The sequence below is a fragment of the Tenrec ecaudatus genome, chromosome 1, assembly GCF_050624435.1.
Source record: "Tenrec ecaudatus isolate mTenEca1 chromosome 1, mTenEca1.hap1, whole genome shotgun sequence".
Lineage (NCBI taxonomy): Eukaryota > Metazoa > Chordata > Mammalia > Afrosoricida > Tenrecidae > Tenrec > Tenrec ecaudatus.
Genome location: NC_134530.1, coordinates 171,024,264 through 171,095,850, shown reverse-complemented (window position 1 = coordinate 171,095,850; position 71,587 = coordinate 171,024,264). Strand labels below are relative to the sequence as shown.

The following is a 71,587-nucleotide window of genomic DNA, read 5'->3' as shown; positions in this document are numbered from 1 at the left end:
GAACCCTCCATAATTTATAAATTATTATTATTTTGTCATACCTTACACTGTCCGACATCTCCCTCCACCCACTTTTCTGTTGTCCATCCCCCAGAGAGGAAGTGATCCTTGTGATCAGTTCCCCGTTTCCACTCCACCCTCCTGGTATCACCACTCTCACCACTGGTCCAGAAGGGATCATCTGTCCTAGATTCCCTATGTTTCCAGTTCCTATCTGTACCAGTGTATGTCCTCTGGTCTAGCCAGATTTGTAAGGTAAAATTGGGATCATGATGGGGGTGGGGGGAAGGATTCAGTTAGGAACTAGAGGAAAGTTGTATGTTTCATCGTTGCTACACTGCACAATGACTGGCTCATCTCCTCCCTGAGACCCTTCTGTAAGGGGATGTCCAGTTGCCTACAGATGGGTTTTGGGTCCCCAGTCTGCACTCACCCTCATTCACAATGATTTTATTTTTTGTTCTTTGATACTTGATACCTGATCCCTTAGACACACAGGCTGTTGTGCTTCTTCCATGTGGGCCTTTTTCCTTCTGAGTTAAATGGCCGCTTGTTTATCTTCAAGCTTTTAAGACTACAGATGCTATATCTTCCTTTCCTGATTTTTAAACCATGCAGTATTCCCTTGTTCTGCTCACATAACTGCCTCTTGATCCATGTACAAGTTTTGCATGAGCACAATGAAGTGTCCCACACCCCCATTCTTCTCAAGGTTATCCACTGTTTATTATGGTTCACACAGTCGAATATCTTTGCATCGTCAATGAAATACAAGTAAACATCTTTCTGGTGTTCTCTGCTTTGAACCAAGATCCATCTGACATCAGCAACAATATCCCTTGTTCCACATCTTCTTCTGAAAACAGCCTGAACTTCTCGCAGTTCCTTGTCAATATGGTGCTGCAACCATTGATGGGGTCTTAGGTAAGGTTTTACTTGTGTGGGATATTAATGATATCTTTCTATAGTTTGAGTATTCTGTTGAGTCATATTTCTTTGGAATGGGAATAAATATGGATCTTCCAGTCCGTTGGCCAAGGAGCTGTCTTCCAAATCCCTGGCAGAGACAAGCGAGAGCTTGCAGTGGCTCTTCAGCTTTCTGAAACGTTCCAACGGGAATGCTGTTAATTCTTGGAGCCTTGTCTTTGGCTAATGCCTTTAGCACAATTGGACCTTCTTCCTTCAGCACCACTGGTTTTTGCTCATATGCTATCTCCTGAAATGATGAGCTGTTGACTTCCTGGAATAGTGTCTCCATGTATTCTTTCCATCTTCTCTTGATCCTTCTAGTATTATTCAATATTTTGCCTACGGAACCTTTCAAAATTGCAATTCAAGTTTTGAATTTTTTTTCTTGAGCTCTTTCCATTTTAGATATGTTGAGCATGGTCTTCCTGTTGGTTTTCTAATTCTAGGTCTTTGCACATTTGGTTATAATAGTTGGCTTTGTCTTCTCAATCTGCCCTTTGAAATTTTCTATTCAGCTCTTTGCCTTCACTCTTTTTTTCCCCCATTTGTTTTAGCTACTCTACAATTAATGGCAAGTTTCAGACTCTCTTCTCTTTTTTTCTCCTTTTAAAAATAATTTTATTGGACCAGGGATGTACATGGTAGACAATGGTGGAGGAGGTGGGGAAAGGAAAACAAAAGGATGAATACAAGGAAGAAAAGGGTAGTGGGGTCATAGGGCATTAATCCACCCAAGGGGAAGGTATTGTTTATATCTCCACAGGGAAAGTGGGACCAGACTTCAACCCAGTGTCGCAAGGTGTGAACGCAATATCCCGGTGTGGAGGAGGGAACCGGTGGAGAGGTCTGGGAGGCTGGCCCCAGCACCATAAATTAAGTGGATTCCTGCCCCTCCCCTGAAAAGAATTTTTTCCAAAGGACGACATTGACTCTGCAGCTCTGGGAGATGGACATATTTGATCAGAGCACACGGGAGCAGATGAAGGGGCAGGAGGAGAGAGTGGAGCACAGCCTGGCCCACCAGGCCGTGATGATGATGTTCCTGAGTAGAGCAGCCAGTCCACAGAGAGAACAACATGGCTGGCCCCGCTATGAGACATGATGCCCCTCAGTGACTAAGGGCGATACAGGGGACAGCACCGGAGACACAGTGTGGGAATTGCACCTGACATGATCCCACCACACCGAGGCAAATCACTGGGGGAGTGCAGCGGAACAGCAAGGGAATGGAGTGGCAAGGTCCCCAGGGAATGCTGAAAGTGGACTTCGGGGCCAGGGCGTGGTGCCCCAACAGACTGTACTGGAAAACGCTCCTAAGGGCCAGCAAACGATCCCTGAACTAACTACAAGCTTTTCTCTTGTGAACTGTTTTATTCTGTTCTTTTTCAGTGGTTTGTTTTGGTTGTTTTGTTGTCTGGTTGTATACTGTTGCTTTGTTTTCCTCTGTCTAGTTTTCGTGCATGTTAGTGACTCCACAGGTCTGTCTGAATAGGACAGGCTGGATGAACTATCTGGAGGAAAAACAACGGGACCGACAGTTTTGGGGGGACTTGGGGTGGGGGGTAGGGGGGGTAAGGAAGTGGTGTTAACAAACCCAGGGACAAGGGAAAAACATGGGACCCCAAATGGTAGAGAAGCGGGAGTGGCAGGCCTGGTGGGAAATGATCAAAGGTAAGGTTGCTTAGAGAAGAGGTATACTCTAGCCCAGGTGGCGATGAAGCATGGTAGTAGGGCAGGAGGAAAGTCAAGGGAGATGGAGGAAAGAGCTAGGAGTCAAAGGGCCTTCATGGAGGTCTAGACAAAGACATGTACATGCAAATATATATAGGAGGATGGGGAAATAGATCTATGTGTCTATATTTATAGGTTTAGTATTAAGGTGGCGGAAGGACCTTGGGCCTCTACTCAAGCACTCCCTCAATGCATGAATACCTTCTTTTATTAAATTGGAACTCTATGATGCTCACTCTCCCGACACAACGGCTGGAGCCAAAGTGTGTGAACAAGTAAATGTGGTGAAGAAAGCTGATGGTGCCCGGCTATCAAAAGAGATAGTGACTGGGGTCTTAAAGGCTTGAAGATAAACAAGCGGCCATCCAGCTCAGAAGCAACAAAGTCCACATGGAAGAACACACCAGCCTGAGTGAGCGAGTGGTCCCAAAGGGATCAGTTACCAGGCATCAAAGAACAAAAAATCATATCATTGACTGCACACCTCCATGATAGGATCGCTGAAGACAAATGGGTGCATAAGCAAATGTGGTGAAGAAAGCTGATGGTGCCCGGCTATCAAAAGAGATAGTGTCTGGGGTCTTAAAGGCTTGAAGGTGAACAAGCGGCCATCTAGCTCAGAAGCAAATAAGCCCACATGGAAGAAGCACACCGGCCAGTGCGATCACGAGGTGCCCAAGGGACCAGGTATAAGGCATCATGCAAAAAAAAAAAAAAGATATAAGTGTGTGTATGTATGTGTATATATGTGTATATGTATATATGTATGTATATATATGTATATATATATCATATTAAATGAATGGGGAAGTGCAGAGTGGAGACCCAAGGCCCAAGTGTCGACCAATGGAGATCCCCTCATAGAGGGGTTTAGGAGAGGAGATGGGTTAATTAGGGTGTGAGGTAGTATCGATGAAGAACACAGCTTTCCCCCGGATCCTGGATGCTTCCTCCCCCCAACTACCATGATCCGAATTCTACCTTGCAGGGCTGGATAGGACAGAGGCTGTACACTGGTGCATATGAGGGTTGGAGGTACAGGGAATCCAGGGTGGATGATACCTTCAGGACCAAGGGTGTGAGGGACGATGCTGGGAGAGTGGAGGGTGAGTGGGTTGGAAAGGGAGAACTGATTACAAGGATCCACATGTGACCTCTTCCCTGGGAGAGGGACAGCAGAGAAGGGGGGAAGGGAGACTCCGGATAGGGCAAGATATGACAAAACAACGATGTATAAATTACCAAGGGCATACGAGGGAGGGGGGAATGGGGAGGGAGGAGGGGATAAAAAAGAGGACCTGATGCAAGGGGCTTAAGTGGAGAGCAAATGCCTTGAGAATGATTGGGGCAGGGAATGTATGGATGTGCTTTATACAATTGATGTATGTATATGTATGGATTGTGGTAAGAGTTGTATGAGTCCCTAATAAAATGTAAAAGAAGAAAAAAAATAATTTTATTGGGGGCTCATACAACTCTTATCATAATCTATACATGCATCCACTGTGTCAAGCACATTTGGACATTTGTTGCCATCATCGTTCTCAAAACACTTTCTACTTGAGTCCTTGGTATCAGCTCCTCATTTTCCCCTCCCTCCCCAGTACTCCTCCCTCATGAATGCTTGCTAATTTAAAATTTATTATTATTTTGTCATGTCTTACACTGTCCAACATCTCCCTTCACCGCTTTTCTGTTCCACCCTCTTCTAGCATCCACTTTGGTCTTTTCTTTCTTTACTGTCTTTTTCATGACTGTTTGCTTTCTTCATAAATGATGGTCTTGATGTCCTTCCACAGCTCCTCAGGTCTTTGATCATTAGTGTTCAATGTATCAAATCTGTTCTAGAGAGGTTCTTGAAATTCAGGTGGGATAGACTCAAAGTCCTTGGCTCATGTAAACTTGTATTAATTTTCTTCAGCTTTATCTTTAACTTATATATGAACATATTACTTAGGTAGCTGATGCCCAATTCATTTTACGTGGACCCACAATCAACCCTTATGGAAGCAACAGTAGAGAAATCAAACAGTCTATGGCATTGGGAAAATTTGCTGCACAAGACTTCAATATAGTGCTAAAGAGCAAAGCTATCAGTTTGAGCATTAAGATGTGCCATCGTATTTCCAATAACCTCTTCTATGTATGAAAACTGGGCAATGAATAAAGAAGACTAGAGGGGGGAAATGCTTCATGTGAATTCTGATGTTGATTTTGAAAGTGCCATGAACTAAACAAGGCTGCCTTAGAGGCAGTACCCCCAAAGTGCTCTTTGGAAGTGAGGAGAGTGATACTTCATCGCCTCTATTTTGGATGTTATCTGGTGAGATCAGTCCTTGGAAAAGGACATCATGTTTCGCAAAGTAGAGGGTCAGTGAAAAGAGGTAGACCCTCAAGGAGATGAGCTGACACCGCTGCAAGCGTGGCCCAAACAGAGCAACAATCGTGAAGATGGTGCAGGACCGGGCAGTTTTCATTCCGTTGTCCATAGGGTTACGATGAGTCGGAACCAATTGAGTGGCACCTAGCAACAGCAGCAACAATCTATGCTTGAAATCGGGTTGAGCTCTACATACATCGCCACCACACTAGCAGATCCTGTCCTCCCAGGAAGGATTTTATGAAGAGTTCCACTCAACAGCCACAAGATGGGGCTGTAGCTATACAATCTACCCACTCCAATACCACCACCCCCACCCCAACCCTATACTTCATACTTCGTTTGCATTTAGAGCTATGGACTTAGTCACAGACTCACTGAAACTCTGACTGGTTTCATTTCATCACACTTACAGGTTGTAGGGAGAACTTTCCCCCCACCTTAGAGATAAGGAGCCCCAATGTGATGCTCACCATCATTTAACCGCTGTGGATTCATTTCCTACTCACAGTGACCCTATAGGGTTTCAAATATAACTCTTTATGGGAATAGAAAAACCACAGCTTTCTCCCGAGGTGAGACTGCTGCTGGTGATTTTCCAACTTGACAGCAGCTGGTGCTTTTGAACAGCTGACGTTAGGGTTGGTAACCCAACGTGTGTCCGCTACACAATGTGAGGCAGATGACACAAGTGTGCTTGCTGCAAGTGAAGAGGACTTGAAGTGCTTACTGATGACCATCAAGGATCTCAGTCTTCAGTATAGGTAACATAAGGATAAATTCAGAAAAGATGGACGTTGTCAAGGATTTCATCTTGTTTGGATCCACGCTCAATGCTCCTGGAAGCAGCAAGCAAGAGGTCAAATGACCCATTGTACTGGGTAAATCTGGGGCAGAAGAACTCTTTAGAGTGTTGAAAAGCAAGGATGTTTCTTTGAGAACTAAGGTAGGCATGGTCCAAGCCATGAGATATTCAGTTGCCTCGGAAGCAGGACAATTGTGAGAATGGGGCAGGGCTGGGGAGGGTAGTTCTGTGTTCATCGGGGTCACGGTGAGTTAAGGGGTCACTGTGAGTCAAGGACCAACTCAAGGGCGCCGAACAACAACAACAATGAGAATTGATGACAGCCTCTAATCAAAGTGACTGCATTGTGGTCATTTCACAGAGGACTCTTCATTCTACTCAGTGTTCAAGAGACAGTTGTGCTTTTTCTGCAGGTAATGATTTGCAGTCCTGGTGAGATATGAAGTTGTGGTTAGGTGCCGACTCATAGAGGCCCTAGGTACAAACGCTGATCAGTCCTGAATCCTCACAATTGTTTTATATTTGAGCCCATCTTGCAATCACGGTCAATCCATCTAGTCCAGGGCCTTCCTCCCTTTTGCTGCCCCTCCACTTTACAAAGCACGATACCCTTCTCCAGGGACTGGTCTGTCCTGACAACGTGTCCAAATTGCATGAGACAAAGTCTCACCATCCTTGCCCCTAAAGAGCACGCTGGCTGTACTTCCTCCAAGCCGGGTTTGTTTGTTCTTTTGGCAGCCCGTGGTATTTTCCGTTTCCTTTGCCAGCACCGTCACTGAAACGCATCCATTCTTCGTCAGTCTTTCATATTCCGTGTCCAACTAGAGTGTTGCTTGAGTATTAATTATGGATCCAAGCAAGATGAAATCCTGGACAACTTCAATCTTTTCTCCATTCATCCTGATGCTAACTATTGGTCCAGTTGTGAGGATTTTTGTTTTCTTTACATTGAGTTGCCATCCACACAGAAGAATGCAATCCTTAATCTGCATCAGTAACTGCTTCAAGTCCTCCAAATGCCCTGTGACATTGCTTCCAGCTTCATAGCAGCACCGAAGCCGCCACAGTATGACCAATTGGCAGAAGACTGGTGGTAGAGATATGAAGAATACACGTAAAACACTGTGATAGAAAGGTGATTATATGTTTTACAGTCAAGCCTAGAACCCATGTGAGAATAAAAGGGAATTCCATTGAATATTATACCGGATCAGTGGCTGAGCAAACCGGAGTGCTGTCCCCCCAGTGAAAGTGAAAGTACTAGTTCCTGGTGTCCCCGCCTCCCCACAACCTGCCACTGCTTCTGGAGAAGCTCACTGGGGCTCTCCCAGAACCCTTTGTTGGCACCAGCTTGTCTGCGGGCTACCTCTATTCTTGTGTATTGATATCTGCTCACAGGGAAGGTTGTACTTCTATTGGGAAGCCTGGGGTTACCCACTTGTGCTGGTCTCCTCACTCTCCCCCTCCTGTTCTTCACATCCCCCATCCCAAGTCAGCACTTAGTGAGTGCTTTCTAAGTGTCAGGTGTTGTCCTGAGTGCTAATTATGCATTAATTCTCTTAAAAGCACATTTGTCAACCAGTTTTAGCAATGCCTCTTTTGGTTGTCTCCGCTGATTCCAAACTGAGGAGGAAAGGAGGCTGTATTATTTGTTGACCCCTCCCTAAAACCCCTCCCACTTTCTTGAACTCCCTTGCTGAGCCTTCTCTGCTTCCATGAATGCTTCCCACCGCAACTGGACACATTGCATGTTTCGAGAGATCCAGGTAGAAGATGATTATACATCCAAACCCTTCTTCCGAAAATTTGCTCATCTGGTTCTCCCTGCCTTATCTGCTTCCTCTACCACACGGCAATTTTTCAAATATATAGAAACAACTGTCATTTCTATGTGACCTTGTGACCATGGATAAGTCCTTTGACCTCTCCAGATTTCATAAGTTGAAATGGGGTGATTGTAATTATGCTTCATCTAATTGAATTATGGATTGATATAATATCTGTATTATATCAATTCTAACCAATAAAATGATTAAAAAGAAAGAAAAGAAAAAATGGGTGATTGGAGCATGAACCAGAGTATTTCTAGAGCCGTCTCATTAAAATTCTGTGTTGTCCAAGAATTTGTTTGGTTGTTTACATGACACAGGTTGCTTACATGTCCCTCTCACCTTTCTAATAGCCCTCCTCTAAGCTACCTACCAATTATTTAATCACCTCAAAGCTAGGGGGTGTCATAAGTCTATCTTTGAAAGTATTGAAAATATCCTGTTTTTAGTTGATTAACATTCAACGAAATGGTTCCCTTAAACCCTTGCAAATATTTTCTAATCAAATTCTAATCATGTAAAGTCTTATTATATGAGTAAGGCGTCATACAGAAATCAGTTACATTCCAATCACATTTTAGCATTAATTGATGTGGCAAGTCCATAAGTTGCCCTCCCAACCACTGGACAGCTTGTTGCAGCTCCGCTACACACACACACACACACACACACACACACACACACACACACACACACACACCAGTTCATTGTCCACTTTAGCTTGAGTGGCCCAGAGTGACGTGAGTTTCCTTGCCATTCTGCATGGAATGTTCAGTTTTGATGGACTCCTGCAGGGCTCCCCCAGCGATAGCACCAGTGGTGGCAATCGCCACAAGTCCAGTTATGGCTGTGGTGACCATTCCCATGAAGCGGTGAGGTGTTTTCACCATCTCCGACATCACATGCAACTTGAAGGACGATTCTGGGCTGCTCTCCCATCTGCACTTCATCTCCACTGGGATCCACACCCCCATCCTGCTCTTTAGGATGAGGATGATGTCTTTTGAAAGGTTTATAAGCAGAGCATGGTTAATGCAGGCAAACAATTCACAATGATGGCAAGTGGCACTGCGAGCAGTTTCATTTATAATGATGTTTCCTACAGCGAGCACATAAGGCAGCTTTACACACGAGACTGTGTATCGAGTCTCATTCTTGAGAAAAGCATAACTATAGCCAGATTGACTGGTGCCAGTAAAGCTTCCTGTGTAGCCCGTTGAAGGCTTAGTGGCAAGAGGTAACTTCCACAGGTCCCACTGTTCAGGTCCTGTCTCAGGCTTCAGTAACCTGGGGCAGGGAGGCGCAAGGCCTCTTTCACACCAGGCCATTAACTGTGACCTGGTAGTGGCAATGCCTTTAGGGGTCCTGTGCCACTTACTATCACTGACATAATCACATGAGGTGATGTTGGAATCCTCTGAGAAATTAGTTAGAAAGTTTCCGTGGGGGCCCCATGCAAAAATAGTTACAGTGTCATTTCTTAACACCTTTCCATGTGGCCCCTGATATTTAAGCCATTTGAGTCTGTTGGCAACAACATGGCAGTGACTCATAATTTCACAGGTTTCCATGTCTCCTCTCCCCTCTGTGGTAGTGGAGTTTTCACATTCTGCACCTGCTTCGCACTTGATCATGTAGAAGCCACGGCTGGCTTCATTAAAGACCAGCCAGTTATTCCATGCTTGAGAATTTACAGCTAAACAGCTTGGGCTGGCTCCCACACAAAAATGCAGAGCTTCAAAACTTAAAATGAAATCAGAACTTTTGCCTTCTTCATCAGATGTGTGGCTATTCCATATCCCCAAGGCCCCGGTGTCCACACGGAGTCATGTACAAATATGACAGGGCCAGTTTGGGTCCACTCCACAATTTCTAGTAGAGGAAGCTGAGGGACATTTATTTATGTGCGATTACAAGTAAATATGGATATCCAGAATTATTTTCAAGTTACATTATTCATTTTATCTTCTTAATTTTATCTTGCCTTGTTTTTTATTGCTCAGTATTTTGTATTTCAGTGCTGTCCTTGTTAGTGTAGTCTTTTATGTAGCTTTGGATCAGTCTTTTCAAATACTCTATGAAACAGCACCCTAGAGATGTGTCACATTCCATTTATCCATTTCCTTGCTGGTATTTAGGTTTTCCAACTCGCTGGTATTACAATGATGAAATAATACAATGGTGAAATATTATTACAATGACGAAACCTCATAAGAAAACAAACAAAGACATCAAGTGGATTCCAACTCAGGGCAACCCTTCGGACAGAGTAGAACCACTCCGATCGGTTTCCAAGACCATATATCATGTGCACCCAAACTGCCACAGGAATCTTCAATGTTCTGACTAGCAGCCGAACACTTAGCTACTGCAGTACCAGGACTCCTTAGCAACCTCGTGCCTATCTGTTTACGTCTCTTTTATACCCACTCCACGTGGTTTCCTGGATGGAGATCCCAGGAGGAACTGCTCATGTGAATGTTCACCAAGGTTTACCATCCTACCTACTTTCCTCTCCTCCCTCTTCCGCATCAGTACTTAATAGTATCTGTTGTTTCTTTGTTTTATGGCTAATCATGTATGGTGTAGCACAGTGGCCTTAATTTGTATCTCTGCTCTCCCTTAGAGGATACTGTGCCTCACCCATGTGTTTACTGTACCCATTTCCATTTCTATGAATTCAAAGACATGGTATGTGTATATTATTGACTCATTTTCCCACTAGATAGTCTAGTTGTTTTTTATTACTTTGTAGGGTTTCTCTGTATATGTGTGATAGTAAATGTTGCATATACTTCTGTTAATTTTGCATATACTTCTGTTGCATAGACTTCTGTTAACTTTGTGCCTGGTGTTTTTTACTCAGAAGAAATGTTCATTTCCTGTCACCATCAGCTTTACAGTTGACTATTTGTGCTTTCAATATTTTTGTTAAAAATGTTGCTTCACACCCCAAGGTTATAAAGACAGTCTTCTACATCCTCAGCTAATATTCTTATAAGTCCACCTGTCTTACTGAGATTCTTAACCCACTTGGAATTGTACATATACTGTACGATTTGCCCCAACTACTTATTAAACAGATTTGAATCTCTCACAAAAATTATGCCTTCTCTTTCTTATAGAGCAGCGGTTCTCAACCTTCCTAATGCTACGACCCTTTCATGCAGTTCCTCATGTGTGGTGACCCTAACCATAAAATTATTTTCATTGCTACTTCATAATTGTCATTTTGCTACTGTTATGAATTGGGCAACCCCTATGAAAGGGTCGTTCCACCCCCAAAGGAGTCGCGACCCACAGGTTGAGAACCACTGTTATAGAGAGTCCTTTTGTAGTCTCATCAGGAATCTGTTTCTGTACTCTCTACTCTGTTCCTTTGGCATATTTGTCTGCTACTTGCCAGACCACACTGCTTTAATTACTGTGACTTTGTAGCATATCTCTGCATTTGCTTGGGAACGTTTCTTTTATCTTATTTTTCAGAATTACTCGACCATATATTTCTATTTCTGTTACTTACTTTTTGTATCAATGTTTGTAGCATTACACTGTCAAGTTCATGGGGGAAACCCTGGGTTCTATTCATCGAAGCTATTGTAACCCATCTCTTTTCATTTGGGTCTCAGATGAAACTGTATTAAACTACACCTGAGTAGACTCAGCCTCTGGAACACTTCACTTTATTGCCATGAATCACATGTATCATTTCACTTAAATACATGTCATTAGTAGTCCGTAGTTCAAATTCTTAATGAAAATAACAGAAGAACAAAGCCAATAAACAAATTCTACATGTAAGATATCTATCCCCCAGCTTGATCTATTCACCTGTACACTTTTGGTAAGTTTGTTGAAAGTAGGTAGCAATTTAACTTAATTGTGCCATCCTCCTGTCCGCAGTCTTTCATCAAAAATCTAATCAGAGAACATGTGATGTGGCCTGATGTATTCCAGATATACCACGTCTTCGAATGTTTTAACAAACATGTTCCGTTGTTCAGCTAGTCTTTCCTTCTGCCAATATCACACTGTCTTTATTGCTATCACTTTATGATATGGACCATATATGTAGTGTAAGCTCCTAACTTTGTGCTTCTTTTTAAGGTCATCTTAATTTCCCCTTGGTCTTTCGAATTTCTCAATCTCTACAAATCAATGAAGCACAGATTTCCTTCATTTTGATCAAATTTTTAATTTGATTTAAAAAATCTACTGATTAATTTGAGAACTAAAACTCGTATATGAAATCTTCCAATCCGTGAATATGATACATCTCTGTCTTTATTTAGATTCTTTCATTTCTCTCAGCAATGTTTGTGTAGAGCAATTTCAGTGTAGAGGTCTTTCACATCTCCCATTAGCTTTATTCTTAAGTATTTGATTTTTCTGAAGCTATTATACATGGTAACTTTCAAAAATTTATTTTAATCTTTGTTATTTGCATTTAGAAAAACATTTTTTCATATTTACTATCTATCAAATAACTTTTCAAAATTCACTTTTTAGTTCTAATAGTTTTTCTGTACATTGTTTTGTATTTTCTAAATATATGATCACATCATCTGCAAAAATGTATCCCTTCCTCAGTAATTTTGCTTTGCTTTCTTTTTCTTGTTTTATTCCACTAACTAGCACTTTTAGAATAGAAAAGTTATTGAAAATTCTTAACTTCTTGGTTTTTAACTTTTTACTGTGTATTAAGTGTGGATTAATTTTTATATCCTACAGCTCTCCCAATAGCTTGCCCTGCTCCTTTGTCTTTTCCCCCACCTTCTCCATAACACTGGATAGTATCTTCCCCTTTATCCATTTATCACTTGTCTATCCTCTACCCTATTACTTCTCTCCCTTTCCAACCCCCTCCCACCCTGGTAACCATAAAAGTCTGTTTCTTTTTGTATGATTATCTTATCTCATTTTTTAATAACAAGTCTCTACAATAATTGTCCATTAGTGTTTGACTAACTTCAATCAGCATAATGTACTGCCAATCCATCCATGTCATAAGGTGTTTCACTATTCTTCAGTGATGTATAGTATTCCATTGTGTGTACGTACCAGAGTTTACTCAACCATTTATGGAAATCTGGTTGTTTCCATCTTCTTGATGTGTGACTGGTGAGGGCTGTGCTGAGCATGGGCGTGCACAAACCTGCCACTACTGTGCTCCTGGTTTCCTCAGGGCACAGAGCATGGAGAGATTGCTGGGCTGCATGCATTGCTGTCCCCGCTCAATCTATTTTTATGGCAGCAGAACTTTTGTTGCAAATCTTTCACAGATGATTCTGTTGGATTAACGGCTTGTCTGTCTATTTTTATTATGATAATAGTTTTAGCATGAATAGATGTTGAATTTTGTCTTTTTTTCCCCTGCATCAACTGACTTTTTGTAATGTTAATGTGGTTAACATTGACTGAGTTTCTCATGTTAAACCAAAATAAAGTACTATAACAAATATGTGCAAACACCTAGAGTTAGAAAATCAAAAGAAAATAGCATGCTCAGGATTTCTCCAGCTGAAAGAACTGGAGGTAGGGGCAGGGCAGGGGACGGGAGATTCACACCTAAAAAGTTTCAAAATATTTAAGGTTACAAGAAGCATCAAAAGAATACACAGAGACGCTTTACCAAAAATAATTGATTGACTAATTCATTTCAGGAGGTGCTATGTGATCAAGGACCAATGGTATTCAGAGATGCATGCATGAATCTTGGGCTTGCACCAAATTCTAGCCCCAATCCGAGAACAATTAGTTCTTATGACCTGGCCCTGCTTGATACTCCCCCTCAGGAAGAGGGCACTGCAGATGTGGGTGTGGTAGCAAAGTGTGCTGAAGAAACCAGATGGTGCCTGGCTATCAAAAAGGATGACATCTGGGTCTTAAAGGCTTGTCTTCAAAGAAGCAGCCATCTAAGTGAGGTGTCAACTAAGTCCACGTGGAAGAAGTGCAGCAGCCTCTGTGATCCAGGAATTTTAAATAATATAACCTTCAAAGCCTGCTTCTTTTGATGTGAACACCATTTTTGCCCCTTTTTATAATAATGACCTCATACAGTATTTGTTTTTATGGGATTGGCTAACTTTACTGGGGATATCATCCAAGGTTACCCATTTTACAAGATGTTTTACAGTTTCATCATTGTTCTTCAGTGATGCATAGAATTTTTTTGCATGTACTTACCAAAGTTTATTTATCCATCCCTCCACCTATGTAGGCAATACGGTTATTTATTTTTGCTCTTGTAGCTAATGCAGGAATAAACAGGGGTCTGCAAATACCTGTTCTTGGTTTGCTCCCTTTTTTAGCGTGTGTACCTAGTAGAGAGATTGCTGGGTTCTGTGGTATTTCTACTCACCAGTATTTGTTATTTTCTGGGTGTCTTTTTTTTTTTTACTTTGCTATCATCGTTGGTCCTAGCTTAACATTTGGCTTATGTCTAGAAGCTGCAAATATCTCCAGTGGAAAAAATTGCTAGTGATTATCACTTCATGTTAAAACAATTCTGCTTCTCTTGAATTTTAGGTCATGTTATCCTATTGTTTCCATATCTCTATGTGTCTTTATAAGTAAGACTTTTGTAATATATTTGGCCTTTTTTTATTTGTTTCAGCTGGAACTTTGGTCTAGACTTATGTTTTGCAATGTCATGATTTATATGAAGAACATATGAACTAAATTCTTATGTTAAAAGTGTATTTCAGATACATTCTTTTCTGTACGGGGGATGAATAAAATTAATAAGACATACAATCTTCACAACATTTAATTTTAGCACAGTAATCAAAAGATTCTTACAGAGATATACATCATCAGACAAAATTTTCTCTCATAAAATTATTTGTGGAAGAAAGGTATTCTGAATAGAGTTAACAATGTAGCAACTAAAATGTTTACATATTTTCAGGTGAAATTTTAGAATCCAGAAGTCCTCCACTTAGCAGAATTTTCCCTAAGGTTCCCAGGAATCTTGCCTTTACAGAGATTCATTTAATAATTAAGAATATTATGTTCTATAGAGAGGAGTAATTTCAAGACACCAATAATTTTTTTTAATTAAAAGATCATTTTATTTGAGGCTCTTACAGCTCTTATAACAATCCATACATCAATTGCATCAAGCATATTTTTATACATGTTGCCAGCTTTATTGCCTAAACATTTACTTTCTGTTGATCCCTTAGTATCAGATCCTCTTTTTTCCCACCCCCCACCCTTGTGACCCCTTGATAAATTATTATTATTTTAATATCTTATACCTGCCTTCCCCCATGGTTTCTGATGTTCGTCCCCCTAGATAGGGCATGGGGGTAATGTGTCGATCATTGCAATCAGTTTCTTCTTCCCCAATATTTTTTAATATAATAATACAAACTTTTTAAAGCTAACAGGTAATTTTATGATAATCAACTTCATAAAATAAGATCAATATTATTTTTTAAAAATACATTTGTCTTAAAAATTCCAGTGACCTAAAATTAAAGACATGTACAAGTTAAAAACTAATCAAATTCTGTCTGCATATCAGAAGGAATTATTCTACTTATGTTATTTTGAGGTTCAGATGATCAATAATAACAATATAATTTTACACATAAGTAGTAAAAAAGAAAATATTATCTTGCCTCAAGCACAGATATTCATATGCATTATATTTATTTTCTTTTTGAAAATATTTAATAAAACTACTTTATATTACAATAAAAATTTTACTTTTACATTATTTTGTTAATCATTTCATTGGGGGCTGATACAACTCTTCTCACAATCCATACATGCATCAATTGTGTAAAGCACATTTATACATTCGTTACCCTCATCATTCTCAAAATATTTGCTCTCCACTTAAGCCCCTGGCATCAGCTCATTTCCCCCCTCCCTCCCCGCTGCCCCCTCCTTCATGAAGCCTTGATAATTTAAAAATTATTATTTTGTCATATCTTACACTGTCCAGCGTCTCCCTTCACCCACTTTTCTGTTGTCCAACCCCCAGGGAAGAGGTCACATGCAGATCCTGTAATCGGTTCCACCTATCTACCCCACCCTCTCTCCACCCTCCCAGTATCACCACTCTCACCACTGGTCCTGACGGGATCATTTGTCCTGGATTCCCTTTGTTTCCAGTTCTTATCTGTATCAGTGTACATCCTCTGGTCTAGCCTGATTTGTAAGGTAGAATTGGGATCATGAGAGTAGTGGGGAGGAAGTATTTAGGAACTAGAGAAAAGTTGTATGTTTCATTGTTACTACATTTCACCCTGATTGGCTCATATCCTCTGCATGACCCTTTTGTAAGGTGACATCGGTTGCCTACAGATTGGCTTTGGGTCCCCAATCTGCACTCCCCCTCATTCACAATGTTATGATATTTTGTTCTTTGATGCCTGATACCTGACCCCTTCAACACCTCGTGATCACACAGGCTGGTGTGCTTCTTCCATGTGAGTTTTGTTGCTTCTGAGCTAGATGGCCGCTTGTTTATCTTCAAGTCTTTAAGACCCCACATGCTATATCTTTTGATAGCCGGCACTCCAACAACATTCTTTAAAGAGATTCAAAAAGTAATTACCAGCTTTATGTGGAAGAGAACTAGACCCAGCATAAGCAAAACACTACTGAAGAAGAACAAACTAGGATCACTCCCTGATCTCAAAACCGTAGTCCAGATAGGGTGGTAACACATTAATGTTGATAGGAAAAGTGGGAAGACCCACCTCCGGGTGGGGGGAAGAATAATTTAAAATGCTTTGGTGTACCTTGGGGCAGGAGAAGTGTCCCTGGTGGTATGCACTGTATGGGCCACATTGGCCCGGGTCTCTGGGTGCCCAGCGCTGTGGAACACTAGGACATTGGATCCTGGATCTTCAAGGGGTGCACGGCATGCTCCAGAGGTTGCATCAGTGAGATCCAATACGGAAACACCACTGTGTGAACTGGACTCTACCTCACTGGGTGAACTGGACTCTACCTCAGTCACACTTGTAACCTGAGGATTTTTAAGACTGAAAATTCATGCTGTTTGAGGAAGTGGAAGACCGCTGTACCAAGATGGTTGAACTGTCAGATAAGGAGTTGGCCTACATTGGCCCAATATCCATCTGTCAACAGTGCTTTAGAAAATTAGTCCCAGGGGCTAATCAATGACAATATTAACAGAAGATGTTTATGCCCCTGGGAGTTGATTGATCAATAAGACTCCCTACCATAAATTAGCAAGGAGGTTTTGAAAAGGAACCAAATGCAGATTAAAAATATATATAGATCCAGGAAGGGGGTTGGGCCTTAAATCCTAGCTCCAATTTAATAACAATTAGTTCTTACATCATGACACTGTTCGATTCTCACCCTCTGGAATGGAACACAGAAGATATGGGTGCTATAACAAAGTGTGGTGAAGAAATCAGATGATGCCCAGATATCAGATAAAATAGTGGGTGGGTTCTTAAAGGCTTGTTTCCAAACAAGCAGCCACCTAAATGAGATGTCAACTAAGTCCACATGGAAGAAGCACACCAACACCTGTGATAAAAGGATTGTGCATCATATAATCCAAAGATGAAGGAGGGAAAAGTGTTAGAGTCTCTGAGATTCTGGTTTGCAGAAGGCTGTGAATGACAGTGTGAGCCCAAAATGCATTTGTGAGATCTACAGAGGAAATATGCCTCCGGTGATTTCCCTCTATCCATAACAGAGGGATGGGAAAAAATTGGGTACCAAACAAAGTCTATTGGAGAGATGACCATAGATCAAAATGATAAACATGACTTGAACAGTTAAAACCTTGTCCATTTGGACATTGGGCCTCCACTTAAGTACCCCTTCAAGGCAAGAACACTTTGTTCTATTAACCCGGCATCGATCACTGAAGACAAAATGGGTGCATAAACAAATAAGGTAAAGAAGGCTGATGGTGCCCGGCTATCAAAAGATATATCATCTGGGGTCTTAAAGGCTTGATGATAAATGAGTGGCCATCTAGCTGAGAAGCAACAAAGCCCACATGGAAGAAGCACACCAACCTGTATGATCATGAGGTGTCAATGAGATCAGTTATCAGGCTTAAGACTCAAACAAAACAAAAAAATCATATCGATGTGAATGAGGGGGATTGAAGAGCGGAGATCCAAAGCCCATCTGTAGTCAATTGGACATCCCCTTACAGAAGGGTCACAGAAAGAGAAGAGCCAGTCAGAATGCAGTATAGCACCGCTGAAACATACAACTTTCCTCTACTTTTTTTTAATGCTTCCTCCCCACCACTATCATAACCCCAATTCTACCTTACAAATCCAGCTAGACCAGAGGATGTACACTGATACAGATAAGAACTGGAAACACAGGGAATCTAGGACAGATAAGCCCCTCAGAATCAATCATGAGAGTAGCGATACCAGGAGGGTAGGGGAAGGTGGGGGAGAGAAAGGGGGAACTAATCAAAATGATCTATATATAACCCCCTCCCAGGGGAACAATCAACAGAAAAGTGGGTGAAGGGAGACATCGGTCAGTGTAAACAGGAAAATATCATAAATAATAAGTAATAATAAAATAATAATAGGAGCTGATACCAAGGGTTCAAGTAGAAAGGAAATGTTTTGAAAACGATGATATCAACATATGTACAAATGTGCTGGACATGATGGATGGATGGATGGATGGATGGATGGATGGATGGATGGATGGATGGTGTTAAGAGCTGTATGAACCCTCAAAATCATTTTTTAAAAAAATAACCCCCACCCACCCGAAAAAATAAAACACCCAACCTTGTCAGTTGATCCCTGCTCTGAGGCACATTGGACCTGGTCTGGTTTTCAACATTTTCTGTATTTTTTTGTTTCTTGTTTGCTCACATTGGGGTTTATCTCTGATGTATTTTGTCATTGGGGTGAACCTCTTGAATTTTTTGGTATATGTTTTTCTGTTTTTCAGTATACTAAACCCTGGATTGATGAATATGTAGAGTCAGCAAGTCAAATAAGGGTGTTTGTGGGGTAAGGATGGGGGGATGGGAGCAGAAAGGAGCTGATGTCAAGGAATTAAAGGAGTTCAAGAAGGAAGAGAATATTTTGAAACTGATCGTGGTAGCAATTGTACAATACTGCTTGATGTGATTGAACTATGGAATGATCTTATATCTGTATTAGCTTCTAATAAAATGGGGTTTTTGAGGGGAGGGTGGGGAAATAGCATGGTGCGGATACAAAGACAAATGTATTGGCCAATGAAACATAATTGAGAACACAGAGATAATCCATCCACCTTCAGACAGCTTATCTTTGACAAAGGATCAGAACACATTAAATGGGAAGGAAATAAGTTTCTTTAACAAGTAGAACTGGCAAAACTGAATTTCTATTTGCAGAAAAATGAAGCAGGGTCCATACCTCACTCCATATACAGAAATGAGTTAAAGATGAAGGATGTGAGAGTAAAACTGTAAAGATCATGAAAGGAAAAACTTAGAAGCTTTAATACATGGCATAAATACACTATCAAGTGTAACTGAAAATACACAAGCAGCAAGACACCAACCAGATGAGTGAGACTTCCTAAAATTAGACTTCCTAAAACTTATGTGCATTAAAATATATAACCACAAGAGTAATATCAGCCTCCACAGAATGTGGGGGAGGGGGGAACAGGCAATGTCATATCAGACAGACTAGTCTCTAAAATGTCTAAAAAGACTACACATCAACAAGAAAGAGACAAACAGTTCCATTTAAAAATTGTCAGAGGACATAATCAGACACGTCAACAAGGAAGATATTCAGAAAGTTAAAAAAATGTATGAAGAACAACATGATCATTAGTCACTACGCCAAAAATAAAACCTCACTGCCGGTGACTCAATACTGACTCACGATGACCCTATAGAGCAGGGTAGGATGTTTCTGTAGGTTTCTGAGACTGAAACTCTACAGAAAGAGAAAGCCTCATCTTTCTCCCAAGCAGCCCAATTTGAACCCACTATGCCTCCAGGACTCCTACTTCCCAGAATTTCCACTATTGAAAAACTTAGCACCCTATATTGGAATTCCTTATGTAATCATTGGCCTGCCCCATAAATGTGTAAACCCCATAAAGAGTTTGTCTTTATATTGTTCATATCTTTATATTGGTTCACCTTTATATTTCCAGTGCCTAGAATAGCATTTGTTGAATAAGTTAATAAATAAACTAACATCGGGCTCTTTCTATTATACTCATATAATAGGAAAAACTAGTAAACTACAAAGATAAATCAGTGAAAGCATATGTATTACACTGGGTTGACTAGAGAAACAAATCCAAGGACACTCATATGTGTGTAAGAGAGAGCTTTATATCAAAGAGCAATTGTACATTGAGAAAACATCCCAGCCCAGTCCAGATCAAGTCTATAAGTCTACTACACCTTATGTCTGATACTAGCCCATAAATTCCTCTTTAGACTCATGCTGCACATGCAATGATGCTGAATGCAGGAGGAGCACAGGCCAGTTGGTGGAAAATCTTGTAGATCCAGTGGTGGTGGAAGCATTTCAGTGCTGGCAGGGGTCTCTACCTGGCTCCTCCATCTCCAGGGGTCTGGCTGCCATCAGCGTGGCTCCATGAGGCTTTTCAACAGGGATGTGTAGCAGGGAGTGTGTGTCTGACCTCCAGGGAGGAAGAGAGGAAGTTTCTAAAATCCTCATGAGAAGACCATGCCCACAAGAATGCATTAGTCTGTGACTTGATTGACAGGCTAGACTCCGCCCCTTCATTCGAGTTGACATGAGATTAAGTAACTACCACAGATCACTTCCTTTCTTAAAGTGGCTTTACAAAGAAAACACATGTCTTTTCTTGTCCACAGAGGATTAGACGCCTTAAGGATATGGCTCATCACTGCCTGAGGATCTTACTCCTTTTCCTGCAAACCTGTGAGTTTTAACCCCGGCTGACCCTTTCCTACTTTTCCCACAAAGTTGTAGAAATTGCTCTGGGAGAAGATATCAAAATGTCCTTTTGGTCTGTGCTTTTAACAGAAACACACTATTCAAAAGGAATATGCTTTATTCCCTTTGAGTATATAGGTTCAGTATATGCTTTATTCAAAGGGAAACTAGTTGGCGGATAGACTCAAACAACCTAAATGTGTTTTCAGCTTTAGAGCTGAACTTCTGAATGGCATCTCTACCCAGTCTCCAAAGATTTGAGACAAAATCTTTTGCTCAAGACAGGCAGCACTTAGTGGCACCCCTGCCCCCACCCCAGATAATCCAAACCCTCAGATAACTTAAAAGCCTTTTTTTTTTTAGCCAATAGCATATGTTGTTTGGTTTTTTATATCCACTCAAAAATGTGTTTCCTGATTACGTTTTGTTATTCTGTCACGTTAGATTGGTGCAGGACTGGAGATTATCACCATAAAAACCTCATTTCTCTATTTTCAATGCAATATGTTCAGAAACAATTCTCTGATTTTCTCCTCCAAAAAGTCGCTAAAGTATATGGGGAAGAGATGATCACCCTGCTTTACAAATAATTCGTTCTCAAGAAAAGGGTGGGGCGGTCTTTGACTGCTGTTCTCCTTTAGGGCTTACTGGTAAACTATCTCCGACAAAATGAATGTTGGTTGTTTCTATTTTACATTAACATAGATCTGAGAGTGCTTAAGTATTTATCTCATTAATCCTGAAAAAAACTGTTATTTATGTAAATATGGACTATATTTGGCATTTCGAAATCTTTATTTCTAATATCTCTTACCAGCTCTGGAAATGCTATAGTAAATTCCTGGCACACGTTTTGAATCCAGAGAAAAGAGTTCCTTAAGGCAGATTCATAGACTGACGGTAGAGCTCTCTTTGAATGCTGCAGCTGCCTTACTTTCTGCTTCTCGGAGATTGCAATCTCTAGGTTGATCAAGTCTTTGGACCTTATCATGGTTGCCCTGGTGTGGCAGACAGAAATTTAACATTTAAGTGTTCAATAACTTTTTGTGTGGAGGTTCAGTGTCCAAGTGGTTAAGAGTTCAGCTGCTAATTGAAAGGTCAGTAGTTCAAAACCACCAGCCACGCTACAGAAGAAAAATGTGACAGACCACTCTGTCCCATAGGATTACTGTGACTCAAAATTGGCTTGATGTCAACGAGTTTGGTTTGGTTTCTGGTGGTGAAAACATGCACAATAAAGCATTCTCCAATTCAACAATTCCTACCTGGATAATTCAGTGTCATTGAAAACACACACAATTCTTTTTAAAAATTATTCCACCACCATTAATATAAACTCAATGTCCCTAAACAAAAACTTCCCCTTTGCCCCTGCCTTGTCACTCCTTCTGGTAACCATTAAGAGTTTGTTTTAGTTTCTCTATGTTTGTCTCTTTAATGTAAATGGATTACACAATATTTTTCCTTTGGGGACTGATTTACTTCCTTCAGCCTAAGGTTTTTAAGGGTCAGCCATGTTGTGGCATGAATCCGAACTCGGGTCTCTTCTGGTTGCATAGCATTCTACTGTCTTATCCATTACGTTTTCCCCTGGGTGGGTTCCACATTGGGCTTCTAACTGCAATGTTAGCAGTTCAGAACCACCAGCCACTTCCCAGGAGGAAGATGAAGCTTTGTACTCCCACCTGGCAGTTCTGCTCTGTGCTATCGGGTCACTGTGAGTCAGAATCAACTCGATGGCAGTGAGAGAGTAAGATCCATCTGTTGGTGGCGATTCAGGTGGTTTCCACATTTGGACTTTTGCAAAAGTGCTGCAGTGAAGATTAGTGTGCAAGTCTCTGCCTTTCTGCTTCCACTTCGCCTAGATATAGAGCAAGCCAGGGTCACATGATAGCTCTATCTCTGCATTTTTAAGGAACCCCCAACTGTCTTTCACAGTCCAGTGCACGTATCATCTCACCAAAAATGCTGGTGAGCAGTGATTAAAGAGTTCAGTTATGCGGGAACAAAGCCAAGCCACAAAGTCCCTAAAGAGTCCTCTGCAATTGACTTCTGGCTAGGTGGAACAGATCCCAGAACTCCCCCAGGACCAGTGGGGAGAAAGTCATAAAAGTCAGTGGACAGACCTGTCAGTAAACAGACCGTTTGTTTGTTTGTTTGTTTCTCTTTTTCTTCTCTTTTTTTCCCTCAATCATTTGTTTTCTATTGGTTTGGTCTATGCCATTGTTGGTATGCCTACTTGCATAAGACAGGCATGGGAAGCAAGCTCGAGGAGAAAGCAAGAGGACCAACAGTCCCGGGGGGATTTGGGGGGAGAAGGGGAAAGGTACAGCAAGGAAACAGTGCCATAGACAGGGGAACAATTAAGAAATAAAAATCAGTAACAAGGTGCATATAGAGATCCTAGATGTGCTGGCACAACAGCAATCGAGCTGAGAGGAAGCACTATGAGGCTGAGGTAGGACAAGCATGGTGGTGGGCCAGAAGGAAGGTAAAGGGAAACAGAGGAAGGATCTAGGAAGCAAAGCTATGCATAAAGGTATAAGCATAGGGGTGTCCTACATAAATACGTTAATCCATGAAATAGAGATATTAGCCTATGTACATATATTTATATGGCAATACACTGAGATAGTGGATGGACTTTGGGCCTCTGCTCATACCCTTGCTCAATACAAGACCTGTTGTTCTAAAAAATTGGCAATCTGAGATGCTCACCCTCCTAACACAATTGCTGAAGCCAAAGCGGGTGAACAAGCAATTGCGGTGAAGAAAGCAGATGGTGTCCGGCTATTAAAAGATATAGCATCTGGGGGTCTTAAAGGCTTGAAATGAAACAAACGGCCATCCAGCAGAGAAACAAGCAGCCCACATAGAAGAAGCCTACCAGTCTGTGCGATCATGAGCTGTCATCAGGACTAGGTAACAGGCATCAGAAGACCCTTAACAATCAAACAAACAAAACCATATGGTTAAGAACGAGGGGTCAGAGCAGAGACCCAAAAACCATCTGTAGACAATGTAACATCCCCCACAGAGGGGTCACAGGAAAAGGATGAGTCAACCAGGGTGCAGTAAAGCATGGATGAAACACACAATATTCCTCTGGTTCCTTGAGGTCTCCTCATCCCCCACCACCATGACCCCAGTGATGCCTCTCACTTCAGTCTAGACCAGAGCATGTACACAGGTGTAGCTGAGATAAAAGCTCATAACACATGCAACCTAGGAGCAAGAATGAGAAAAGAGATACCAGATGGGAAAGGTGAAGGTGGGGGAGGAGGAGAAGAAGGGAGAACCGATCACAATGATCAACATACAACCACACACACCCCTCCAAGGGAAACAACAATGGAAACCATGGAGGAAGGGAGACAGTGGTCGGTGTGAGATGTGAAAATAATAATAATTTATAAACTATCAAGGGGCATAAGGATGGGAGAGGGAGGGGGTGAAGAGGAGCTAATACCAAGGGCTCAATAGAAAGTAATTGTCTAACAAAGAATTATGGCAAAGTATGTACAAATACGCTTGATACGATTGATGTATGAATTGTAATAAGCATTGTAAGAGCCTTCAATATAATGATTTCTTTTTTTTAAAGAGTTCAGTTACAAATCAAAATGTGGGCAGTTGAAACCTATCACCTGCCCTAGAGGAGAAATATGTTGGAAGTCCCCTTGCAAAACTATTACAGTCTTGGAAACTCTAGGGGTCAGTTCTGCTGTGTCCTATAGGGTCACTGTGAACCAGAATCAACCCTATGTTTGGGTTTGGGATACCATTTGACAACTCACCAGCAACGAATTAGGGTTCTATTTTCTCCACAACTGCACCAGTTCCTGTTTGCTGTTTGTTTTATCATTGCTATTTTAATGGGAATAAAATGGTAGCTCATGGTGGCTTGGATTTGTATCTTCCTAATACCTAATGAGAATCCCTGGCAGAGATATGGGCTAAGACCTGTGTTTCTAACCATAAGATCAGTGGTTCAAACCCACCAACCATCCCGCAGAAGAAAGGAAGATGTGACTGTCTGTCCCTGTAAAGATTTAAAACCCTTGGAAACCCTTAGACTCAGTTCTACTCTGCCCTAAACAAGTTCCCCATAAAGAAAGTAATGAGGTAAAATAGTTGGGCAGAGTAAAGGATGAAGACCTTTGACAAGATGGATGGAGACAGTGGCTGCATCAGGGTGCTTCCACATCAGAACAATTGTGAGGGTGACACAGGATTGGTCAGTAGCTCCTTCTGTTGTACACAGGGTCGCTAAGGGTCGGAGCCAACTGGATGGCATCTAACAACAACAACATGAAAAGAAATCAATTTGATGGCAATGGAGTGGGGGATATGTCAATGACTAATAATATTGTTCATCTTTTCATGTTCTCCTTAACCATGTAAATACTCTCTCCGACTTCTCTAATCTACTAAAACTGAAATCAAAAGGATCAACTAGTAAAGTGATAAATTACACAAACTTCAACTTCAAATGGAGAATTATTGGTGCCTATCCAATACGTATTTGTGAATAGCTATCAAAATAATCTGTTTATATATCAGAATCAACATTACCATACATGTACAGCATTTAACACAATACCTGGACCATACTAAGTGTTGGGCAAAGATTAGCTAATGCTATTGCTGTTTCTCACACTTACGTTCATGCCATGTTTGAAAAGGCTGGAGGTTTACTACACAGAAATCCTGGGCAGGTTGCACTCCTGGTTTTAAGAGGGTCCAAGGAAAATGAGCAGGAGAAAAGATGCAAGGAGTTTTACTTTAGGTGTGGGGTGTCAGGTTCTAGAGAAGGAATTGGGATGATGAGATACTTATTTTGTCTGAAATCTTTCAAATGGAGGCTCAGAGCTTGGTTTTCATGACGTAAAGCCAGAAATGTGTGCAAATGCAGAAGATAATTTCACATGCATTTTCTTTGTTCAGAAATCTACCGTAAATCCTCCCCGCTGTCCTTCCTGACATCGGAAGTCCCTTCTGGTTAGCCTTGACCTTAAGAGTCAACACGGATGTTGCGCCCTTCCCTGGAATTCCACGCAGTTGAAGCAGCCAAGATACAGTAGAGAGATGACGCGTAAAATCCCTGTTTTCCCCTGAGATTCCTGAATCAGGAGAACTCTGAGTGTGCAAACCCATGACTGCTCCCTGTCACAAAATTTCCTCTAGAAAAATAAGACTCACAGTCTTGTGCCCTGATCTCAGCTTTCTCATTGTGACTGACTGGCCGTCCAAGTGTCCTAGTAATCACTCACCCGTAAGGGACAGAAGAGACCACCATTTTTGCTCCATGTCCATTTCCCTCTACTTCAGTGGTTCTCAACCTGTGGGTCGTGACCCCTTTGGGAGTCAAATGACGCTTTCAAAGAGGCCACCTAAAACCACTGAAAAACGCATAATTCTGATGGTTGGCGTTCACCCCAACAGGAGGAACTGTATGAAAGGGTCGCGGCATTAGGAAGGTTGAGAACCACTGCTCTGCTTGTCCTCGCTCACAGTCTTTTAAATCCGGTCTTTACCCCTTCTTTGCTTAGGTTTCCTCAACCCCTCCCTTCTTCCTTGTCCTATCTCCTACTAGCAATAGCAATAGCTAGCCATCGTGAAGCAGTCCCTACACATATGGCACTACTGTATATTGCCTACATTTATTATTTTGTTTAATCCTCACAATAGCCTATGAGATGGGTGCTAGTAATATCCCTGTTTTAAAGAGGAAAACACCAAGGCATGGAAAGTTAAAAACCACTTAAGGGAACTGTGGAGGAAATGGGATTTGAGCTCTAGAGTCTGCAGACTTCACCACTCACCATGCTGCCTCTGTCCACTCTGATACTGCAGTAGAGTAAAATGTGGATGGCTATCATATTTTGAATTCTGTTGGTAGAGATTTGTGATGTATTTAATCCCAGCAAGACAATCCGTTCAGGCAGAGACTAAGCCTCTCTCTACATCCATCCATAGATGGGGTAGAAAGTGGTGGGAAAGTGCTTGCCAGTAGTAAAAGTTTATACAGACTAACAAGGCAGAATGTTCAAGGAAATGACTGTCGTAACTGTGGTTCAAGTACTGTTCACGTCGATATAATTGTGAATGACTCAAATTAGGTTCTTCTAAATAAACAGAGCTCCGATACATTTTAATATTTTGTTGGAAGTAGCATGTACTCATTGGGCAGTACAGCAAATTACGTATATATTTTTAAATCTATTAGATAAGTCGGTCCCTCTAGATAACTGTGCATGGATAATCAGACCCCAACCATCATCCTGGGTATCAGTCAGGATCATTTGCCTGGGGAAGGCTTCTAGAAAGAGCCAGTCTACCACTGGTCTGCAGTCTTTGCACAGAGCGGCCTTCAACACCAAGACAAAGTTTCTTCTCTTGTGAGAGACCTGATCCAGTTACTACCACTGACAATCCGAATGAGCTCAAAAGCATAGGCTCAGTTACAGAAATAGAGATTTATTACATTTGGGGAAAACTGAATATCAGGAAAGCTTCTCAAAAACCTCATCTCCAAACAGGGCTGAATTTTATCATATCCCTATGAAAAAATAGAATTTCTGTGCGCGGATGGAGAGACCCACCACCTCTGCTGAAGTAGCCTGGGGGATCAGTAGGGTAACAGGTGAGGCATCCAGGTCATCTTCACAACAGGTGCTTAAAGAACTGTGTCAGGCCCTGCAGCCTCCTCAGTCAAGCCTTATTCGTCCTGATCCTTGGAGAGAAATGAAACTTCAAGTTTATTAATTTCATCTATAAAAAGCAAAAATCATCACAGTTGGACCAATAGACAACATCATGATAGATAAAGAAAAGATTGGAAAGGTTTTCTTTTACTTGGATCCACAATCAATGCTTATGGAAGGAGCAGTCAAAAATTCAAAGCACTTTGGCGCTTCTAGGAAGGGAGGAGCCTGAGTGATCAGCACCACAATTGATTTTAGAGAAGGAAATGGTGATGATGATTAGCCCCTTCAAAGGACATGGGTACTGCTGGGTAAGCATTGGACTGTTAACTATAAGGTCAGCAGTTCAAACCCACTAGTCACTCCTCAGATGATGCTACCAGTGTCATCCTTAACCTCCTCCAAACAATTAAGTCAGCCCTCCTCAGTCTTCTGCTCTTCTAGAAGTTTCCTTTGAGGTACTTGCCTGGCAAAGCCTATGCAGAGTGTTTTTTCTTTCTTGTATTTTTTTTTTTTTTGCAGTGTTTGATCGATTCCTTTCTCTCTGTTTTTTCTCAATTCAAAACCATCCTCTGAGCAGAACGCTCCGGAAGCCAGTCATTGATCCCTAGGAACCTCGCTGTGCCTACAGTACTACCCATGACCTGGGTTCCTGGGACATGAATGTGTATTATTTCTAAGTCATGTCATTCGGATTCACTGTGATCAAGATACTGTTCTTGAGTTTGCTCAAGCTATATTGTTTCTTGGGTTCTTTGGAGGCAGTTATGATAAAGCTGCCCTAGTCCTGCCACAATTTGACCAAAGAAGTGATCACAGAGACCGATGTCTGAATCAGCATATGTGGGATATGGTACACACCAGTCACGGGAGCCGAGCAGCAAAGCAGGTCTTCCTTGTGGGTCTCATGACTCCACCACTGGGAGGAGAGTCACGTCTTAAGTGTCCGGGGTGACCTCTAGCCCTGCCCCATGCAGCAGTGTCGACATTGAAAATCAAACAATTAAAAGCTGATTCTGACCCGTGGTTACATCAGTTGTGTCAGAGTAGAACCATGCTCCATCGGGTGTTGGAGAGTAGATTGCCAGGCCTTTTTTCCCAAGCACCTCCAACCTCTAACCTTTCAGTTCGAAGCTTAGCACATTGTTTGCACCACGCAGGGGCTTCCAGGACTTACAGGAAGCACACAATGACTCTAGGAGATGGTGAGAGGGTAAAGAAGAAGGGCAGGTTAACGAATTAGTGACTTTTAGACAAAAGTGTAAAAGGACAAGAGCTGCTTACTTAAAGGATCCCAAAGCAAAGAGAATCCCCTGTCCATCCTATTTCCAATGTGATTAGTAGATACATGGTGACCCTCTCTAACTAATCTTTCCTTCAGAGTAGCCCATGGGGTGTGTGTGTGTGTGTGTGTGTGTGTGTGTGTGTGTGTGTGTGTGTGTGCATGCGTTTTGTTTAATCTCTGTATTTGTTTTAGCAAGCAAACCCATGTAGCGCTTAGTATGTACCAAACACTGTTGTAAAAGGTTTACAAATAATAACTGATTTCAACTTCCTGACACTTTATAAGGAGCTTTATTTTGGAGTTAAATTGAGGCAGGGGGAGGTTACTAACCAGCCAAGGTCTCGTGGCTATAGTTATCAGAGCCAGGATTCAAATTCAGGTAAGCTAGTCCTTAATAAATCATGGTGTCTCCCATGGGGGCAGGTAGAGTGTGCCTTGTGACAGGACGTCCCTTGTGTCTCTAGAATCTTCTTTCATTGGATATATATATATATATATATATATATATATATATATATATATATATTACATATTACAGTGCTCTCAAACATTAAAAAGTGGTTGAACTCTTTGTTTTGTTCCATTTGTTGTTGACTAGGACCCTATGACTTAGCAAAGTAAGTGGCTTTCATAGTCATTCACCCTACCCAACAGCAGAATTTTGACTAGAACACATTCCTGGACACTCTTTCAGTAACCATACTGTGGACGTCTACTCTGAAAAATCTAAGGAAGTTTTCTTGGCAAACAATATGAGAATATTGGGGTGAAGAGAAATTAAAGTTAGTCAACTCATCTTCTTATACACTCGATATTCCACATCAAGACTGTGGGACCAGAAAACCAGAAAACTGTTTCTTATGCTCTGGATTGCTCTTCACTTCCTATTTCCAGAGAAGGGCAATTTGATCAGTAGCAACAAACCAAATAATAAGCATAATAAAGTATTCATTCACTCCTTCTTCATTCTTCCAATAAATATTGAATAAGTATCCACTCATTCTTGGGGAAATAATATGACCAAAACAAGGACTCTGAACTCTGGTATCTAAATTCTAAGACAGGCATGTGTGCGAAGAAAATAAAATCAATATGTCATTGTTGTTGCTGTGGGCATATAGCATTTTGTCAGGGAGTAATAACTGTGATAGAATGAAATAAAGCAAGACAAGGCAACAGAGCTGGATGGAGAGGGATTGGTATTGTAAATAGGGTGGTAGGAAAAAGGCTCTCTGATTGAAGGACATTGAACCAGAGAACAAAACAAAGCAAGAGAGTCCTGGAAGCAATGCTGTTGGGAAATAACAATGATGAATGCCAAAGCTCCCAGTGTTCCTGACCTGTTTGAAAACAAGCAAAGCCAGTGATTGGCTGAGTGAGGGAGAGAAGAATGGGCAATGAGAAGGCAGGGAGACAGGAGCCAGATCAGACAGGGCCTAATAGATGACCGAAAGGGACCTCGGTTGTTTAATGCTTCAATCACAAAAATACCTCAAGTGGGTGGCTTTAACAAACAGAGATTTATTCTCTCACAGTTTAGGAGGTTGGAAGATGAACTCAGGGCTCCATTCCAGATTTGCTCTTCACCGTCGGTACTTGGAAGACACAGTAGACAAATGTTTCCATCCAAGTCTCTTGTGAAGGTGTTGCCTTCTTCCTACACTGACTTCTCCGTGGTGTGGCATCTGGAAGTCCGGGAATCACACTGACTGGGAATGTCGGACATTCAGACCGCCTCTTCCCCACTGAGCACCCAAGGCCAGCAACCCGTTTGGTCCTCCTTATCAATCTCGTGTTTATTTTCCACGCCGTTCTTCATAATGGCACGAATACCATAAACTCGCTGCCACTGAGTCAATTGCAACTCATAGCGGCCCTGAATCAGGTTTCCCAGACTAAACCTTTATGGAAGCAGACAGTTGCATTTTCCCCCTCAAAGAGGAACTAAAATGGTTAGTCACCCAATGCGTACCTCACAGCATGACCAAAGCTCCAATAGTCGCACTAACAAAGGCTAAAAGCAGTCGCTACTTTATATGTGTCAGATATGAGGCTATGTGCTTATCTTCAAAATTACATTGAATAATTATCCGTATTTTTAAATATGAGCAGCGTGAGAGTCAGAGTTTCAGTAATTTGCTCAAGATAATATAGCCACGTTTGCATATACTTGGATTCAAAACTTGACACCCTTAATCTTTCTACCTGCTAGCGGAGTCCCACCTTTGCCTCCTCACTATCAGCAGATGCCATCACCTCCTACATTAATGACGAGACACAGGCCATCCATCAAACACGACCTTCTTCCACTCTACTTTCCTTACCCTCAATTGTTCATTTTGTCTCAGGTGCCTTCTAGAGGCCTCACAGGAGCCTTGGTAGAACAATAGGTCAAGTGTTGGGCTGCTCACAGCACGGTTAACTGTTCAAACCCACCAGCTGCTCCTTGAGAGAACGATGAGGCTGTCTGCTTCCTTTAAGAGTTACAGTTTTGAAAACCCTAAGGGGTAGTTCTACTCTGTTTATAGGCTCACTATAAGAAGGAACGGACTTGGTGGCTGTGGGTTTGGTGTCAAGAGGAGCTCTAGTGGAGCAGTGGTTACGTACTTGGGAGCTAACCAAAATGGTGGTGTTTTGAGCCCACCAGACTCTCTTTGGGGAAGATGTAACATAAAGATGCACAGCCTTGGAAAGTCTATGGAGAAGTTCAACTCTGCCTTATAAGATTGTGTAAGTTGTAAATGATGTCACAGAAGCATAGTGGGCTATGTATTGGGCTGCTGCTAACCACAAGTTCAGCGGTTCGAATGGACTAGTTTCTCTGCAAGAGAAAGATGAGGCTCTCTTCTCCTGTAGAGATTTACAGACTCAGAAGTCCCCGGGGGAAGTTCTACTGTGTCCTATAGGGTTTCTATAAGTCAAAATCCACTCCATAGCAGTGAGTTTTTCTATAAATAAGAGCACTACAATGTTCAACCTTGAACTTTAACCCTCATCCTGAATGACTTTAGTCTCTTACGATCATCATCTCTCTGTGGATGATTCTAAATCACTTGGGTTTCATTTTGATGGCAAGCAACAGAAATTCAAAATCCAGATGGCTTAAATAAGACAGAACTTTACTTCTCACTCAGGTAATGAAGGCTGGCTTTGGCCGTTGATAGCTGGTAGAATCCCTCTCGTGGATATCATCAGAGAACCAGCTGTATTTGCTCTCTTACTCCGCCATCGTCAATCCTTATCTCTCTCCTCATAGTGCCAAATCCAGATGTCTAAGATCCAACCCTCACAGCATTCTAGTCTGCAAAATACATAGACGGGGAGGTGGGGAGGGGGGTGGACAAGCCTCTTTGTAAAGACACAGAACTCATATACAACACTTCCGTTTGCATCCCATTAGCCTGGACTTAGTCTCGTGGTCACATTTTAACTAAGAGAAAACACGGCGATGAAGTCTTTCTTCTGGGTGGCTCTGGACACCCCTGTACAGGAAGCATTCTAATACTAAGAGGGAATAACAGAACACACATGGGAAAGCAACTAGCAAATTTTGCTCCCGCCCCCATGCCAGCTTCATGCCCCTGTCTTCTAGCCTTCCAACTTCTTAGATGGCCCACAGGCATGTCAAACGCAACATGCCTTACACTAAATTTGGCTCTCCTACTTACCTATTTTCTTTATATGCATTTTCCAATACAAAGTAGACCCTTAAAATTTGGAGTTGAACAATTGACTTCAATTAGATGCGTCCTTATCCAGGGCCTCTCAGATTGGACATGTTCTCATGTTGGGTAAAATGTGGCATACTGTCATGCTTGGCAAAGTAACGAGGTCATGAAGAGGAAGACCCTGGACAAGATGGATTGACACCGTGGCTGCACTGATGGGCTCAAACATAAGAACGATCGTGAGGCTGGCACAGGACCAGGCAGTGTTTCCTTCTGTTGTGCACAGGGTCTCTATGAATCAGAACCGACTCTACAGCACCTCTCAAGTTCACCTTTCCTTTCCATCCCCGTTGTTCATGCCCTGGTGCACACCTGGACTACTTCAATAGCCTGCTGAAAGGCTCTCTACCCCAAATCCTCTTCTCCCTTACTCTTTCTACATGTCATCATCATCATATTACTATGATTCTAAAGCATCATTTGACTTTATCCTCAAAAGCTATCCGATCTCCCCCTCTACCTATGCTATAAACTGCACACTCAAGACTGTCCTAAATCTAAACCCAGTTTTGGTCTCCAGCCTTATCTCTCTTTATTGTGTTAAGTAACTCTTATCTCCATCCATTATCACATCACAAGATTTCCTGGCTCTACACTTTCATTCAGGGGGCTTCTTATGCCCTAGAGCCAGTTTTTCCTTTTTATCCAGTAAATTGCTATTCCTTCTTCAAGGTCCTTCTCAAAATCTGCGTCCTCCAAGAAGTATTCTCTAACCATCTCAGTTCAAAGTGGTCTCTCTCTTCTTTAAATTATTACAGTAATTGCTGTCTCCACTAGTCACTGCTCAAAAATAACTAGTACTTACTTTGTCTTGATGGTTAACAAAGTGCTTTGGTTTATATCCTTTGATACAAAATAAAAACAAAAACTCACTGCCATCAAGTCAACACACCTAACGATCCCATAGGACAGGCTAGAACTCCCCTGTGAGTTTCCCAGATCGTAACTCTTCAGAGTAGTAGAAAACCTGTCTTTCTCCAGCAGACCCACTGGTGATTTCAAGCTGCCAACTTTGTAGTGAGCAGCCCAACACGGAAGGAACCACCACACCACCAGGATTTCCCTTAAAAAAATAGATGGGGCAAATATTATAGTTATTATTTTCTTTTCATGGATAAAAAATCCTGAGGCCCAGTAAGATTTCGCAACTTTCTTAAGCTTGCTCAGCTTGTAACCAGCCGTGCGAGCCCCCACACTTCTGCCTCGCTGGCCGTGCATGCAGTGACTGTACAACCCCGTGTAGTGTTTCAGTGTGGCAGAATCCTCACCTCGTGCCTTTGCAGGCCCCTTCTCAGAAAGCGTGGCATCCTACCAACACCGCCCATGGCACAGTTTCCTCCTCCTTCACTTACTCTCCACCTCTGCGGGCCTCGCAGCCCCTTGACGCCCCTGCATCACTTCCTGAATGCCTTGTGATGGAAAGTGAAGCACACTTCAAAACCAGACTGCAGAATGGTTCTTAGCCTGAGATCTGCCACAGGGGAAGCTTCTTTGGGTTAGGAGGACTACAGCTTCCATTTATTTCTTTGATCTGGGCATGTTTGGTGAAAGGCATCTATTTTAATTTGTGTGCCTTATCCCCTGACTAATTATTTCAGAGGACTAGCTGTCCAACAACTTAAGTGAAACAAGATGAACTTCTGTTTCATTATCTTCCCTCTTGTTCTTGCTCTCTGTGTGGAATTTTAATATTCTGATGGAGTTATCCTTTATTCTTGGCTTGTCTATTATAAAGGAATCCATTTCTGCTGAGCTCTTTTTGAAAGTGTACAGTTTCCCGTTCCTATGCCTAGTCTGATGAGCCTCCTATGGATTCTATTCAGTGACAAGTTTCCTGTGCTCTTTCCTGCTCAAGTCTGGTCCTTTTTTTTTTTCCAAGTCTGGTTCTTACTATCACACGGACTCTATGTGAAATGTGGCCATGCTCCCATCAAGTATAACTGATCATTTTTTATGGACCACAAAACCACTTTCTACTTTTTAAAAATAATTTATTATGGATTAGGTGAAGGTCTACAGAGCATATCATCAATTTTAAATTCAACAATTCAGAGAGACTTTGTTTCAGTTCACTCATTCAAGCCGCTCAATGTACCATCTTCCTAATGCCCTGAACGTTGTCCTCGGGAAATGCCATCCTTTTGAGTTCACTTCCAGACCCGAAGTGTCACTAAGGGGCATAGTCTCAAGGATGGGACCTGTCTCTATCTGAGCAGCACACCTGCTATTACTTCTGCTTTTCAGTCGTGTTCCGCAGTTCTCCCTCTCTCAGCAGGAGCTGCTAAGGGGGCCCTTTGCAGAGCAGTTGGTGGTGGTAGCCAGGTCTCATCTGGTGCTTCTGGTCTCAGGAGCACGGAGCTGATGTTGGTGTGGTCCATTGATCCATCAGATTAATTGTTGCCATCTGTCTTTCCGCTTTCATCATTGTTGTCTCCTCTCGACACACAGAGAGAGAGAGTAATGTTGATGCCTTTGACGGATAGTCACACGTTTTTTACACCCTAACAAGAATGTAGACCATTGTCTTTGTGAACTATGTCTACCGATAGAACCTGGTATCCTCTGAGACTATGGTCCTGATTCTGCAGGCCCATCAACTCATTTCCTCAAAGAGTTTGGTTATGTCTAAAAAGTATGCGTAACTTTGCCTCCTGTATACTCCACCACATTCATGGACATGTTTGTAGCAAAGATAAACACGCATATACAAACATTCCTCCGCCCAATCTATATATATATCATGAGTATACTCCCACTCTACCTTCCCCACCTGTTCAGCTTGCACGTCTATCCTAGTGTCTACTCATAGATCACCACTATTGCAAGAATTGTGCATATAACAGCATTTGCCTCTGTTGCCTTTAATTCTGACAAACCTCCCTGCACCCACCATTGCTTACCAACCTCCCTCTTGTTAACACCTGTCTATCTGCTACCCTATCACTTTCTCTCCCTTCCTCCCCCCCCCCCTTTCTGGTAACCATCAAAGTATGTTTCTTTAGTGTGATCTTTTCTTATAACAGAAAACCACTCACTGCTAAGGCATCCTTTCAGCTTTGAATTTGAACAGTAAGGCACTAGCAACCCAGTGTAATGAAGTCGTGTGGCATTTTTTCATACCTTGTTCTTGGTTTCAGAATTGTTTTAATCTATTGAAATCCCTTTCATGATGCATTTAAGAAGAGGTCATCTGTGTAATTAACTGTCAATGGGTTATAAGTCCATAGGAAAAACTTGTCTTATCTTATTAGTTCGATCAAAAACTTACATGACACATCTACCAAACCTACCAGTGGGGCTACATGGCTTCAGTAATTACTAAGAAATGTTTCTCTTCAACAAGATGCCCAGCACTTCCTGTGGGTTAGTAAGAAACCTTGCCAGAATTACAAAGTCATGGAGACATGTCCTATCTGTCTCCTCATACTTATCTAGATAGCAAGTAACAATCATGTCTGGACTTTTGGCTATGTGAGTGTAAAGCAAGAGAGTGGCCATCGGGAGCTGAGCTTGACTCCCAAAAGCCTTAAGAGACCTGAGGGATCTGGAACCATGGAGAGCTACATAATTTGTGGAGCCCGGTGCAATAGGAAGGAGCCCTGGTGGTGTAGTGGTTATGGATTGGACTGCTAACTGCAAGATCAGCAGTTAGAAACACCAGCTACTCCATGGGATAAAGACAGTGCTTTCTACTCCCATAAAGAGTTGCGATCTCAGAAACCCACGGAGATAGTTCTACCTTGCCCTATAGGGTTGCTATGTGTCAGCATTGATTCAGTGGCAGTGAGGGTTTGTTTGTTTGGGGGGTTCTGAGTATAAGACCTGTGTCTGCACATGTCACATATCTGGAAAGCAGCCTTACCTGGGTGTATGGGGTTCCATCTGCGGCACAGCAGGCACCTTTCTGCCAGACGTCATCAGCCCGGTGTAGCAGTTTCTCTGGGAAGAACCGATGTTCAAGGACTGTATTTTAATAAATTTGCATTCCTGGTCCCAAAAGACAATGCTTAAGTTGTTCTTGTAGTCCCCTAGTATTTTGTTCCTATCGCTTTTTACCAAATAGTATTTATCACATCATGTTATCTTTTGCCAGTATGTACATCTTTCTTATACTTTAGGCTGTGAGCTACTCAGAGCTGTAGCCATTTCCTGTTAATCCCATTAATCCCCATGTCTCTAACACAGAACTGGCCCACAAATGGCACTTTATATGTGACTCCCATAAAGATTTACAGTCTCGAGAAACCTATAGGGGCAGTTGACTCTGTGCCACAAGGTCAGCATGAGTCAGAATAGACTCACTCCAGTGAGTTCAATTGTGGCTTTGGCATTCTGTTTGTACATGAGCATCTCAGCTGTTGTTGTTAGGTGGCATCGGGTCATTTCCGACGCCTAGCAACCCGACGTGCAACAGAACAAAGCACTGCCGGGCCCTGCACCAGTCTCACAATTGCTCACATGCTTGGGTCCATTGCTGTAGCAACTGTGTGAAGTCACCCCCTTCGGGAATTCCTCTCCACTGCCCCTCTGCTTTACCAGCCATGGGAACGCCTCTGGGGACTGGTCTCGCCTGACGCCATGTCCAAATATGTAAGACAAAGTGTTTCCATCTTTGCTTCTGAGAGGCACTCTGGTCATACTTCTTCCAAGAAAGACGTGGCTGTCCTTTTGGAAGACCACGGAGCATTCAATATTCTTTGCCAACACCCTAATTCTGTCTCAGTCTTCCTTATCAATGCCCAACTTGCACATGCACAGGAGGCGATTGAAAATACCATGGCTTGGCGCGGGTTCACAGTGGTCCTCAAAGTAACATCATGCTTTTCAGCACTTTAAAGAGATCTTGTGCAGTTTGATCTCTTGACTGCTGGTGTCCCTGGTCACCTTCAAAAATCAGGTGTTGCTACTTGAACCAACTACCACTGATGAGAGATAAATACATTTGGGGGGGTGACACTAATTGGCACCAGAAGTAAACAGGTGTCATCTTCTCCATCAGAGCCCTGGTGGCTGGCGTAGTGGTCACCAGTTGGACTGTGAACCTCAGGTGAGCAGTTCAAATCCACCAGCTGTTCTGAGAGAAAAACAGCATTTTCTACTCCCATAAAGAGTGACAGTCTCAGAAACCCACAGGGGCAGTTCTACCCTATGAGTTAGCATTGACTCAATGGCAGTGAGTCGGGGTGTTTGAGTTCGTCTCCAGCCTTACAGTGTCCCTCTACTACATCCTTCTACTGACAGAATCTAAAAGGGTAACAATTCAGTAGGAGCTATCTAGTTTAGGTTCAATTTTCTCTTTTTCTAGTTTCTCAAATTAAAGCTGGGTTATTAATTTCATCCCTCTTTAATGTAAGCATTTACTGCTATAAATTTCCTGCCTTTTCTGGATCCCATAGTTCTCTATGCCCTGCTTCATTGTCTTTTGACTTGGTATATGCTAGGATTTCCCTTCTCTTCCTTGACCTACTGGCTGTTTAATAATGTGTTGCTTAACTTCCATGTACTAGTGTATTTTTTTTTTCAGTTTTCCTCCTTCTTCTGAGACTGTGGGGTATATATTGCATATTTGATGGTGTCCCACAGATTTCTCAGACTCTGATTATTTTTAGTCATTCTTTTTCTTTATGCTTCTTCAATTGAATAATTTCATGGGTCTTCTCTACAACTTCGCTGATCTTCATTCTACTTTTCAAGCCTACTGTTACCTAGCCTAGTGAGGTTTTTATTGCAGCTAACGTTATTTTCATCCCCTGAATCTTTTACTCTTTTCAAAATTTCTTCTTTTCAAACAGTTTAATTGGGATATAATCCACATATCATACAACTCAATAGTTCAATCATATCAAGAAAAGCTGTACAATCATACCACAATCGATTTTAGAACATTTTCTTCATTCTAGTATTCTTTGTTATTAGCGCCTCACTTTAACCAACCTCTCCTACCATAACCCCAAGATATCATTAACCCAGTTACTGATCCTATAGATTCACTCATCTTGGGTTTCATGTACGGGAAACCACGCAAAAACAAAGAAACAAAAATGCTAACAACAATAACGAAATAAAATATAGAAAAGCCTTGGTGGGAAAGAAAGCAAAAAATTATTAAAAACTCAACCAACTTTAAAATTAGTCAAAATGGAGATCGAATGATAAGGTGCTAGATTTTAACCTGACTGCATCTGCCGTCCTCCACTTTCCAATGCTCTCTGCATGCTAGAAAGGCTACTCACTCCCTGCTCTATGTTCAGACGGAGTCACCAAAGGATTAATCCACGTGTATTGCCTCTTCACTTTTTTTAACTGATAAATCCTTTAAATGGGTCAAAGGGGGGTGCGGCGTTAAACAAGATGTTATGTTTCACACCTGGAACTGTTCATAGGCTTTTAAAATTCTTCTTCTTTTCATCTCTGTCTATATAAGATAAGCAGCATAAACAATCCCAAGGAGAAAACAATAGGACCAGCAGTTTTGGGGGGAGTGTTTGGGGGAAGTACGGTGGGGAGGTGGACAGGGGAGAGGAGGATGGGGGGAAAGGTGGGCGGAGCCAACAAACCCAGGGACAAAGGAACAATAAGAGATCTAAAATTGATGGCGAGGAGGGCATAAAGTGCCTGGTGGGGTTTGATCAAGTGCAATGTAGCTGAGAGGAAGTAGAGAGAGCCAAATGAAGGTTGACAATGGTAGTGGGACAGAGGGAAAGTAAAAGGAAACAGAGGAAAGAACTAGGAGGCAAAGGACCTTTATAGAGGTATAAACATAGGCATGTACATATGTAAATATGTTCATATATAATGATAGGGATATAGGTCTATGTACATATATTTATAGGTTAAGTATTAAGGTAGCAGGTGGACATTGGGCCTCTACTCAAGGGCTCCCTCAATGCAAGAACACTTTGTTCTTATAACCTGGCATGCTGCGATGCTCATCTTTCTGACACAATCCCTGAAAACAAAATGTGTACTTAAGCTAATGTGGTGAAGAAAGCTGATGGTGCCCAACTATTACAAGATATAGTGTCTGGGTTCTTAAAGGCTTGAAATGAAACAAACAACCATCTATCAGGGAAGCAACAAAGCCCACATGGAAGAAGCACACCAACCCATGTGATCACGAGGTGTCAATGGGATCCGTTATCAGGTATCAGAAAACGCAAAACAAACAACCATTTGATGTGAACAAAGCGGGGGGGGGGGTCAGACAATTGGACATCCCCTCCCAAAAAGGATCACAAGGAAGGGTGATCCAGCCAAGGTGCAGTATAGCACCGATGAAACATACAATATTCCTCCAGTTCTTTAATGCTTCTTACCCCTGCCCCCTCTCAATATCCTGACCCCAGTTCTATCTTACAAATCTGGCTAGACCAAAACATGTACACTGGTACAAATAAGAATTCTGGACACACAGAATACAGGACAGGTAAACCCCGTCCAATATGAGAGTAGGGGGATGGTGGGGGTGGGGGAAGAGAGACAAAAGCAGAACCAATTGCAATGATCAACGTACAACACCCCCCCACCTTTCCCAGGGGGATGAACAAACACATGGATGAAGGGAGACAGCAGATGGTGTAAATTATGAAAATAAAAATAATTTATAAATTATCAAGGATTCACGAGGGTAGGAAGGTGGGAGAGGGAGGGAAAAAAGAGGAGCTGATACCAAGGGCTCAAGTAGAAAGAAAATGTTTTGGAAATGGTGATGGCAACATATGTACAAATGTGCTTGATACAATTGATATATGGATTGTTACAAATGCTGTAAATAAAATTTTTTATTTTTTTAATATGTTACATTTAACCTAACTATATCTATTATAATCATCTCTCCAATACTCTAATTTCTCTTTATTGATTTTCCCATTTTTTGTTTATATGTTTTTCCAACTTCCTTCAGTTCTTATATGTAATTTTCTTTAGCTCTTAAATTGTTGAATTAATATATTTGACTATTAATTCCAATATCCAGGCATCCACAGGGATAGTTTCTGTCATTCAATTTTCCTATGAGTGGGTCTTTGTATGCATTGTATTTTGTTGTTACTGCTGCAGTGAACTGAACAGTATAGTCATTATAATATGTTAACTCTGGAAATCCGGTTCTTCCACCTCTCAAGATTGCTGATGTTTGCTTCTTGAAAGTTGTAGTCATCTGTTTGGTGACTTTTTCAAGCTAATCTTGCAAAGTTTGCATTCCTTGTTGTTTGTGATCACTGCTGTTTCTGTTTTGTTACCTCTGCAGTCAGCCAGAGACTTGACAAATATTTCCTTAAATGTCTGGCTCAAAAAAAGGGGTAGTAGAGTTTCTGTTTCTTTAAATATCCCACTAAATTCCACCCGGCAGTCACGGGTAGCCTCGGAGGGCCCAAATCAAGGCAGTGTCTGCACCAGTTCCCTCATGGAATTACCAGTTAAAAATGCACAAACTCCAAACTGCAGGAGGATATGCTCCCCCACTGTCTTTCTTGGCAATAGCCAGGCACTGCAGTGATGTAGGCCACGATCCCCACAACCATGGTGGGACTGAGGAATGGGACATCGCAAGTGGTCCATGCACCCTTCTGTCTTACCAAAGATCAGCCTCGTCTCATTCAGCACGCCTCTGATTGGCATAAGTCTCAGCACGTTCCATAGTCGGTTCCAATGGTTTTCCCAGCGCATTGATTGCTTCACTATAGGGAACTTCAGAGCTTTATAACCTGCCCTTTTGCTTGACATCACCCTCCATGCTACAAATCCTTATTCAGCTCCCAGTATATGTCAGTCAAGGAGCCCTGGCGATGCTGTGGACTCGGCACTGAGATGGAAATCACAAGGCCAGCAGTTCAAACCTGCCAATGAATCAACTCATTGGCAGTGGGCAGTAGACATGTATCGGCCACTTCGGGTACCGTAGTCAACAAAGACTCCAAATTTTCCTAACAGAGGGAACATTTACTCCAGAGTCTCCAGAGAATATTCTGCTTATATCTTCCAAGAATAGAGGCACAAATGTAACATGCTTTTTTGCAAAAACACAGTAGAGAGAGAGAAAAAAAGACAGACAACCCCAGCGACCCAGAATTTCCAGGGTCTGGCCCCAGCACTTCAATCTCCTGTTCATATGATGCTGGGAAATAAAGATGTTTAATTTGGGGTTTCCACACCAAAATAAACAGATGGTTCCCAGGAATGGGAAAAGAAGAGAGACAAGGGGAAGTTGTAAACTTGGAGTAAACAGGTGTTAGCTTGGGTAAACAGAAAGATCACATCCAATGGGAGGGAGATTGGTTAAAAAAAATTATGTAAACAAGACAAGACATTGGGAAGTGTGATAAGTTGTTTAATACAAAAATTATGACCTGTGCCGTAAACCCTCGCCTAATTCACAAAAAAGAGTTTTGTTTGGTTTTTTAAGACACTTTATTTTGGGCCTCATGGAAATGTGTGCCTTTGACTGACTCTCAAATTCCTTGCAGTTCTCATAGTTTAAAAATCTAGATAAATAAGTTTTTAGCAAAATGGATCTCTTAAAATTCCCTGAGAAAATTATTTTTTTCCTAAGACTCCTTCAGAAAACTTAGTGATCACAACATATTAAACATTCTTCAAGTACTTCACCTAAACAGTTATTCTTAAGAAATCAGATGAGCCAGGCAGGTGGCGGCTCAGAGAGACTCCGAGTGGGCAGCTGGGAGACTCTAAACGCTAACAATCAGGTTTCCATTCTTTCCCGTTTGTGTTCGCAGGGCCAGAAGTAGCTGGAAGGGACACAGGCACGCTGATAGTGAATGGGATTCTGGGAGAGTCAGTTATTCTCCCCGTCGACATTCCAGAGTCACAGAAAGTTATGAACATCGCTTGGATTTCCAAATCATCGGTTGCGGTTGTACAGCCAGGAGAGTCAGGAAGTGCACCTCGAGTTACCGTGACCCATAAAAATTATTTTAATAGACTACACGTCGTGAATCAGAGCTACAGTCTGGTGATCAGCAGTCTGAGGATGGAAGATTCGGGGCTCTACCAAGCAGACATAAATATCCTCTCCAATGACTTTACTATAACCAAGAACTACAGCCTTCAAGTCTACCGTAAGTTGTGGGAAAGCAGAGGCCTTGCTGTTTATTATACTTTGCAAATTTGCTATCTAAACAGCACCTGTGTGTATAACAATTTAAGTCCTTAAGTCTTCTTACAATCATGCACATTGATAACAAGTATATGACATTAGTTTATATTCTGCTAGTTTCTAGCTATGCAATCTTTCTTCGGCTACTTGTCCTTGGGCCGTGTTTTCTTTTTCTGTGAAATGAGAATAATCATATTTACTTCACAGAGTTATTATGAACTCATTCTGCTATCTTTGGACTTCCTTTATTTCTTGTAAAATACAAGACCAACCCCCAGGGAAGCTCTTCTTAGATGGATGCTGTGTCCTGAGTAAAAGTTTAAGCATCTCCTGCTAATCCTGTCTCATTAACATACCAAATATAATCTAATCTTCATTAACATAACCTAATGCTCATTAACACGGAGGTTAGTATTTATAGCACACCACGCAAAGGAAGATAATTTTATCAAATTCCAAAATGGAAGACAACCCCTCAGTAGCAGGAATCATGGCCCACGTAAGTTGCTACTCATTTTGAGAGGACACAATTCAACCTATAACACTACTTGTTTGTGTGTTTTCCCTTCCTAGGTCGGCTCGGGAAGCCAAAAATTACACACAGTTTAATGATGTATATGAATAGCTCCTGTAATGTCACACTGACCTGCTCTGTAAAGCAGGAAGAAAAAGATGTGACATACAGATGGAGTCCCCTGGGAAAAGGTAATATCCTTAGAATCTTCCAGACTTCTGAGGACCAAGAGCTGACCTACACTTGTACAGTCTGGAACCCGGTCAGCAACAACTCTGACTCCATCTCCGCTCAGCATCTGTGTGCAGGTACTCAGATCTGCTCGACTCTCCTAGAGCCTTGAAGTTCACCCTGCACAGCTGCACAGCCTAAACTGGTCCTCATGCTCTAGAAGCTTATGTCTCTTCAGGCCAGGGCTGTTCCCTAAAGATATCTCAACCCACTGAAAAAGAACCCAAAGGCTTCTGATAAAAAACAGGCATTGCAAGGTGTTCAAAGACAACTCCAGTGTGGCCCCCTAGTTTAGAATTTCTAACCCTGGCTTTTAATTGCAGAAAGTACCGCTTCCCTAGAAGCTTTGGCACTCCCCAAGAAGGAACCCACTTGTGATGGTGCCCCTGAATGATGCTAATCATGCCCAATCTTTGGGGTCTCTTGCCCAGGAAGTCGGGACTCACTGAATCTTCTATTTGCAGACATCGCAAAGAATCGCCACACGGGGTTGCTGAGTGGACTGATTGTGCTCTTTCTCCTTATTATCATCCTCCCGGTGCTTTTGTGCTATTTGTACAAGAGAAGACAAGGTAGGATTTTACCAGAAGGTAAAATATGGAAATGTCCCTTCTTTCTTCCTGGAACTAAAATCATGTGTCCAAGAGGATGTCTTTTGATCCTGTTGTAGCCCCCATCCACCCCCGCACTGTCTCTCACAACGACATGACCTTCCCCCGCACGGCCTCCAAGTCGTGGGCTCAGAACATAAGTTCTAGTTTATTGCTGTCACAGCGAGTTGTGCCTCACTAAACAAGCGTCTCGTCTCTCTGGAGCAATGCCCCAACAGGTGAAATGGTCCTTAGACTAAACCGTCTGCAGCATCACATTCTATTCTAATCTTTTTGTTTCTTTCAGTACGATCCCTGGAGAGTCAACGAGGGACATGTACTAATGTTTCATCCCATGGTTTTAACTCGATCCCTCCAAATACCTGATCTTGGACCCTGGAGGGGCCCATTACACCCTCCTATTCCTCCTGTTCCTCTATCACTCTTTCTTTTCCACAATCACAAAAGTAAACAAGGATGAACTGAGGCTGTATCCCTGCTTCTAGCTTCTTGACTCTCCTTTGCATCTGATTCCTCAGGTCCCTGCTTGAAGACCTTGAAGGAGAACTCAGGTAAGTCCTTGACTCAAAGTTACCTGGATAACAATTGAGAGGAATTGGGGTTCACAGCATAATGGTTAAGGCTAAAAGCATGTGTTTTGCACTTCAGCCTGGGGTGACTGTATGAACTCTTAACCCAGTTATTTTATCACTGTAAATATCAGTGTTCTCATTTGTAAAACAAGCACACTAGTAAGGCTGCCTACAGATTACTGAGTCAATTCAATCCAGCAGAATTACACTTACAAAATAACGTATCTGGCGCCTGCTGTATATAAAGTACTCAATACATACGAACTACCATGTAATGGAAGGGTCTGAGGCTAGTACTTGCCTTCTAGAGGCCTGGTGCTTCTGTCCTTATGATAGAGAGAAGCGCAAGGTCTCAGCAGGCCAGGGGTGATCAACGGGATGGTTCAGAAACCATCCGTCTTCCAGCCATGACAGTCTCTGGAAGTGAAAGAAGGGCGATTTTTTGCATCTACAAATTAGACAGAGAGCATCCAGTCAGGGTCACTGTCCAAGTCTGGCACAGGGGACGGCATAGGACCAGACACTGAGGCATTGGAGCCCCATGCCTCAGCTCAATGGGTTTGCTCTTTGTGCAGGTGTTAAGGTGCCCTAGAATAAAATGGCCCTCAATTCCGGCATCTAATTTCAAGTTGACCCTAACTTTTAAGGTCCATATCTAGGGGGAAACAAATGCTCAGATAAATGCCTCTACCAGACTATCAATTCTTAGAAATAGAGACATATCCTTCCTGTTCACTTCTCTGGAACCTCACAAAGAGATTGCTTCACAGAAGGAGCTTAGTATATGCTTATTGACTTTGTGACTCAATCAAGCAAACAATAAATGTTTGTGGAGATGCCACTATGAGCTCAGCTTGGAGAAAGCAATGGGAAGATGTGAACCAGCAGACTCTAGTATGGTTTATAGGCTAAATTCAATGGGATCCCGCCTGGTGGATGAGCTGCCTCAGATGGCAGGCATAGGGCAGGGGAGGGATTCTCTTGAGCCTAATCCGGACTCCAAAATCGAAGAGAATTCTAACTGAGCTCTGAATGAGGCTTGCACCTGATGCCTCCTATTTCACCTACAATTCCAAGGTAGAGACAGCAGAGGACCAGGCATCTGTCTCACAAGGGCAAAGGCCCCTGGATGAGGGCACCAAGCAGACAGGGATAGTTGCAGATCTCAGTCCAGTTAAGGTCCAAGTCCGCTTACATTGGGTGGGTACCTGGAAGGAGGCAAGGACAGGATAGTAGATCAACATCTGTCAGAAAGAGTTCTGGATTCAGAGTCAAGAAACCTCAGTCGTCACTGGTGACTTACAGTCTTTATTTTTTCATATTTGAAAGAAATCATTAGAACAGGTGGTCTCTAAAATGTCATCCACTTTCACAAAATGTAGTTGTGTGCTTTTTTTCATCACACAGATACCATTTCCAATAAAATAGTATATGAACACATCATGCATCAAAGAAATACCCAGCTAGCAGAAACTAGAGTCTATGATGAAGTCTCCATGCCCAAGGTGAGCTGTTGCTACTCCTGGACCACCACCACCGGTGCCCCAAAGCAGGAAGTCATGGGCAGCCATTGCCCTCTGCTTCCTGTGTCTCCGACCACAGCCTGGGCCAAGAATCTGGAGGGACCAACCAAGAGAGAATTATCACTCTCGGGGAAATGAGGCACCACGCCTCTCTCTTAGAACAAGAATAGGGATGGGGTCCTGACCCTAGCAGTACATTAAAGTCAGGACCGTGATTGGAGTGGCTTCTACAGGGACCAGGCAACAAGGGGGCCTTGGAGTGAGATGAGGCCACTGATGGTTATGTGATCAGTGATACCATTACCAGGTTTCTAAGGGCTCTCTGGGGACATAGAGCTGACAGAGGCCTTCTTGAACATGACCTCCGAGTCTGACAGCAGCAGCAACTGTTTCCAAGTAACTGTCCTGTACTCCTTCCTCCCATTTTCCTTTCACCTGGCTGCTTCTCCCCTACTTCCAACTTAGAGCAGGCTACTAGTGTGCCCTCCTCCCTCTGTGCCCCCACCAGCCTGCGCCTCATAAATAATGAAGGAGGAAGCTGAAGTCTTCCCGGGGGACCTAGCACAGTGCTTGGGCTGATGGAGTACCTGAGTCCATAGAACCCACAGGAAAGCTAGGATCTTTCAGAGCAAGACTCAATGTGCACTCTTGGCATGTTGCTTGAGGGGTTAGTCTTGCCCTTGCTCACTCTATCTCCATCTGATCTTCATCCTCTCCAACAGCACTGGATGGAGCCAGAGCTGAAGTCAGCAGAGAAGGGTGCCCAGTAAACGTGGTGGCAAGGGTGGGTGATGTAAGAGTGATAAGTGGGGGTCATTGGATTTGATTGAGGCACGCTCACTTAAGGGGAAATGGGTGTTTTACAGGTGCTTCCCTCTAAAGAAGAGGCAGAGAACACGATTTATTCCATCATACAGTTCACTGATAAGGTAAATTGGCGGCGGGGGGCCTCCTTACAGGGGTTGCATCCATTCAGATTGGTGTCAATATGCCCATCCCTTGGACTTCTCTGTCTCTCAAGAGCAACTGTCTTGGGCTTTGGTTTATGGGTAATGTCATCCAAGCACAGAGCCCAGCGTCCTAGACCCATGACCATCCATTAATTGGCATGCTTCGGATGCTGATCCCTCCGTTCAAATACAGGAATCCTGGTACCTTTGAAATACAGTATGAAAAAGTCACTTTGCACGACACTCAGGGTCACTGTTGGTCATAGTGTGAGAGAGAGCTAGAAAACTCTAGGCAAACACGCCCCATACCAGGTTCATGAATTAACAGGTGGACTTCATTTCCCATTAGCTCCATCAGCTGCTCTTTCATAGTGATCCAGTGGTACTCACAATTCTCTATATTTCCATTTTCATCTCTGGAATATTCAAAAAGGGAGTGTAGCCCAACTCTGCCATAAGACGTTACATTTGGGGGATCTGGTGATGTGGCATCACTGTCTGAGGGTTCTCACTTCTGCTCCAGGTGAAAGGATGCCTTGGGGCTCTCTTAGCAGATCAAACACTTTACAAATGCTTCACTTTTCTTTCTTTCGTTTTGACTTTTCACTTAGCCAGGAACCTTTATTCAACACGAAGGAGAATAACATGTGGGGGGAGGGAAAAGCGACAGGGGTAGTTCTAGTAAGGGCTCTATTGCCTTATGTACATTGTTACAATATCATCACAAGGCAATTTAATGCCTTTGCAGAACTAGACTTCCATCCCAAAACGGAGAAAAGAAGAGAGAAAAATGAGGTGGGGAAGTCAGATGAGGCCCCTACGTGGCCAATTTTGAAGTTCGTACTTACCTCTACCGTCTCCAGACATTAGCTATCTCATTATCTAACTGCTGGTTATCATTGTAAACTCGTGGAAAAACCCGCTGCTGTTGTATTGGTTTTTGCATATAAAAATTTGATATACGTGAATGAAAGTGCAGAGACACATAGGAAGGATAAACCGCAAACTATGGCTAATGGTTTATCCTATTAATGTATCTAAAACTCTTGTTTTAATGAATGATTCTTACTTCAGATACATTTGTCACTGAGAGGTCATTAGTATATGTTTTTTTATGTATAGTAACATTTTTAATCTACTCTTTTTCCAATTAACATATCATGAGCAAGTTTACATACCAATAAATGCATGTATTAATTTCAACTAACATGTAAAGGATGCATTAACATTTTACTCTGCAAATTTCTTTTTGTTATTTCTCCATGGATTTTTTTGTGACATTTGATATTTTAGAACACAATAATGAAGAATATCAAATTATGTTGTTATCTTGAGTCTTGTTGCATTGTTACATTGACCAATGAACTAAACCTACACTTCTTAATAGGTAAGTTCTCAGACAGAAAGTTAATTATGAAAGACACATTTTAACCCAGAAGTTTGAGGGAAAGGGGGATATAATGGTAATAAATGAACAGTGGGAAGAAGCATGGGGACATTAAAGTGGGTTGCAAATGGGTTTGTGAATAAGAACTCTGGGCTGATACTACATGGCAATAGTGAGGACATCGGGGACTGGACAGTGAGGGAGATGCCACTTCTTTTGAACTGGGATTTGAATCATACAAGGGCTACCCCCCAAAGCCAGAACCACACTGGGAGGAACGGAGCTTCCATATGCATCTTTCCCACTGGGTGAGCATCCAACAACTCACTCTGAGTTAGTGCACCCAGTGACATCACCTAGGAAGGTTCTCTCTGGTCACAGTGAATTTTTTTCATAAAAGCAGTTTCACTCAAACCTCATTTTAGGGGGTGGCTATTTTAAGAGAACAGCGTGCGGCTCTGAAGTTTTGTTTCCTACTTGGGAAAAATGCTGCGAAAACTGTTGTGATGTTGGGCACAGCTTACAAGGACGGTGCAATGGGAAAGACTCAAGTGTACTAGTGGTTTTCTTGTTTCAAAAAGGTGAAATGTCGATTGATGAAAAACCTCATTCTGGACATTCATCAGCTTCCCGAACAGATTACAATGTCGACTTGTAGTTTATTTGGACTTTGCTCCATCAGGTCAGACTGTAATGAAGCTTTTTATTTAGAGGTTCTGAAAAGATTGAGTAACAGTGTGTTTCAAAAAAGACCTGATTTGCGGTAGACTGGAGACTGGTTTTGCGACTACAGCAATGCATCTGCTCACGCAGCCATCTCAGTGCACTAATTTTGGCAAAAAGCAATATGCCTTTCTTGTCCCAAACACCTGATTCACCTGACCTCGCTCCATGTGACTTCTTTTTATTTCCACGAATGAAGAGGGACATGAAAGGACAGTGATTTGATGACAAGGAAGAGGTGAAGAAACAAACGAGGGAGATGCTGTCAGCCATCCAAATAGACGAGTCTGTAAAATGTCGCCAAGAATGGAATCACAGATTTGAGAAATGTGTTAAGTGTAATGGAGAGTACCTAGAAGGTGATAAGGTTGTTTTGTAAACTAAAAAAATTTAAAGATGTAAATACATAGCTTTGAAAAAAATCTAGTCATTGGAGTACCCCCTCATAGTTCCATTTGAACCTAAAAATCAACCAAATGTCCTGGAGAACAAAACAGAAAGAACATTTCCTTTCTCGGTGATCAGGGAGGAAAGGAGAGAGGAGTGAAAGAAGGAGGGGAGAGGATAAAGGAAGGAGTGAGGGGCCAGGTGCGCAGCATGTTTGCTCAGCATCTGAAAGAACGTGGAAGGAGGAGGAGTAACCTGGTTTTTCAGCTAAAAGGGAGGTTTTAATTAGGGGGATCTGGATGGGAACCTTTCTAAAGAAATCATGACATCAAGTTAAATGGCTATTTTTAATGGCTATTAATAAACAGCCTGTATTAAACCCCAAGACTCCTTAAGCCAGTGGGAAAATTATTTGTAGCACTCCATGATCAATGAACATAAAAACTGGTGACTCACCTCGTGTGTAGGCAAAAGTGAAGTTCTAGGGTTACAGAAGGAACGAGGGCTCACCCAAGAACAAAGAAGCCAGGAAACTTGAACCTGGATTTTCCCTTAAGCCTATATTCCAATCCAGGGCCAAATTATTCTTTCCCACCCACCCCACCCCATGTCCTCCTGCTTTTCTTTTCTTTTTTTCCTTTTAAAATCATTTGATTGGGGACTCATACAACTCATCATAATCCGTACATACATGCGTTGTGTCAAGCACATTTGTACATTTGCTTCCCTCATCATTCTCAAGACATTTGCTTTCTACTTCAGCCCTTGGCATCAGCTCCTCATTTCCCCCTCCCTCCCTGCCCCCACTCCCTCATGCACCTTTGATAATTTATAAATTATTATTATTTTGTTATGTGATTCTCTTTTCTAGTCTACAAAATTGATTGCCCAAGGGCTCCCAAGTCAGGTGCATGGAGAGAAGTGTGGGAATCAGCGATTCCAGATCTCTCCAGTGGCCTCCCCTATACCAACTGGTAACCTCTCCTGGGAACCTTGTAGGCCTGGAATTCCCCAGAAGCACCTTTCAGTAAACATGTCCTCACATCTCCCTCTTGTGCATAGATGGAGAAAACCAGCACATGTGGCAGAAAACCTCTGGGGACTTCAAGCTAAGAAACTGTGATCTAGACTTCAGGCAACATTCTTTCTCCAAAAACTGAACTACAATCACCTCTACTGGCCGTGACCAGAACCTGACAAGATCTTACCAAGGCGCTGCAAACTTTCACACCCTGTGGGGTAGCAGCCCCCACAATCAGATGGGTCCAGGGGCGGTCGTGTAATTGAGGGGTAGGTAAAATTGAAGAGACACCAGACAAGATAAAGCATGCAAGGGCTCATCTCCAGGACAGCCGTGACTTCAAGAGCCAGGTCCTCACCAAGAGAGAATGTATTTCCAAGCAAGGCTTATATACACTCTTGGGTTGTACAAACCCCCCTAATTACAGGTAACTACATGTACAACAGGAAGGGATTGTACAATAGACATGCGTGTAACAGAAAGGAGATGATCTAGGGGTATACATGCCATAGGAAAGGAGGCACTAGAGGCACACATGCGACGGGAAAGTACGTAGGGAACAAGATGGGCAGACTTTGGAATCGCGATGGCAGCCTAACTTTGGTCCTCAGAGGTGGCTTAACCTTAGGTGTCTTTGAGCTCTCCTCCAGGGGAACAACCTATTATCCTTATCAGAAGGGAGTCAGTCCTACTCAGTGTGGGACAGATAATAGGGTGTGATTGCCTTAAATGGCTGACAACCTTCAGACAGATAACTTTCATCAGTGACCATGTGTTTGTGAACAGCACCTTAGATTAGGCATTATTGGGGCGACATTGTGGGAAATAAACTTGATTTAGGAGAATGTGAGGGGGATGCAACTCCAACCCACGAACAGGAAGGCATTCCCCCAAGGGAGTCTTGGCCTCCCAGACTCCTTAATGTATGAATGTTGAGTTTGCCCAAATACTCTCTTCCCGACTTTCATTTTCCAACAATTCCCCCTTTTGTTTCATGTATTAAATTCAAAAGGGCTACAGAAACAACCTGGTCACTTTCTATACATTGGAAGCTTTCATTGCCAAGGCAAAATTAATGGCAATCAGTAATATAGCCATACCAAAACTTGAGTTATGGGAAATATTTTGAATCCAGGCTCTGGGAGTTGAGCTTTCCAAGCCCAATCCACCAATTGTTTAATTGTGCCGACACGTAGGGATTGAAAATCTAAATGTATTGAAAAACTGCCTTTAGCTGTCTGATATCTAGGGGGCTGTTCCCTTTGCCTAAGCTATGAGAGAGACTTTGATTGTTTCCTTTTTCTAGCTGATTGACACCTATTGAGATGTTTCCCTTAAATTCCTTACCAATGGTTTATCATTAAATCCCAGTCCTGTAAGGTTACATTATATGGATAAGGAGTTACATAAAATCTATAACATTTTAATACAATTTGGCATCCAATGATCCAAACGTCCATAATCTGATCTTCTAGTAAATGAACAATCCGTTGTAGTAATTCGGTCATTTTTGCATGAGAATGTTCCGTTGTGATAGAGTCCTGGAATGGGTCTTTGGCAATGTCAGCAATGGCAAAAATGATTATGAGTAAGAGGACGGCAGCACGCGCCATGCTCACGAATCTGTGAGGTCTTCTAGAGGGCTTACTGCAGCAAGGAGAAGCACGGTCTTTGGGTTGCCCTCCCATTCTCCATGTCACGCTGTCAGCCGCCCCTTCCTTCCCGGGCCTGGGCTGAACTTTTCCAAGAAAGAATCCATTTACTATCCCTTCGCGTAAAAAGACACACAGCAAATATTGCCTCCCAAGGGTGGCTAGCAAACCCAGATCCCCAACGTCGTTGTTGCCTTTCCACCAGGTCTCCTCCACATCAGTTTTCTCTGTAGGGGCAGAAATGTGATTATCTGCCCCCTAAAGTTAGAAGCTTTGGGTGGAAAGAAAAAGTTTTGAGTTAATAAAGCTAAATGAAACTTGTCATGTACAGAATCATCTTTTGTCTCCCCCTTCTGTTTTAATAATTCAGAATTTAGAGTGTCATGTGGCCGTTCTACAAGGGCTGGCCTTGAGAACTGTAAGGGATGCCTGTCCATGACCAATATTCCAATCTTGACAAAAACTACAAAACTGTGTGCTGGTGCAAACTGAGTCATCGAGAGGCAGAGGAGCAAAGGAAACTCCATTTTTACAAGCCGCTAAGTAACTTGCCTGTTCCTCCCTCCCATCTCAGAAAGTTGACTGCTGGTTGACCTGCCCGCTCTCCCTCCCCCTCGTGGGAAAGTCTCTGCTGGGGACTGATTTTAGAATATACTCCCAGGTTCTGGACACTCCAATTCCGTAATTTTGACTATTCTTCAATATATCGTTTGTTCTGGTTCAATATTGTTCTCCTTGGTGTTGTAATCTGAATGGTGTATTTAATCTTGTTATGGCAACCAGGATGTTATATTCCATTTTGGTATTGTTTCTTTTATGATAAGGAATGGACCTTGTAGTACATGCTGTTCTTCTGGAAATTACTCTGTAATAGTAACATTAATTTTGCTTTCTGCTTCTGTCCATGCTTGCTTATGTCTTAGACAAAGGATAAATGAGTTTTTTTCCTTTAAAAGCTGGACTGAAATGTGGACTCGAGACTGTAATCAAAGACTCGCTTTTAGACTCTGGCAGTCCAGTTATAACTGAATAAAGACTAAATTATCAAGACATTATTGTGGCTGTCATTTATTTGAATCCACAACAAGTGTCCATTTTTAGATGTGCTGAAGTGCCCATCACAGTGAAACAGGACAGTCAATCCGCATACTTTGTGGATTCAGCATTCATGGCTGATGCCCTTAAAACTCCTGAGAAAGTATCTATAGTAACGTGTAGTTTCTAGACATCCAAAGAGGGTATGTGAGTGACATCCATTTGTCAGAGTGCATTTGACTGATCTCCACATGGACCAGCTCCAGCAGGTCCCTCACTAAGTGAGGTTTGCTGACAGCGAGTGAATTCTCTGATTATTGGTCTGTCATGAACCCCCATTGGATGATGCCTTTGTCTTAGGCTAGCAGCATTGTCAAGTGGACTTTGATGTTGTTTCGGGGAGTCAAAGAAGAGCAAATGCCTTTTGAATTAACTTGTCTGCTTGGGAGTTTCCATAGAGATTGGCCCTGGCAACTGTGCGTGTGCCCTCATGTGCCCAGTGAAGAATGGATGGAGATGGAACTTTATTTGAGTTGATAGGGTGATGCATAACTTACCAATGTCAGAGTGCGGATATGATATCAGCTTCGCTGCTTCTATGGAGGAACACACTTGGACTGTATACCCTGAATCACTGCTTCTGTTGACAGGCTGATTTACATCTTTGAGTAGCAGAATGAGAGCGAACACTTCTGTTTTCTGAGCAGAGGTACAGCAAGTTTGAGAGGGTCTAGAAGAAGCACCCCAGTAGCCTCTTTGCCATTCCTGAAGCCATCTGTAAAGTTAGTGGGGGCTCCTTCCAGCAGCCTATGGGATGAGACCAAGATACACAGAGTCTGTTGTAAGAGCTCCCAATGCTTTCCTGGAGGTAATTACATTCTCATTTTCCATAAACTTCAGGTAACACTATCTGAAAGTGTAGAAAATTCCCCAAAAAAGTTATCTGAGCTGGAGTATATGATAAAATTATGACTGATGGATCATACCCACTCAGTTGTCGGAGGGATGCTGGCCTTTGCAGTCAGCTGAGCGATTTGTTCCCAATTAGACCAAACAACCTTGGGGCCCGTGTTGCCCAGATGTAGCCGCTCTCGAAGCTTATCCTCTTGGGGTAGCATGGCAGTGGGAGTGACAGGTGTGTGAAACATGACAAGATGAACACTCTCATCTGGATCCACACAATACACCTTCCCCTGGCTGACGCATGCTCCTACAAACGGCAATTCTTGGCGAGCTTCAGGAGTGAGAGTTTTGGAGTATTTAGCTGTGGGTCCCCTTATAATGTGTCAAAAAGTGTTTGTGCTCCTCTGTGGGGGCCCCAGTAAAGGTCTTACCCAGTTTACATCTCCTAGTAGCTTTTGGAAGTCATTTAATGTTTATAGATAGTCTTTCTTAATTTTATGTTTCTGTGGTTTAATCATCGTTCCATCTACTATCATCCCCAGGTACATACAAGGCCTGGCCATCTGAATTTTTGTCAGGAGTAATTGTGAATCTTGTCTGAAAGATGACTTCTCTGGTGTGACTATAAGCTTGTTATAGCATTTCATTATTAGGTGCTGCTGTTAAGATATCATCCATGTAGGGAACCATGTATGCCTCAAAAAAAAACCTCCTTGATTGCCCCTAGAACTCTGCTTATGAAAAACTGACACATTGTGGTGCTGCTCACCATGCCTTGAGTTAAGGTTTTTATTTGAAATCTTTTAGTTAGGGCCCTATTGCTTACCTCAGGGACCTTGGAGGCAAATTCATCATGGTCAGCAAGATCTAAGTGGATAGTGTAAAAATAACCTTTCAGATCTAGGGCTATTAAAGACCACCATTCCGGGATCATACTAAGTGAATAGGGCATGGTTGGAGGGCCCCCCACCAGGCTATATAATCAAATTATACAAGTTATTTAATCAAATTGCTCTTTAATTTATGAGCATATGCCAATTACCAGATTTTTTCATAGTTACAAATACAGGGTAATTCCAATAGCTTAGAATTTCTTCCCTACAACCTTCTCTTAACAGCTTTTGAACTAACTCATGCAAAGTGTGCAGTTTCTCTTTAAGAAGGATTATGTGGATTGTGATAAGAAGTGTATGAACCCCCAATAAAATGATTTTAAAAAAAAGAAAGAAGGAACCACCGCTCCACCCATACAGGGTCATTGGACTTCCAAGATGGTTTCATGGGTGCAGGCCCCATAACAGCAGCCCTGATTAACAGATGTGAATTTCCTAATCCATTGACAGTTACATGTAGACACAACCTCGAAAGGAGGAGCATCTCCTTGTTTGTTCCTGAGACCTCCCCCTCTAGGTCCAATTCTCCTTATCATGTTGAAATCAGAGGTAGTGAGCATAAGGACAGGCTTACTTAAGCCTGACTGCCTTTCAGGCCCTATACACTGTAGGTTTTTGTGGGGGACGGCTCCCCATTGTTTTCCATACTCTTTGATTCATTATTTTCTTTCCTTTTTAAAATACTGTTTTGAACCCATTAAATTGATTTCAGAATGCCCACTGAATATCTTTTTTTTAATCATTTTATTAAAGGGCTCATACAACTCTAATCACAATCCATACATCCAACCATTGTATGTCAAGCACATTTGTACATTTATTGCCTTCATCATTCTCGAAACTTTTGCTTTCTATTTGAGCTCTTGGTATCAGCTCCTCATTTTTCCCCCTTGCTCCCCGCCCCCCTTGATGATTTATAAATTATTATTATTTTGTCATATCTTATACTGTCCAATGTCTCCCTTCACCCACTTTTCTGTTGTCCATCCCCCAGGGAGGGGGCCATATGTAGATACTTGTGATCAGTTCCCCCTTTCTACCCCACCTTCCCTCCACTCTTCCAGTATCGCCACTCTCACCACTGGTCCTGAAGGGATCATCTATCCTGGATTCCCTGTGTTTCTGGTTCCTACCTATACTAGTATACATCTTCTGGTCTAGCCAGATTTGTAAGGTAGAATTGGGATCATGATAGTGGGGGGGGGGGAGAGGAAGCATTTAAGAACTAGAGGAAAGTAGTATGTTTCATCATTGCTACACTGCACCCTGACTGGCTCATCTCCTACCCGTGACCCTTATTTAAGGAGATGTTCAATTGCCTACAGATGGGCTTTGGGACCCCAATCTGCACTCTCCCTCTTTCACAATATATTTTTTTGTTCTTTCATGCTTGATACCTGATCCCTTCAACACCTCGTGGTCACACAGGCTGGTGTGTTTTTCCATGTGGGCTTTGTTGCTTCTGAGCTAGATGTGTATGTGTTACACGGGAGGTTTTTATGATGCTGCCATGTTTTTTCCAGATTAACTTCTAGTCCTTCTATGTTGGAATCAGACCGTTTTGAAAATAGTGGCCACTTCTCCATGGCTCATCATTTTAGCTTCAGAATCTAAAATCCCTGAAAACTTTTCTTCCCTAACCTCTCATTCCATGTGGGCCGCTTCTACTTGACCATGACGGCATCCCAAAACACTCCATTACCTATGAGGTCAGATTGCTCTGAAGCTCTTTCCCAGGGGGCTTTCCTTTTCCCGATGCAAATGTAAAGAAGCAAAATGAATTGGCTTACGCAATCGTCCTTCTTTATAAACCACGGTACTTCGTATTTAACCACTGCCCTAATTTTTCCTTCCTAATCCGGATCAAGAACTCCAGTAACAATCTGAACACCTTGAGAATTTAGGTTGGGCCGTCCTAATAAATGCCATATTATTCTTGTAGGCAGTGGACCCCAAATGCCAATTTTAATAATTTCTGGTTTGATTAAAGTTTTTGGCTTTTCCTTATAACTTTGATCAGTAACTCCAGTATCAATTTGAATGCGTTGAGCACTTTGGTTAAATTTCCCTGATAAAAGCCGTATTACTCTTTCAAGCAGAGGCTCCTGCGCTTCCATTTTCATAAGCTGTTGAGTGCACTCTTTAACCTTTTCTTGCCTAGTTAACTTTGCATGAACATAGGCTGGGCTCTGGAAAGCCGATTCTGGACCCACCCCTTGCTGGCACTCCTGAAAATGCCTTATCTTCCCACAACAAAACGTTCTCTTAGGCTTGGTTTTTAATTTTTCCTTTTCCGCTACTTCTCTCTCTACTTTTGAAAGCAAGGGAACTTCCTGGCATTGTTCAATGCCCTTTCCTTGGGTTTTAGAATTAACTTCCTCTAATGCGTCATGTCATCGTGTGTAGGGCCTCAGAGGCTGCATTCCCACAAGGAAAGCAAGGCTTTGGCTGTGAGGTTTTGTTTAGAATGGAAAGCCTTAGATGGCATAGCAGCCCCTGCTTCTTCAGTTTTTTCTAAAGTTTCATCACCTAATTCATACTCATTCAAAGAGACGTTAGCTTGCTCTTCTAGATTTGGATAGCTGACACAAGACATCTCACCAGACTGATCATCCTCTTTTGCGTGGTCCTGTAGAGGTTCTAAAACCATCTTCACTTGCACCCACATAGACCCTGTCTCCACGGGGATCTTCTCCCTATCCCTGTACACCTGCACAAACTGCCTCCCAACATCCGAGATCTAAAGTTCCTTCCTCCGGGAACCATGGATTCTACTTTTTTACAACTTGTAGAAAACTTTGCATCTTGTTGTTTGTTATTCTTATGCCCTGTTCTTTCAGTAAGTGGATGAGTGTAATATTGTAAGTTTCAGGTTTGTTTTGACCTTGTCCCATTGTCCTCTTTAAAATACTTATTGTAGAAATAGTACTAGTATTACAACTATTTTTACTTATCTGCTAATCCCCCAACCAGATCCTCACTTCAAATAATTTTCCCAATTCACTCCACATCTGATGGAGTTACACGGGGTAATTTCTCCTCTGGGAGACCTTCCCTTGGTCCATGTTCAGTTGCCAAATTGTGGGTACCAGCCCCACAATCTAATAGGTCCAATGGGCGGTTGGGTAACCGAGGGGTAAAATTAAAGAGACATCAGAGAAGATAAAGCGGGCAAGTGCTCACCTCTGGGACCGCCATGACTTCAGGAGCCAGATCCATGCCGAGAAAGAATATATGTTCAACCAAGGCGTATTATATACACTCAGGGGATGTGCACGCGCACGCATCCCTAATTACAGGTAACTACATAGTAACAAAGTGAGCTGTACCCTAACCCTAAAGGTCCCTGAGTACATTGGAGGAGTAACATGACACAGTGCCCTGGGCAGGTATGGGGGAGTGGCTGTCTGCAGAACCTAGAGAGGAATAGCACATGTCGGCTCCTATAGATAAAGCTGCCAGCTACACAGCCGTCAGCCATGTGGTAACTTTAAGAGGCAACTTTAAGGTAGCATTATGATGGGAGGATATGGTGGGGAACAATATTAATTATGAGCATGTAATTGGGACTCACCTCCAACTCACAAGGGTGCAGGTCTCCCTCCACCCCAGAAACCCAGCCTGCCAGGCTTCTCAATATATGAGAATAAAGGATTCATCCCATATACACTCTCTTCCAGGTCTATGGTTCCCACAATGGCATATCTATAAAAGCTGTGACTTTCAGCCACCAAATGGAAAGTGAGACCATCTCTCAATAGGGATTTGACTTTGGGGACAGTTTTTTTCTTTGGGCTCTGCTTCAGAAGCCAAGTAAGGGTTTGGGGGGTTTTGTTTAGTTTTGTTTTGGGGGGAGGGGTTGGTTGGCCAAGGTCTCCTTCTGCATCATGTCAGTCAAGCTGAGCAAGAAAGAAGCCATACCAAGTACCTCTGCTCTTCATAAGAAATTGAGCAGAATCTAATTGGGATTTATTGTAGGAATACAGAGATGGCTCAACATCAGAAAATCAAATGTCCTACATCACATCAGTAGAAAAAGGAAAGTACATGATCATCTCTGGATATAGAAAGAGTATTTGCTAAAATTCAACATGTTTTCTTGATGAAAATTCTAAAGATTGAAATAAGATAGAAAAGTCCTCAATATGATTCAGGGCCTATATGAAAAGCCACCACCAACATTACACTAAGTGGGGGGAAAAACACTGAGAACAATATGATAAGAAATAAATGGTATCCAGATTGGAAAATAAGATGTAAAATTACCTGTATTTGTGAGTAATATGATTCTATATATAGAAAAATCCACAAGAAAACTTCTAGAGCTAATAGAGGAATTTAGCAAAGTTGCAGGGTACAATGTCAAAAAAAAAGAAAGAAAGAAAAACACAAACATTTTGGTTTCTACATATCAACAATGAGAAATCTGAAAGGGAAATCATTCCATTCATAATAGCATATAAGAGTCCAAATCGGTAGTGAGGATGGTGTAGGAGGTCTGGTAGGGAGTGATCAAGGACAATGTAACTGAGAGGAATGACTGAAACCCAAATGAAGGCCGAACATGACAGTGGGACAAGAGGAAAGTAAAAGGAAATAGAGGAAAGAGCTAGGAGGCAAAGGGCATTTATAGAGGTCTGAATAAAGGCATGTACATATGTAAATATATTTATATATGAGGATAGGGAAATAGATCTATGTGCATGTATTTATAGGTTTAGTATTAAAGTAGCAGATGGATTTTGGGCCTCCACTCAAGTACTCCCTCAATGCAAGAATGCTTTGTTCTGTTAAACTGGTATTCCATGATGCTCACCTTCCCAACATGATCGCTGAAGACAAATGGGTACATAAGCAAATGTGGTGAAGAAAGCTGATGGTGCCCAGCTATCAAAAGATGTAGCATCTAGGGTTTAAAAGGCTTGAAGATAAACAAGCAGCCAACTAGCTCAGAAGCAAAAAAGCCCACGTGGAAGAAACATAACAGCCTGTGTGATCACAAGGTGTCAAAGGGATCAGGTATCAGGCATCATCAGAACAAAATATCAAATGATTGTGAATGTGGCAGAGTGCAAACTGGGGACCCAAGACCCATCTGTAGGCAACTGGACACCCCTTACAGAAGGGTCGTGGGGAGGAGACGAGCCAGTCAGGGTGCTGTGTAGCAACAATGAAACATACAACTTTTCTCTAGTTCCTAAATGCTTCCTCCTGTCCACTATCATGATCCCAATTCTACCTTATGAATCTGGCTAGACCAGAGGATGTACACTGGTACAGATAGGAACTGGAAACAAAGGGAATCCAGGACAGATGATCCCTTCAGGACCAGTGGTGAGAGTGGCGATTCTGGGAGGGTAGAGGGAAGGTGGGGTGGAAGGAGGAATCAATTACAATAATCTACATAGAACCTCCTCCCTGGGGGATGGATAACAAGAAAGTGGTTGAAGGGAGTCGGACAGTGTAAGATATGACAAAATAATAATTTATAAATTATCAAGGATTCATGAGGGAGGGGGGAGCAGAGAGGGAGGAGGAAAAATGAGGAGCTGATGGCAGGGACTTAAGTGAAGAGCAAATGTTTTGAGAATGACGAGGGTAACGAATGTGCAAATGTGCTTGATACAATTGATGTATGTATGGATTGTGATAAGAGTTGTATGAGCCCCCAATAAAATGATTTCAAAAATAGCTTCTAAGAGAATAAGATATTGTAGGAATAAATATAGCCAGGATGTGAAGGATTTATATACTATAAATACTATAAAATACTGCTGGAAAAGAGCTTTAAACATTTAAATAAATGGAAAGATGTTGTGGCAGGGGAAGAAATTGAGCAGTACTTCAGGATATTGTGGAATACTAGGTATAACTCAGTTGTAGAAAAGTGAAATTTCTTATTATGGTTCTTCTATCCATGTTTCTGTAACTTCCCACCACATGATTGTATGGGACCATGCAAATAGGGAGATAAAACACTGATGGAGGGGATTGGTCAGTTTGGGTTTTCCCCCCATTCCTCCGTGTATAAGAGACCATCCGAGGACTATCAAGAAAGAACAGCCACCAGTGGAGTGTGTCCAACAGCTCTGTCTGAAGAGTCACAAGGAAGGGATAAGCCAGTCAGGGTGCCAGCATAGCCCAATGAAACATACAACATTCCTCTAGTTCTTTAATGCCCCCCACCCCACTATCATGACCCATTTCTAGCTTACAAATCCGGCTAGACCAGAGCAGGTACACTGGTACAGATAAGAGGTCTCGATCTTGACACACAGAATCCAGAACACAGAAACCCCTCAGGAACAATAATGGGAGTAGTGATGCCATGAAGGTAGGGGAAAGGTGGGGGGAGGGGTGTGAAATGGGGGACAAGAGGGAAATTATTGCAATGATTGATGTATAACCCCCCACCCCAGGGTGACAAGCAACAGAAATGTGGGTGAAGGGAGACTGCAGACTGTGTAAGATATGAAAACAATAATAATTTATAATTTATCAAGGACTGATGAGGGTGGGAGATTAGGGGAGGGAGGGAAAGATGAGGAATTGATACCAAGGGCTCAAGTGGAAATAAAATGTTTTGAAAAGGATGATGGAAACATATGCACAAATGTGCTTGACACATGGATGGATGGATTGTTATAGGAGCTGTAAGAGCCTCCAATAAAATGATTACTAAATAAATAAACAAATAAATAAATGCCAACTGCTAATCAACCTCCTGGACCACTAATTCACTTAATAAGCATTTGCTGCTATTGCTAGTACTGTTCGACATTTGCTGCTTCAAAAGCAGGACTCACAGTCACTACCATCAGGTTGTACTAACTCACAGCCACTCTAAAGGCCAGGGTCGAACTGCCCTGTGAGATTCCAAGGCTGTACCTGTTCATGGGAGTAGTAGAAAGCCCCGTTTTAAAAAAAAATATATTTTAAGTTCTGTCTGAAGTTGGAGGCAGCAAAGGCTACAGTTGAGACCAGAGGACATCAGGCTATGGGACAGAGCAAGGGGCCATGTGACTCACAGGCTGAGGACTAGAAGGAAGCACAGCTGCTGGCCGAGAGAAGGTATTGCTATGAACCAGAGACAGTTCCCTTAATGGGTTTTGATCCTGGTTTGTGGTAACAGAAGGCTGTTAACTTCTCCAATAAACTCCGAGAGTTGTCTGGGAGTTCTGTGTGGCCTTTAAAACAGATTGTCAAACCCAGCGGAGGAACGGTTGGTGCCAGAAAAAGGTAAAAGAAGGATGGACATCTGCCTTGGGGCAGTCAGTCTTTAGATGGAATGGAGTTGGATTCTCCTTCTCCTTTGTGCAGCCAATGGAGGTGAGTGTCCCCACCCCATTTCCTCATCAGTCATCAAAACAAGGGGTCTTGAAGGAAGTAGACTCATTCTCCGGAAAGAATTTAGGAACTGATGGTTCCGTTGAAACTACAAAGATTTATTCCTATTTCTGAGGTTCAGCCCAGAAAGCCATGGGGCTCAAGGTAAGTCTCAGTGTCTCCACTCCACAAGAGCCACGAAAACACAACCTGTCACACACACACATCAACTCTTGGTTGACAGCATTGAGGAGGAACCACCCACAGTTAAGCAGACTATTTCTATGATCATTTGAAAAATGTGTTAGCAAACACAACCAGTTAAATCGTAAGCATTCATGAATAATCCTAGGCTGAATATCAAAACTAAGTTGTATTTAGGCAAAATAGAAGTGTGAGTCCCAGTGAATGAGTCCATTGAATCATCCAGTACCAATTACCATTAACATTGTGTAAGAATCTCCATTCTCAAAGATAAGATAGATATGAGGTCTACCCTTGGAAGTAATGCCTACCTGGGGGAGCAATTCCAGCACAGGCACTACAGTTAAACTTTGAATTGCATACTTTTATGAGAAGTGTGAGCTAGAGCAGTATCTGAAAATATCTTGTAGGGGAGGTGGGACTGGGGTTGGACATTGAAAGAGGAATGGAATTTGGGCAGAGAATGAAGAAAGCAAAGGCATGCAAGTGAAGGAAGCATGAAAAATTAGAGATACCTGGATCTCTCAGCTATACCTAGGGCACCTCTCAGATATAACCTACATGTTGATAATCCCTCCTGGCTGAGTGCCTCAACTGAAATATGCAACCACAAAGCCCCGTCCATTTATACATTCTTCAATGCCTACCTCAAATGTCACTTCCTCTGTGAAGCTTTCCCTAGGAGCACAAGTTAAAATTATTCATGGCTCTATTTACATTCCCCCTCTTTTTTCCAGTCCTTCCATCACTATAATTCATGTAATTGTACCTTACAGAATACATAGTTATTTTCTGCATCACCATCTTGTAAATTACTTGATAGCAAGATTCATGAATTATTCGTAGCTACATTCACCTCTACATCAACCACTATCCAACATAATTCCTGGCACCCAATGAATATAATAAGTTACCATTCAACTCAAAGAGCAAGTACCTATTAGAAGTAGAAGTAGAAAGAAGCAAATAAATGTCATCATTGTCATCATCATCGTTGTTAGTCATCATGGACATAGCTTCAACTCATCCCCTTACATCTAACAGAATGAAATACTGTGTGATACTACGCAATCTGCATGATCTCTGATATGTTTGAGCTTATTGTTGAGGCTATCGTATCCATCCATCTAATTGAGGGGTTTCCTTGTTTTCTCTGATCTTTTACTTTTCAAAATATGATTTCCTTTTCTAGCAATTGAGCTTTCCTAGTGTATCAGCAGTCAGTAAGACAAAGCCTTATCTGAGGAGGGTGTGGGAGGCCTGGTAGAGTGTGATCAAAGGCAACATAACTGCGAGGAATTACTGAAACCCAAATGAAGGCTGAGCATGGTAGTGGGACAAGAGGAAAGTAAAAGGAAATAGAGGAAAGAACTAGAAGGCCAAGGACATTTACAGAGGTCTAAATACAGGCATGTACATATGTAAATATATTTACACATGGGGAAATAGATCTATGTGCATATATTTATAGGTTTAGTATTAAGGTAGCAGATGGACATTGAGTTTCCACTCAAGTACTCCCTCAATGCAATAACACATTTTTCTATTAAACTGGCATCCCATGATGCTCACCTTCCTGACACGATCACTGAAGACAAAGCAAATGTGGTAAAGAAAGCTGATGGTGCCCATCTATCAAAAGATACAGTGTCTGGGGTCTTAAAGGCTTGAAGATAAACAAGCAGCCATCTAGCTCAGAAGCAGCAAAGCCCACATGGAAGAAACACACCAGCCTGTGTGAACATGAGATATAGATGCGATCAGGGATCAGGCATCAAAAACAAAAAATCATATTGTGAATGACGGGGAGTGTGGAGTGGGGATCCAAAGCCCATCTGTAGACAAATGGTCATCCCCTTACAGAAGGGTTTCAGGGAGTAGATGAATCAGTCACGGTGCAGTATACCAACGATGCAACATACAACTTTCCTCTAGTTCTTAAATGCTTCCTTCCCCCCACCCCCCACCCACTATCATGATTCCAATTGTACCTTACAAATCTGGCTAGACCAGAGGGTGTACACTGATACAGACAGGAAATGAAAATACAGGGAATCCAGGACAGATAAATCCCTAAGGACCAGTGGTGAAAGTGGTATTGCCAGGAGGGTGGAGAGAAGGTGGGGTAGAGAGGGGGAACTGATCACAAGGATCTACATATAGCCACCTCCCTGGGGGACAGACAACACAAAAGTGAGTGAAAGAAGCCATCAGAAAGTGTAAGACAAAATAAAATAATAATAATTTATAAATTATCAAGGGTTCATGAGGGAGGGCCAGGGAGAGAGGGGGAAAATGAGGAGCTGATACCAAGGGCTCAAGTAGAAAGCAAACGTTTTGAGAATGATGATGGCAACAAACATATAAATGTGCTTGACACAATGGATGGATGGATGGATGGATGGATGGATGGATGGATGGATGGATGGATGGATGGATGGGTGGATGAACTGTGATGAGTTGTATGAGCCCACAATAAAATAATTTTTTTCAAGATAAAGCCTTATCATTCTCACTTCTAAGAAGCATTCTGGTTGTATATCTTCTAAGATAATTTTTCTTCTGGCAATTCATTGAGACTCATTTTTCCTCCTCAAATATCTTAATAGAGTCATATTATAGTATCCATTAAATATTAAAGCACAGCCCTCAGAGGCTGTTCTCATGAAAGGGCATAATGAAGAAGAAAGAATCCCAACTAGAAAGACTAACTAATAGATTAGTTAAAGTAATGAGCCAGGTGTGAGATGGTAAAAAGCAGTTGTCCTGCGGAGGGGCATGAGAGAAGGAACAGCGAGATTTAGGCAGAAAGGACGGAGAAGTTCCAACATGCCGCTGAACAAGCTGAGCCTCCCCTGAAATAAAATCAATCCTCACCCTACAGAAGAGTTGAGGGATCAATCACACTTTTTTCCCCTCCTAGAATTTAAAAATCATCTCACTTTTTTAAATGAATTATTTTATTGTGAATTAAGTGGTGGCTTACATTTCAGACCATCAATTGTGCATTTAACAGTTCAAACCAGTCATCAACCCTCTGCCCACATATCTATCCCACCCACTCCACCCCGCTGATTTCTCTTCTCCCTTCTGTGGAATTCCATCTTCCCATTCACACAAACCAACAACTGTCCACCTTCAGGGGTAGCAAGCTGTGACTCTTGAGCCATATGCAGTTTTCAGTACATGCATGTGGTTCTGAATTAAAGCAATCATAGTTTCACGTAAAGGATATTTTTAAGGATGTATTTATGGCTCCCAAATAATTAATAAGTCGTTGTAAGGGACAGGATTGGCTCTTCCATCTCAAAAGTTTGCCGCCCCTAATAGACTGGAATCTGTCCACTGCTTCTTCTTCCCACTCTGGTCCTGCCTCCCTCAGGAACCACCGCCATCTGTCCCCTTTTGTGTGCAAGTCTTTGTCTCGGTTTTTACCCTCATAGGAGTGGCCTCGTACAATAATTGTCCTTTTGTGATGGACTACCTTCACTTGCCAAGTGTGGGAAACTCACACCGAGGGAAACATGACGAGGACTCTATCCCCTAACTTATAACAGAGGGAATCTGGAAAGCTGGTTTTCCATGGTAGGAAAGCCTCCACTTTGGTCAAGTTAGAGATAAAGCCAAGTACATTATCTTGCTTTGAATATCATTCCCACAGATTCTCCCCTAACAGCTGTGCTGCCTTAAAGTGAGCACGTGGTTGATTCTATCTCCCTACAGAAGCAGACATCCTCTTGCTGTCTCCTCCCGCCGTGTCACCCAGCCCCCATTATACCATCCCCCAATACAGGTATAAGGTTTCCTCACCTGTGAGCTCAGGGACCTTAATGTAGATTCCACTCACCTTGTGGTGCATATAACTACTGAATATGCATGCCTTATGGCTACCTATAAGTATCCCAAGGTAGTAAAGATTCTCTTTTCTCCCAGTTCCACGTGGACCATCAAGAGCGGCTGAGGTGAGCATGCAACCATAAAATGTGTCTGACTCCTTTATTTTATTCTCTCTCCTATTTCTCCTGTCTTCTTTGACTTTCCTAGGATCTTTATATCTTATAACCGTACAATTGCACCTACTGACTCTTCAGTTGTTAGAGGCTGGTTTCCTCTAACAACCAAGATGGATTGACACAGTGGCTGCAATAAGGGACTCAAATACAGCAGCTCTTGTGAGGATAACTCTGGACCGGGAAGTGTTTTGTTCTGTGGACATAGGTTCACAATTACCAACTCAGTGGAAGCTAACCACGACTACCACACTCAGCATAATGCTCTCTAGGTCCATCCATGTCATGAGGTGGTGCATGGTCTCATTGTTTAGCAATGCAGAGCATCCCCTTCTGCTGACAGGCATTTGGCCTTCTGGCTTTTGTGAAGAGTGATAACCAAGGCAGTACACATATCTGTCCTCACACCTTCACACTCCCACACCCGCAGAGGTGTGGCTGGCTCATATGGAACTTCTATTCCTAGCTGTTTGAGGTAGTGCCACATTGCTTTCCACCATGGTTGTGGACGTTTACAGCCCACCAGCAGTGTATGAGACTTCCAGTCTCTCCCATCCTATCCAACATTTGGTGTTTTCTGCCTTTATCATTGGGGAGTCATTGTCCATGTGAGGAGCTATCTCATCTTTGATTTGCATCTCCTGGATGGCTAATAATTGTAAGCATTTTTCATATGTGTGTTAGCCATTGAATGTCATTTTTTGTGAACTATCTGTTCATGCCCTTTACCCAGTTTTTTTTCTTACAAAGAAAATATTTCTACAGATTTTAGAGATTAATCCCTTGTCTGTTGTGTCAGGGGATCACTCATGAACATCTTGCCCTCTAACCTGCCCCTGCCTCTCTCCAGTGTGCCTAGTTTCATAATGCCTATTAGAATCTCTGAATGGTGGAAACCATTAATGGCTCAACTGCTAACTGAAAAGTTGAAGGTGCAAGTTAATCCAGAGAAACTCAGAAGAAAGGCTTGGTGATATATTTTTTTTCAATGCCATTGAAATCCCTGTGGAGCGCATTTATGAGGTTGCTATGCTTTGAGTCAACTTGATTATAACTGGTGAGTGTGGTATAATACCCCAGTAGGTAGCATGTGCATAGGCACACACACACACACACACACACACACACAATGAGCAAGAGTTTGTTACGACTTCTAGGGGAGCAAACTTGGATCAAGCTAGTGCCCAGGAATTAGAATGGTGGCCTTGGGATTCGGGACCATCCGCCTCTTGTTTCTCACTCTTCTTCCCTATGGCTCTTCTGTTTTATGAAGCTAGAAACTGCTTACTCCATTCCCTACGTCTCTGCTCTCAGGTTCGCTTTCTGGCAAATGAATGTTGTCGTTTTTCCCTTCACAACTTTCTAGATTAACTAGACTGGGACCAACAGGTCTGCAAAATTGCAGTATTCACACAATGAAACAGGACCTTGTGCCACACCAAGATGTTCCACTTTTGAAAAGGTGCACAAAATCGAAATCGGAGGGGAAATCCTCCTATGGGAAACACCAGTCAACCAAGGCAAGCCTTCTACTACCTGGAAGTCAGTAAGCCATCAATGTCTCAGTGTTTCCTAGGGGCTAACAAAGAAAATAATGATTGAAGCTAATTACCCTCAGGAGAAGAAATTGAAGCTACTCTAAAAAAGGATTTCATTTACTCTATAAAACACTCTATGTTAGGTTGGGTTCTCCAGAGAAGCAAAACCAACGGAGCTTCTGTTTGAATAGAAAGAGAAGTTTATATCAAGGAAGTGTGACCATGCTCAAAGTCTATGGATCAGATGTCAGCCTGGACAATCTCACCTGTATAGCTACGGGAACTGATGAGCCCAAGATCGGCAGGCCAGTCTGCAGGCTTCTTGCTTCAAAGGTGAATGAATCCAAGATCAGCAGGTAAAATGACACTCCTAAGATTTGCAAGCAATGCGACAGGCCCCTGGCCCGAATACAAAGAACCAGAGGTCAGATGACAAGACATCTATGCCAAGCAAAAAACAAGTTTGCTTTTCTTCCACTTACATTGGAAGCAGATCACACCCCCAGGGACATTTCCTTCCAATTTATTGGCTGTTCATAGTAGATCCCATCATGGGTGATGACTTCATCTTAATTGCCTAACCACTGACACTCCTGACCCAACGACGGTAACACAAAACCTGAACGATCACACACTCTATAAACTACAGGAGTTTGCATAAGTGATAAGAACACAGAGAGTGTCCGTAGGCTGTCTCTGGAAACCGGGCTTAGGAGGAAAGAGCCTGGCAGGTCTGGGCTGAGCCACCAGAAAAGAAATGGGTAGCACTTGTCTTTTTCTGAGTCCATTGCTCTTTCTTCTCTTGGAGTTTTCCCTAAATTTCTCTGGATGCGTATGCTTTTATCAAGAAGAAACTCCTACTGGTTGCATAATTAATCTGGGAAAACAAAGGGAGTAGAGAGGATGGTAACAAGTGGTCACAAACACAGGCTTTGCTGTTAGAATGCCTGGTCTGAATTCCAGTTTATTTGTTACATAACCCTAGTCAAGTTATTTTATCCTCACTGAGCCTCAGTCTGTCTGTCTAGAAAACAGAGATAACAATAGCTTCTACCTTGTAGCACTTCTTTTGACAAGAAGTGGGGCATTCCAAAACTGTGTCTTGCACCTGGTATGGCCTTCAGTCAATCTTTACACATACTGTTCTTATAGGTCTGAAACCTTTGTAAGGTACTTATCCAAATGTATGGAATGACTTGCTTGAGATATATATGCAGTTCATATGATATTAAGTGAATGATGTATATCAAACTTTATAACTCTCGGTCTTCCTAAACTCTGATATATTTTGTTATATGTAATGTCTGAGACCCTCTGTTATTCCACTTATCCTAATTATACTCTAGTTACCTGATAATATTCCTGTGTGTCCAATTAGACTGAGAGAACAAGGGCTATGTCTGAATATTAACAATAACTGTAATAGAGATTTCCTCAGGAACAAGGAACTTGTAATAATTAATGCAGAGTTTAATTTTATGTCAACTACTATCATAAGTATTTTATATATTCCTATTATCACTCAAAACAACACTGTAAGGTAAATATTAATTCTGCTTTACATTAAGACAAAGAAAATAAAGATATTACTTACCAGGCCATTGGAAAGATAAAATTCAAACTCAAGATCATTGTCAGCAAGGGCTGTGCACGAGCACCTTGTCGTGCTCCTCCCTTGACCTGGTGTAGCATCCCGGTTGCTGGTACTTTGACCCAGATGTGTGACACTTGGCTTAACATGTAGTAGGTGGATCACAATGTCTGCTGAATGAATAAATGCAAGTCACAAAGGTACTACATGAATAAATTCATTGAATTAATAGATGTATATTAAAAAGCATAGAATAAAGGCACTAACTATTCCTGTTGTTATTGGAATAAACACTCAATTATTCTATTGGAAATATCTATTAAACAAAAGTGGGTGGAGCCCTCTGTCTGGGACGGCTCTATTTTGGGAGAGCTGGCTTCGTAGCAAACAAGGAGTCCTGTTCTTAAGTACTGGTGATGAGTTGTTACAAAATAAGAGGAAAACAGTGTCAATTTTCTCTATGGATATCAGGAAACAGCAAGCTAGGGAGAAGAGGTATGAATCTAGGTCGTTCTGCTGCGCTCTTTTGATGGTTCAAAATCAGTGGTGTGCCTTGAATGGTGTGCCTTGAGATTTGAAGGAGCCCCTCTCCGGGTGGAAGGAGCCTTTGAGAGTTGGTCAATATGTATGAAAGGGAAACATTCGACAAGGGACTAGAGGCCAAATAAAATAATGTTTATCATAGGGTGTTCAGTTGGAGATCTGCTTCGGAAACATTAGCCTTAAAGACCTTGGGAGCACAGTTTACTCAGACCCACGTCCAGACACCAGGAGTCGATGCTGGTTTGACAGCACCTGGCATTGTCACTCCCACCGCATTTCATATGCCAGCACGCACTGCATCTTACGGCATTTACATAGCTGCGGCACTATTTTAAACCATCTCCAACTGGTCAATTAGTTGTTTGGGGCCATAAATCTTTCTTCCTCTTCTTTGTGTTCCCGGTAGCTGGTAAAGCTTGGATACCAGAGGGGGGCAAAGAGTTCATTGTATCAGTTAATTATTATTGTGGGCATGAAGATTATGTGCACTAGAAGCAAATGCTACTGAGCCACCCTCAGAAGCCAGGTGTCAAGGTGTCTCGTCCTCTCTACAAGTCATTGTTGGTTTCGCAGGTTTGTAAATTTCCATTAATAAAGTTTTGTTTTTATATTTTACTTTGTAAGTGCCCAAAAATGAGACTACAAGCTCCATTTCATCAGGCAAACATAATAAATATTATCTGATTATGTATATAGTCTTTTGTGTTTTACTCTATCCTGGTTTTTAAGAAAAGAGGAAGCAGGGAGCTAAGAGAGCAGAAGAGATAGTCAACAGGATAGTTTCCATGTGGTCTGTAAAACCAGCCCCTGGGTAGTCACAAGGAGCCCCGGCATTGAAGATAAAGATGATGGACCAAGGAGATAAGGAGGTTCGGTGGTGGAGAGAGGACTGGAACCTGAGAGAGAACTGAGAAGTAAGAGAGAGGGAAGACTAACACCTGAAATAACTTGAACCAGAGCGGAGCAGAGAAGGGCACTCCACCTTGACCATGGAAAGAAGGAAACTGAATGTGGGAGTCACATGTTTGGGAACTCGTCTCCCTCATAAAACATGTAAGCACCTCCAAGGTGTTCATTCACAGCGTCCTGTCAGTAATTGTGGCAGTTATGTAATCTGTCAACTTGCAAAGGAGTGGAGCCTAGCCTGCCAATCTGGTCATAACCAATGAGGCCTCAACATGGGCATGGCCTTCTCCTGAGGATTCCGAGAACTCCTGTCTTCCTCCCAAGAGGTGGGAGACACATTCTCTCTGCTTTGTATTCCTGTTGACAAGCCACATGGAGACACACTGATGTAGCCAAAGTCCTGGAGCTGGAGGAGCCATGTGGAGACCCACAACAGTGCTGAGATGCTTCCAGAAGATTTTTCACCCACTGGCCTGAGATCTTCCTGCATTTGGTGTCATTGCATGTGTTTCATAAATCTGAAGAGGACTTTATAGATTGGTATCGGACACATGGGCTAATATTGGACTTATGGACTTGATCTGGACTGGGCT

The 71,587-nt window shown here is 42.2% G+C and overlaps 1 protein-coding gene across 1 annotated transcript; it reads left to right on the top strand.

Annotated features, from left to right (window-relative positions):
• The first annotated feature begins 20,533 nt into the window (after window positions 1-20,533).
• On the top strand, window positions 20,534-47,509 carry LOC142462086 (SLAM family member 5-like). Its single transcript, XM_075563666.1, has 6 exons — window positions 20,534-20,625; window positions 42,095-42,436; window positions 43,048-43,296; window positions 43,684-43,791; window positions 45,810-45,907; window positions 46,792-47,509. The coding sequence occupies exons 1-6, from the start codon at window positions 20,580-20,582 to the stop codon at window positions 47,026-47,028; spliced, it is 1,080 nt and encodes a 359-aa protein (XP_075419781.1). The 5' UTR covers window positions 20,534-20,579; the 3' UTR covers window positions 47,029-47,509.
• Window positions 47,510-71,587: the final 24,078 nt, after the last annotated feature.

What these genes read in the sequence shown, in the direction of transcription:
- LOC142462086 (XM_075563666.1), top strand. Translation starts at nt 20,580, where the DNA reads ATGGCTCATCACTGCCTGAGGATCTTACTCCTTTTCCTGCAAACCT. An exon ending in CTACAGCCTTCAAGTCTACC is followed by an intron (nt 42,437 to 43,047) that starts GTAAGTTGTGGG and finishes TTCCCTTCCTAG; the next exon opens with GTCGGCTCGGGAAGCCAAAA. An exon ending in ATGAAGTCTCCATGCCCAAG is followed by an intron (nt 45,908 to 46,791) that starts GTGAGCTGTTGC and finishes GGTGTTTTACAG; the next exon opens with GTGCTTCCCTCTAAAGAAGA.